Here is a 61,000-nt window from a genome sequence, read left to right as displayed (position 1 = left end):
TGCTGCAGCCTCCTGAGAAGGAATAAACTGGTAAAGACAGAGTCTGGTAAAGAACGGGCAAAGAGTTATGTGATACTTTATTGATCATAAATCCTTTGTTTTCTCTGTTTTGTTCTGTTTTTCAGGGTCAAAGCAGCAGCCTGTGAGACCATAACAAAAGAGGTTTGACAGTTTTCTGATCTGACATATGGTTAAAGTTTTGTTAAAGCTGCACCAATAAATATTTTAGTTAGTAAGTGGAGGATAAAAACAGCTAAAAGGAGAGTAAATATTGGACTCCACCAGGTGGCCAGAAACAGGACTCCAAATTAAGCTAATGATGTGTCTCTGTGTCTGCTTTGCCCCCCAGTGGCCAAAAAAATCAGGTAATGCTACTCAAACCATAGACTGTATACAAGAAGTGGACGTAGTCACAATGACATCACCCATTGGTTTGTGGACTGCCGTTTTGAAGCCTTGAGCTCGCGAGCCTTGAGATGGACGTTGCCATCTTGTTTTTTTGCAACCAGAAGTGACAAGAGAGGGCGGAGCTAAGCACAACTGAATAAGAAAATTTTTGGCGACCAAAATGTTACAATTAACTTTGATGAACTGAAAACACACTGTGGAAGGGTTGAAGTTCTAAGATGAAAACACGGACAACTCCCCGACCGGACAACACCGTGGTAGCGACCTGTCAATCACAAGGCAGCCACGCCCTAAAGCATACCCTGCTTTATCACGGACGCTGCTGCTAGAGTCCTCACTAAGACCAAGAAAGTGGATCATATCAGTCCAGTTCTGAGGTCTCTACACTGGCTCCCTGTCTCTCAGAGAATTGATTTCAAAATACTGCTGCTGGTTTACAAAGCACTAAATGGTTTAGGGCCAAAATGTATTTCTGACCTTCTGCTGTGTTATGAACCATCCAGACCTCTCAGGTCATCTGGATCAGGTCTGCTTAGTGTCCCCAGAGTCAGAACTAAAAATGCAGAAGCAGCGTTCAGTTTCTATGCACCAAATATCTGGAACAAGCTCCCAGAAAACTGCAGTACCGCTACAACTCTGAGTTCTTTTAAAACAAAGCTTAAAACGTTCCTGTTTGCTGCTGCCTTTAATTAAACCAGATAATGATCTGATACTGCACTAGAGCTTTTACTCTTTTGTGTTTTATTCTATTTTAACTTCAATCCTAGCTTTTATTTTTAGCTTGTTTTTATTTTCTAATCTTTAATGTTTTTATGTTTTTATAACTGTTTTAATTATGTCTTAATGTTCTTTTGCACTTTGTCGCAATGTTCTTGAATGTTTATGTAAAGCACTTTGAATTGCCCTGTTGTTGAAATGTGCTATACAAATAAAGTTGCCTTGCCTTGCCTTACATTGCCTTGCCTTGCATTGCCTTGCCTTGCCTTTATGGTCTAATTGACTCTAAATGGGACCATAATTTACTAAATGAACATCATGCTGTATTGAAGAAGATTTGAAACTAGTGATTGAGACCATAAACTCATGTTTACAATGTTTACTGAGGTAATAAATCAAGTGAGAAGTAGGCTCATTTTCTCATAGACTTCTATACGATCAGACTTATTTTTGCAACCAGAGGAGTCGCCCCCTGCTGGTTATTAGAAAGAATACAAATTTAAAATACCTTTGCATTGGCTTCACTTTTCAGACACAGAGGCTGCCCAAAGTAGCCTACTCAACTAAACTGCAACGTTAAAGGAACAGTTTGACATTTGTAAAATATGCTTATTTGCTTTCTTAGTTGGATACAGTAAGAAGATCAATACCACTCTCATATCCGTACGGTAAATATAAAGCTACAGCCAGCAGCCAGTTAGTTTAGCTCAGCATAAAGACTGGAAACAGGGGGAAACAGCTAACCTGGCTCAGTCCAAAGGGAACAGAATCTGCCTACCAAGCACCTCGGAACGTTCACTAATTAACAAGTGCACAAGTGACACTCATCCTTTTTCATTTACTTTTTCATATATTTAGTTAGTATTTAACAGATCATACTTAAAAATCCTCCATACAAGGTCTCTTTTGCTACTTTAACAGGCTTACAGGAGGTGTCACTAACACCTCCTGGGACAGGATAAATTAATAGAACTTTGGCCGGAGATCGTGAGCTAACTTCCTGAACAGATATGAAGAGGTTAGAGAAGCATATTGATATTCATCACTGTCCTTCCATTTACTGCTGCTCTGAAATGAAGGAGAACTATGTGAGTGTGAACCACTCACAATGAAAGCTCTGTTGTACAAGACACGTCAGGACAAGATATTCAGCAAAAGAGAATGGGTTATAAAGACAGATGTTATGGATACTTTGTGCAATCATATGTAATTTCTACTATAGCTTACTGGCATCACTGCAGTGTTTGATTGTGACACATTAAGAGGGTTACAGATGTTTTAAAAACACACCCTCACATTATCTAATTTACAATGCAGGTGTCAAATGTGATAATTCACATTATCAGATTTACACATCATTACATTACCAGCAGGCAGCAGGTGCAAACACATCCCTAATCATCCACTGGGATGTGAAATGATGTTAATTTGGGAATCTGAAAGACTTTTATTTACACGTAACAGTCACAGCTGCGAATGGGCCCGAACTGAAGTGTCTCCAGTGTGAGACAAGTGGATCAATGTGTCAAGTAGTAGTATTTGTAGCAATATAAATACAAGAAGGACGAACTGTGATTGTCTGTGTGGAGGCTGTGAGACACACGTCAGAAGTTACAGTAGAAATGCACAGCTATAATAGGGGAGACCGGGGAGCGTTTTACCACTGCTCAAGGCTGGCCCACACTAAAAGATTTTTCTAATCTTAAAATATGTTGAAAATGTGAGAGACCCCACACATAACAACATGTTATGTTAAATTCAACAGTTTTGTTCCTGTTGTGTGTGGGGAGCAACATAGCGGATGATTGGCAGGAAGAATTATGCTGTTAGTTTTTGCACTACTTTGTACTGAAAATTCACAATTAAAATAAGAAAAGAGTATGGATGAAGTCATAGAGACATGTTAAATAAACACCTGTGTTGTTGCCACAAATCAACAAGTTGATCCTCCATTTCTGAGGTCCATCTTAATACTACTTTATGCTTCGCGTTTTGCATTAGCCGCAGGCATTACGGGGCGTTATAACAGCGGTTGTTGTCCTTCTCTCTTCAGTCAGCTTGGTTACCAATTGGCTATCGTTCTTTCCCACGTGACTGCGTCATCGGCTGTCCTCGGGGTTCCCCACACAACAGGATATCCGATCGTGAATATTGAACATGTTTAATGTTTGCGATTTGAAATTGGTGTGGCCAGGATGGACTTCCGAGCAGATCGGGGGATGTAAAAAACGCTTTTAACGGGGCTTTACTGGCTATCGTCGGGACGGAGGGAATCAGGCCAAAAATCGACTTGATTCTCGTGTAGTGTGTGCCAAGCATCAGTTACAATTCCTCTAATCGTAAGCAATCTTGAGTGATCAGAGATGTCGATGCAGAGGTTGCATGGGGTGGGCCATCTTGAGAGACCCTCAGCCAGGGCTTTTTTCCAAAGCTGCAAGTGGGCACAGGCCGTCAAAGTGCCAGCTGGTTGGCATACTGTTTGTGCCAAATTGCTGTTTGGCAACAGTTGGTGATGTCTTTATCGAACTAAAACAGCACCTATGAGACACAAACCCAGGCCCAGCCCCTGAATGGGTGGAAAGATGATCTAACAACAGAGGAACATTTACCTGGGGCTCTTGCTGACCACGCACCTCTGCCTAAGAGCAAAAAGGCCACAGGGGGGAGGGTTGTCAAACCAATAGAAAAACCTATTAAATCCGGACATGTCACTCCTAGCAAGGCTAAATGTCTCTGCTTGCTGCATTTCTCTGCATCAGTGACAGCTAAAATTTCTTTAACTGCTAAAATTAGTCTCCATTCTACTTCATGACTTTACACAATGAGAAGATCATTTCCTGGTTGTCATGACATCCGTGTCAATCATCTCCTCTCCTCGTATGAAGAGAGAAATGTGGATTTTTCTGTTCAAGCTAAGACAGCTTTGCCAGAAATAACACGCTGATACAGATAATGGTGTCGGTGTGTGTGTGTGTATGTGTGTGTTCAGATTTCTTTTAATAGAAATCAAATTAAAGACAGAGCGAGCGTGACAAATCTGATTCAACATGCATGTTTTGAAAAAGAATGTATTACACTTTTATCAGGAAAATAATATCCATCTTTATCATCTTAAAAAAAGCATTCATTAAAAAAAAGGCACCGCAAATAAAAAGTTTATGCACAATTTTTTAAAAATTCACTATTTAACAGAAACATACAAATTTCTTTTCATCCTACAAATAAATTTATTATCAAAATAAAATGTATAGTTAGTGCTAATCATAGACTGTATATAAAGAAGTGGACATAGTCACCATATCGTCCCCCCCATTGGTTTGTGGACTAACATTTTGAAGCCTTGAGTTTGGCATTTTGGCCGTCGCAATCTTGTTTTTTTTCCAACCAGAAGTGACAAAAGAGGGTGGAGCCAAGTACAACCGAACGCTGAATAAGTCATTTTTAGGCACCCAAAATGTTACAATTAACCTTCATGAACTGAAAACACATTGTGAAAGGGTTAAAGTTCTAAGACGAAAACAGGGACAACTCCCAGACTGGACAACACGTGGTAGCGACCTGTCAATCACAAGGTAGCCACGCCCTAAAGCATACCCTGCTTTATGGTCTATTTGACTCTAAATGGGACCATAATTTACTAAATGAACATCATGCTGTATTGAAGAAGACTTGAAACTAGTGACTGAGACCATAAACTCATGTTTACAATGTTTACTGAAATAATAAATCAAGTGATAAGTAGGGTCATTTTCTCATAGACTTCTATACAACCAGACTTCTTTTTGCAACAAGAGAAGTCGTTCCCTGCTGGCTGTTAGAAAGAATGCAAGTCTAAGGCACTTTTACATTGGCTTCACTTTACAGACACAGAGCCTGACTGTATTGTGCTATTGTAATTAGTTTGTTGGTTCATTAGCTAATAGCTGATAGAAAACAGAAAGTTAAAGCAGCAGTAGGTAGAATTAGAGCAAAATTTGTATATAACGGTCACTATATCTAGTGGTAAACTGAAAAAAATCATGTGCCTCTGTGTCCTCCGGTGCTCCTAATGGCATCTGCAAAATTTCACAGACCGGAGGAAAACAACCAATCAGAGCCGAGCTGGAGCCTGCCGTCTCTGAGCAGCTGTCAATAACTCGCAAACTCCGATCAAACGGTCAAACTAGGCAGTGCTGATCAAATATGAATCAATCTTCTGTTACTGTAATGTGTATTTCTCGCCTCAAATGTTTTCAGAAACATCTTGTAGTGTACTGTTTAGCTGTACGATGAGAAAGTTTGTGACCCGGCTGCCATGTTGAGATCAGATGAAGAAATACCAAGCAGCGCCCACCAACCGGAGCACATTTTTCTCATTTTACAGCTAAACATTTTAAGGTGAGAAATAGGCATTACAGTAACAGAATATTGATTCATATTTGATCAGCGCTCCTTTGACCGTTTGATCGGAGTTTGCGAGTGATTGACAGCTGCCTCCATTGAATGAACAGCCAATAGGAACGCTCGCTCTCTCTCTGAAATGACCTGTGATTGGCCAGTCAGAACACTTCAATTATAATATGCTGAAAGGTTATTATGGAATTTGTTTGCCCAATGATGCCAAAAACCTTGTGCCTAATGCAGGTTTAATGTGCTAATTTTGGTAATGGATTTATTTATTTTTTATTTTGTGGATCAGACCAATTAAGAAAGCTTATTGGCTAATAATATAATATACAATAATACAGCTGTTAAAGGGGCCACTCTGCTGCAAAAGTAGGCCTATAGGCTACTTTTCTTTAGGGAAGGGTTTGCAGGTTGTCAGTTCAACATCACCTCCCTCCTCCTCTTCCTCATCCTCCTCTTCCTCCAGCACGTGCTGCGTGCTCGCCCCCCTGAGCCCTCCATCTCGTGTGTTTCGCCATTGGTCTGGGATGATGTCATCCACAGTGGAGACAATAGAGCCCACCTCCCCCGTCACAGTGTCTCCTCACACACACACGCACAGCGGCTCAGAGTGACACACGCTCAGACGTGACGCTCAGCTGAGTTAGCCAAAGCACTGACATGTATTTATTCATCTGCTTCTCTTAAAAACCCGGAGCTGTGCATCTTCTATTCAAGCCAGCTTTTTTTTTTTATTATCTTTTTTTATTTATTTATTTTTTTAAAATACATGAACAAAACGAGTCAGGCAGGGTAAGGAAGGTGTTACACATCTGGATCATACCAACGCAGCGGGTCGTGCTACTACAGACATGAGGATCTCTCATTCCGCTGCGCACAAATGATGGAAACACTACGGGAAGGACTGCCACGCTTGATGTAAGTGATGTTTCTTTTTGGTACCGTTACTAGCGATCGGCCTGCAGCCTGTGAGACCCCCATCATCATCATCATCAGCAGCAGCAGCAGGCTGTCACAGCACTACATGTTGGTCAGGTTTTAGCTCATAGCACCGAAAAAAGCGCGTCTCCTCAATGTCTTTCACAGTCAAACTGATGCCACATGTTAAAAACATGTATCAGCATCCACCGCTGCTCGAAGAGGAGGTCAGCAGTTCGGATTGTTTGCCATAATAAGCGTGTATTATGTATTATTATTTATGGGATAAATAACTGCAAAGAGCCAAGTATGGAAGAAGAAATAATTCTACACATCCACACTTGATGAGAGTGAGTGAAGGTATAAAGGCCTGCTGGCCACACATCAGCTTTATTTGTCATTAAAGGTTCAAAGAATGTGCAAAAAAAATACAGGGGAATTAGGCAGTGCGCCATCTAGCGACTGTATTTACACAGGAACTGATAGATTTTCCATTACTGGCCCTGCAGAACAGCCTTGTGAACAACAATGCAGATGAAGAATGTAAATATTAATAGCTGCTTTTATTTGCGGTGCTGATGCTGCTGCTGCTGCTGCTGATGATGATGAGATGCTGCAAAGAGCTGATGAGAGAGATGTGAGCACATTATTTTAAACAAGCATCAGGAAGTGATTTATTGACATGCATGTTAAAGTGAAGCCTGTATTGTCTCTGTCAACATTGTCAGTTATGCACAAGCAGAACTAAAAAGGTGGTGTAAGGAAAATGATGTGATGAAGGAGGGAAGACACACAACTGACCGATGAGAGTGATTTTTGGAAGGCTCCATTTGGATATGGTGTATTTATGGTTGAAGCTTACAAACATTAATAAGACCATGGTTAGTGTGAGGTAGGCAGCTTGTTCACGTACAGTATAGAGGCACTAACTTCACAAGCAAGACACATACACAGAAGAACCACTGCAGTGCATTTGCAGGAAGACCAAGCAGTGGAGGGACACACAAACCAGTTTAAAAGCTTAAACCTGCATTAAGTAATATTTTATGATTTTAATATGGCTCAGTAACGTGACAGGGTCACTTGTAGTGTAGTTTAGACTAATCACACAACCCTGCAGCTCACAGCTTGAAGCTGCTTTTAGTTCAGATTTTGGTTTTCTGGCCTGAACTATATAGAGACAGTAGCATTGATTCAATGCTTTCTCCCATATAAAACCATAGGCAGCCATTTCCGGTGACGGTGTAATGTTTCAATGGAACAATAATTTAATTGACTTTGAACCTCTCAGGAAAGACGCAGTGTATAATCAGATCTTGCAGTCTACATGATTGGTGAAAATGTAGAAAAAGAACTACACAGATTTACTCAGTTCAATGAGTCTATCAGTCTATTGACAATGAAACAAAGGGATTGCTCAGGGAGATGAAATGATTAACTCTGAAAGATATTTATGAAATACTGTATATTCATGAAATATACAGCTATTACTATCAAGAGAGGTCAAGATCAAACACAGAGCCAAAGATTTCACTAAAATGATTTTGTGGAGTGACACCATGGCGGCTCAATGAATAGCATTTCCTCCTAACAATAACAAGGTCGAAGCCCTGGTCTTCTCTGTGAGGAGTTTACAATAGGGCTCCAATTAAAGCTTATTTTCTTGATTAATTAGAACTTTAGAAAATAGTGAAAAATGTCCATCATAATACCCCGAGGTCACATTTGCAAAGCCGAGACGACATCTTCAAATGGCTTATTTTGTCCAACCAAAAAGTCCAAACCCAAAGACTTCAGCCGGTTAGACAGTTATCAGGTCATTAAATGGGCGTTATCAGTGGTTGTAAGCCTCATAGATGTGGGTCAGAAGGGGCCAGCTACACCCACGAGTTGGCTTTATCATCGATTCACATGGGCGATGACCGAAAGAAGGAATAAAAGACGACAACAGCGATTGTAGTAATTATGACAGGAGCAAAAGCGGGAGTCAGGGACGGTAGTGTAGACTATGTGAAACTCTTTATGGGGTGGGGGCACAGGACTTTCACCCAGGAGACTGGGGTTCACATCCCGTGTGAAACCAACAATGTGTAGTTGTCTTTGTGTTCACAAGCATTAAGTTTCACTTTTCAAATGTAGTTATATTAAGCCAAAACACAACGTTTTTCCCTAAACTTAACTAAATGGTTTTGTTGCCTAAACATAAAGTTGTTATGTTTGTGTTCAAAACGTAACCTTTCACTCAGTTTTACGTGTTGGAATTAGGTGTAGTAGGCACCTAATGACCCACATCTATGGTTTTAGTTTACCATGGTGCAAGACACTGAAAGGCGGCTTCACTTATCAATATAGTTGACAGTTAATTTTCTGTCAATCAACTAATTGTTTCAGCTCTAGTTTGCATATTCTAACATTTTCTCTACAGACAGGTCAGGTAGACTAGAAACTCTAAACTGCTTACAGATGTGACTGTGTTTGTTTATGTGGTAGCCCATGGACTGGTGGCCTATCCTGTTTCCCTGCTCCAGTGCATGCTGGCATGGCCTCTGATCGACTCTGAATAGGAGCGAGCAGGTAGAAAGTGGATGAATTATTTGTGGACCGCCCAAGAGAAGTTAAATTATGCGGTGCTTAGAAGCTGAAATTTAAATTAGTCATTTAGCATTTAACCCTAGAATCACTCCCACCATTAATAACGATAATTACATTAAGCGCCCCTTCTTCTAAATGATGATGCTGCAGGCCGACTGTGACAGCCTCAGGGTGTCCTGTGTTGTTGTTGTTTTCATGCACACTCATACTTTCTTGAAGGTTTTCTTCGAGGATATGAATATGGTCTTGCATAATTTTCCAGAGGGGGAATAGAAACAGACTGCAAACTGCAAGCTAACAGATGTTGCTGTTGATTTTTTTTGTTGTTGTTGTTCACGTTGAGCAAGCTTCTGTCCAATAGAATAGCGTCAGATTGTTTTTGGTGTTATTTTTCGGAGGGGAAAGGCCTGCAGGGGACCATATGTTTTGGGGACTCGCTGCTGGACCTGTGCTTGGTCGATCCAACATGTTCCTGGATTCTTACAAAGCAGTAGCTCCTTCCCTGGTTCAGATCAAAATACACTCTGAAACAAACATCGATCAAATGCAGAGCGCACAGTGGCTTTCAGTGTGTAATATTAGACCACGTTTGTTCAGCTGTTGTCTCGTCCAATTAATATGAATATGTTTTTTCTGTCTTTTTGACTGTTTGTTTGCAAGATCCAGCTTGTCAGAAAATTACCGTTTGGGAGGACATTTGGTTGACAGAAACGCCTTGGCACAAGCAGCAGACTACATTCTGGCGGTGTTCAGATCTGGGATTTCCAATGTCGGCTGATTACATAGCAATCACTAACAACGACAGTGTGCTTTTTAAAATTCTTCAATGATTTTTTAAATATATTCAAAGTGTATGCTTATCTTTATGTGACAGAGAGCTCAAATCCCAACCAACCACAAAACCTTTCTCCAAGCTGCTTTTGTCACTTTCTATTCTTGGAATTCTATTTTAGGATTTAGTCATTTTTTGGATTTCTTATTAAAACTGAGCAGAGGTCTTATTTTTTAACATCACAATGTGCCATTGACATCGTTTTTTTGAAAACCATTGTGCTGTTAGAGGTGCTGTGTGTAACTGATTTGCATTGGTTTGCTCTTTGAGTCAAAAATTTGATTTCGTCTAAATTGGGGCATATGCAGGAAATCTGGGCCACCCTGAAAAAAATATCGCTCTGCAGCCAAAGTACCACCGATCCCATTTTATCTCCTATAAAATAACGTAATAAAAATGTTGCTTAGCCTTGGATGTGTGGGGATTATGATACTGAATGTGCTAAAAGTCAAGTGTCAGTCTCAGTGTAAAATCAGTTTGACTGAATAGTGAAGAGAAAGGCGAGATAACTCACGCTGCCCTCCGATTGGTCAGTTTGCGCAGTTGCTCCCATCACTTTGTGTCCGCTGACTGTGGAGATTAGGTGATGTAATTGTTCTGACTTCCCCTCAGTAGCCTGTAGTGGTGTGAGTTCTGATGAGACAGTGAAACAAAGCAGATTACAATGTGAAAAAAAACATTTTGCAATGCGCTAACACAGATTAGCAGTAAAGATGTATTTGTCTTTTCAAGTCATTTGGGATTAATGCAGTATTGTGAAGATGTTGATGATGATTAGAGCCAATGAAAGAATAGGAGCAGCATTTTAGACAAGAAGCAAAGTCAATTTGAAGAATGCTTACTAATCAACTCCCTGTGTGTCATTATTGTGCCATTATCATGGCATTGTTGACAAAACACTTTCATTTGGGCTTCTGAGTCACAACCAAGTCATCACCAGGAAGTTGCGAGTCATTTAAGTAAATCTTACATCATTAGATGTGTGACTTAAGCCTGCGTAGAGTGTGAGTCATAATGACTTACTGTAAGTCCACATTCTCTGTTACAACCCAGATGTATCCTTTTGTTCTTTAACTCCACTTGGTCGGACAATTTAACATTAATTTTACTGTGTTTCTACCTGACACTATCTTCAAATCATTTCAGATTTGTTTTGAGATGTTCCTGCTTCAGATCTTAAAGCAGCAGTAGGCAGAATATTTTTAGCATCATTGGGCAAAAATTCCACAATAACCTTTCAGCATATTGTAATTCAAGTGTTCTAAGAGAAAACTAGAATTCTGCACCTCCTCATGGCTTTGTTGTCAGGCTTTAAAAAATCTAGCCCGTGTCGGGAGACTTTGGCTAATCACAGGTCATTTCAGAGAGAGAGCGTTCCTATTGGCTGTTCATTCAATGGAGGCAGCTGTCAATCACTCGCTAACTCTGATCAAACGGTCAAACTAGGCAGCGCTGATCAATCATGAATCAATATTACTGTAATGCCTATTTCTCGCCTCAAATGTTTTCAGAAACATCTTGTAGTGTGCTGTTTAGCTGTAATATGAGAGAGTTTGCTCCGGCTGGTGGGCGGTGCTTGGTATTTCCTTAACTGATCTCAAAATGGCGGCCAGGTCACAAACTTTCTGATTTTATAGCTAAACAGTACACTGCAAGATGTTTCTGAAACATTTGAGGCAAGAAATAGGCATTACAGTAACAGAATATTGTATCAAATTTGATCAGCGCTGCCTAGTTTGACCATTTGATCAGAGTTCGCGAGTGATTGACAGCTGCTCAGAGACGGCAAGGCTCCAGCTCGGCTCTGATTAGTTGTTTTCCTCCGGTCTGTGAAATCTTGCAGATCCCATTAAGGGCACTGGAAGACACAGAGGCACATGATGTTTTTCAGATTATCTGTCTCATGCACTACTGTCAGGATAGTGACAGTTTTATAAAAATAACTTTTTTTTTAATCATATTTGCTCCAATCTGCCTACTCCAGCTTTCATAATAGAGCATCATTTGTACTATTTTTAAGTACTTGAGAGTTGAAATGGTCGCCGAAAGCTTTGTGAGCACATTCATTAGAGAGCTGCAGTGTGAATATAACTGATTCATTTGTATATAGATAAAGTTGATCATACTTGACACTGTCAGAAACACTTGGCATTCACACAATGAAACACATTAACATGCTTATTACATTCTTGCTGTCGGTAAGTAAATGGCTCAAGTTATGGAGGTTTGGGGTGGAATATCTCATTCAAATGTGATTTGGCAAGCAGACGTCTGTACACGATGCTTTAGTAGTCATTATCATTCATATCATATTTGTGATGGGCACGAGGCGCTTCACTCTCTGCCACCTTTACCCATGTACAACCCAGTCTGCCGCAGTTACAATTAACATTTCCACCCTGGCGGATGTTAAACGGGAGACTCGACACGCTGCTGTAACATCAGTGTCAATGCACACTGCAGGGTATTTGTATTTCTTAGAAGTAGACTTTAACCTCATTTGTGAATTTGGTACTAATTTGAATGCTACCCACAAAGCTTTGGTGGTCAGGCAAATGGATTTAGCAATACATCAGAGAGTCTGTTTTTTTCTGATGTTTGGCTTGTTACATTTTCATGCCAAATCAGGCTCGAGTGTTTAAATCCCGATAAGCTTGATCATTTTCTGCTTCTCTGCTGATTTGTAAATTAGCTTTTTATCTGATATCAACATCCGTGCAGGCCAAGGAAAGTATTTCTCTTCATTTGTGAGACCAACATTCGCTTTTATTCCCATCATAACATGTGCAGTGATTTGTCTAATTCTGCTTTATGTCTCAGCATTACATCTGTAAGTCTGATGGTGCATATTCCTGAAGATTACAAAAACTACCACCGTATGAAAACAAAAAGGGAACAACTTCCATTTATTTTTCAATTTAGTTCCTCATCAATCAAGTGGTCAGGTTAAATTATTCAGTAGAAAACAGACCCGAGCACTCACACAGGTTATTTTCAATCAGCAGGTGGAAACAGCAGCCAGCCTGGCTCTGTCCAAGGTTAAAAAAACATCTGCCTACCAGCACCTCTAAAGCTCATTAATTAACCTGTTTACCTTGTTTTTTTAATCCATACAAAAGCTGAAGTATCAAAACGGCAAGTTGCGGTTTTAACTGCATTGTTCTGACAACGTGTAATTGCGTTATTTAGCCCATCTAGTTATGTAATAATCAACATAATTTAGTAATTTTGTTATTAATTTACCAATTTGGCATACATTTGAAGTGTTACTGGTTTTATTGCGATTCCACAACTGTTTTTGCTGCTTAAAGAGGACCAATTATGCTTTTTTGCCTTTCCTTTAGTGTGTTATATAGTTTATTGTGCATGTAAAAAGGCTGCAAAGTTACAAAACCCAAAGTCCACGCCAAAGGGAGTTACTCTCCCCCACAGAAACACTGCTCCTGAACTGCCTAAAACACCTTGCTTGAAGTCCCGCCTTTTCTTCTGTAACATGGTGATGTCACCAAGTAACACATTTATATAATACCTGCCTAGCAGCTAGTTTGACACGTCCTAAAACAAAGCTCGTTAGAGTCCCAAGAGTTTTGTTCAATTGAGCAAGCACAACAGACTGGGGCAGCTGACCAATCAGAGAAGACTGGGCTTTTCGGAGGTGGGAAGGGCGGGGCAGCAGCTCAAACAGAGCGTTTCAGACAGAGGGTGAAAAGAGGTGCTGCAACACAGCCGATATAAGAAAAATAACAAGTTTTTTTTAACATTAAAACATGTTAACATGTTCTAATAGAAACCCCATATTAAAAAATATATATATGCACCTGAAAATAAGCCTAATAGTTCCTCTTTAATATATCAATTTGGCATACATTTGAAGTGTTATTGGTTTTATTACGATTCCACAACTGTAGGTGTTGCTGCTTAAGGAAGACAAGGTTACAGTAGAGGCCAGAGACACCTGAGACACACATAACGCCGTCCAGCGCCGTTGCATTCCTACGTTGGCTTAGCTCTGCGACAGAGCAGGTCAGTAACCCTTGTCAGCCTGCTGACAGCACAAATCCATCAACAGTCGTTTTTTACACATTACATGTTGACACGGCGGTCTTCTGCGCAGGAACCCGTTCATTGATTGAACCTTTTCATTGATTTTCAGTCTCATCAGCAGCTCCACAGCAGCTGAGTCTGTGTGTGGGTGTAGAATCTCCTGTAGGGTCTGTGACACCAACTGTTTGACCCGCACTGCTGTTACAGGTATATTATTGTGAACATCCTAATGCCTTTCTCCTTCGTGCCCAGTGTCCATCTGTCAGTTAGGTTATGTGATGACTGGATAACCATATATATAGAGAGAGGTGGACCGCCTCCTGTCATTTTGTGCTAAACACAAGCAGATGCAGATTGTCCTCTGACAGAAACGGCCTGCTCATCAGCCTCTGGAAACAAGTAACTCTGATGACTAATTTTCCTGCCATCCACTATCTCGAGATGCCTTTTTTTTTCACTGTGATGAAAAGAAATCTTGTTCATGCAGCAGAGGAAGAGATTCTCTAACTCAAGCATTTTTACCATCCAGTAATTGAGCTGCACATCTTCACATTACTGCCTTTTGGTTTTTGCTCCGGTGCGGTCCACTCTGCTGCCTGCGTGGGTGTTTGGCAGTCAGGTGCCTTTTGATGAAGGAGCCGCATAAAGCCGGGGCGGGGAGAGGGAACGGTAAGATCGCCATCAATCTTGCACAGCCAGACAACCATCTGTTCCCTAAAAACATCAGCCCCCTCAACAGCTTGTCCCCAAAAACACTCGCTGCACCGCCTCTGCAGCTGAAGATGCACTGTGTGTGCATCAATAAATCTACACTGTACCTGATTACTGTAGTGCACAGTGAGATTCTTTACAATAAGTCATGTACTGTCCTGTCTTGTATGTGACGCCCCATCACTTCATCAGTACACACTGTGTTCTGTTCCTGTCCTCCTTTCAAGACAAAATTAATGACTTCTCAACACGTAAAATGACTCCAACTCTGATGGAATTTTGTTTTATGAAACATTACACAGTTCAGATGCGCTACGCAAGCAAATTAGAACAATTTATTATATAGCAGGTTTTGCTCAGGTGTTTGGGAAAGAGTTAAATCATCTGGAAAAAACATTAGCATGTGTACCGGCGCTCTCCTCTCTCTGGCTTATGCCTGTGACTGTAAAGCTGTTATCTGTATTCTGCTGGTGGGGTAGCAGCGAGCCGAGGGAGGGCGTCATGATCTCCCCCGTAGGCTCATGCAGTTCTCGCTAACAGGAACTGAGTGGCACTCTTCTTCTTTTTTAAAAAAATATTTTCTTTTTATCAGTGGGAGTTTGCGTTTACACTTTCATGTGCTCGAATTCTGAAGCAGCTAACGTGATTGAAAAGCTTAGCATGCGTTAGCCTTTCCCTTAAATATTAATACACACGTAATCATGCGCATACATTTGCATTTGCCTCTCCGCTCCTTGATCCACCCTGCAACATATGTTCTTTCAGCCTAATGTAAGTAGCTAACTCTGTCTAAACTTTCACATCCTCAGCGGCTGTTATGCCTCAGTTCTTTTGAAAGGAGCTCATAACTTATTCACTTAACTGTAAACTTCTGAAGTCATATATGCCTAGCAAATATATTATACAATGTCACATACGGATATGAGTCGTCTGGTGTATAATATTGTTCAAAGGAATGAGTTATGTCTTAAAGAGGACCTATTATGCTTATTTTCAGGTGCATACTTGTATGTTGGGTTTCTACTAAAAAATGTTTTCATGCTTTAATGTTCAAAAAATGCGTTTTTTTTCTCTTACCAGCTGTGCCGCAATACTACTTTTCACCTGTCTGAAACGAAAACGCTCTGTTTGAGCTCCTGACCCCGCCTCCCTAATAGCCAAGTCTGCTCTGATTGGTCAGCTGGACCACCGTTGTGATTGGTCAACTGAAAACAAACTTGTCGGACTCTGCTCCAGGTCCGCTCTAACTAGCTTTGTTTGAGGGCGTTCTAAACTAGCCGCTAGGCAGGTATTATGTAAATGTGTTACTTGGTGACATCACCATGTAATGGAAGAAAAGGCAGGACTTTAAGCAAGGAGTTTCAAGCAGTTCAGGAGAAGTGTTTCTATGGGGGGAGAGAAACTCCCTTTGGCGTGGACATTGGTGCAGACTTTTACAACTGTAAACACGCTAAAGGAAAGGGAAAAAGCTCAAAAGCACAATATGTCCTCTTTAAGTATGAACACACATAGGTTTAGGAGTTTATTATTGTGCTGGGTTGTAGCCTGGCTGTTGTCAACAATATTACAGTTATACATCACAGATTGTCTGACGGCCCCGGACTCAATTTTGGCCATCAAACTGACCAGAGTTCCCTTTTCTCTCTGTTGTGTGTTAGATTGGCTGCCACCTCAGTTCTGGGATCTTGTAACTGAAGCTATTAACAAGGGGGGCAATAATGAAAACGATGCAGTGTACACACTTTGTACACTTTGTTCTGTTTGGCTGCAACTGTAAAGTGAAGCAGATTGAGGCGGCTCATTTTTGAAAGACAATCACTGCAAACACACGTAACAGCCCTCAGCATGTGCTGTATGTTGGCAGAAGCTTACAGCCTTTTATCAGATTCCATTAATGCGTTAGAGAGACCAACCAACTGGAGGGATTTCACATGAACACAGTTAATTAAACACGATTTTAATTAACCTCTAATCAAAAAGACACACATTTTATAGGTGGATCCTGTCACTAGCTGCCCTCAGGCCCAGATAACAAATGCACAGAGATGACAGGATATTTGAATTCACAACAGTACTTGTCTTGCTCTGTCAAACCTTTAATTGTCTTAAACCAAAAGTCCTGCAAAACCAGATCAACTGACAAGACCAGATGAAGTACTCAAATACTTTACTTAAAGGGGAACTACACCACCCAAATTAAGAATTCCAGTATGATATTTCCACGGCCTAGTAAAGTTCAATCAATATTTGTGAACATGAGCTACTCTCTCTCAAAGCCAGAAACCAGAGAAGGAAGTTTCAAACTTGTGATGTCATAGGGTATAAAGTGTGGCGCTGCTCCATAGACAATGAATTGGAGACTGATTTTATGGACCCACAGAATGTTTTTATACCCATGTATGAGCTTTATTCTATTGTTGTGATCTCAGTTGTGAAACAGAAAATGTTCCCATATACTCAGAACATTCCCCTGGGTGCTCTCAGTTTCATCTATAACATCTCTCCCAATTCATTGTCTATGGAGCAGCTCCAGACTTTATACCCTATGACGTCACAAATTTGAGTTATAGCAGCCTAGTTTTGGGATCTGGGAGAGAGTTGTTCATGTTTATATTTTTGGACTGTCTTAGACCATAGGAATAACATGTATGAATCTTGAAAATGGGCGTTTTTGCCCTTTAAGTAAAAGTACTAATACAACAATGTAAAACTCCTTAATTCAAAATCCTACTTAAGTAAAGGTACAACAGTATTAAGTGCAAGTGTACTTAAAGTGCTAAATGCGAGATTGGTATCATTTCTATTGCCTCTGCACGATTGTCAACATGGTGACGGTTGAGCCGGTGGCTTGCAGCAAACGGCACTAACGGCGCTAACGGTGAAAACAACAGCAAGTCTGCTGAGAGAGCAAATAGTGTTAACCTGAGGGGGAACAGGAGGGTGGGTGCTACGCTTCCACAATGGCGACGTCGGTAGGGACGACGTTATCAGTTGTAACAGTGGGGTGGGCTCACATGCACTAACATGCAGTAAAAGCACACACAGAGCACAGAGAATCTCGGATTATAACACACACAGAGGGAGAGTGACTTCTCTCTCTGCTCAGGTAGACATTACTCCACTATAACTTTACATAACAAATAGTTGTTTGGTGCTATATTAATGCTCTGGATATATAGAGTATTAAAAGTAAATTACTCATTCTACAGAAAACTGTCCCCTGTGACTGATATTTTATTATAAATTATATTAGATTGTTAGATAGTTAATACCAATGCACCCATGTGTACTAGAAAGAGCATTTAGCTAGTCAATAGTCGGGTCCCCTATAAAGGGTCATAAAACAAACTGTGACAATTAGTGAGACAAGAAAGAGGGGAGAAAAAAGTTGTATACACAATATATTTTAATGTTTTGGACTTTTCTCTAATTGCTTTTTGTGAAATACTGGATAATTTGAATGGAGAAGATTAGAAGGGAAATATCTCTTTGGTGGCACTTCTAACAACTCACACATACATCTGAAATGAGACAAAGTACCCCAACCAGACAGACTGTTTTTTGTGTTTCATTAATATTTTCTCAGTAAAATCTTAATCTGAAAAGTAACTCATAACTCTGGCTGTCATATAAATGTAGCGGGGTAAAAAGCACAGATGAGCAGACACGACACAGGCACCAGACTATTTCTGTCTTTAACAATGAAGCATATGAACATGAAAAAATATGCAAATAAAAAAACACTTTTCTTTTTTTTTTTTTTACAATTTCTTAGATTTAACTGAAACGTCAATGTCAACGGTTCCAGATGACAAAGTAGATAGTTGTAATCCTTGTCTTCCCATTTAAATCCTGTTGCAAATTGACTGTAGTAATGCTGCCAACACCGAAACTTTTATTGTCACAGTAATTAGCCCATCAGATGGTGTGGTGTTTCTAGAGTAATGCTTCACTATAGTCTGTATTGCATTATATTTCATTCTTGCTGTGAAGTGTCAACATATGGCAGTGAAATTTCAAGAGGCATCACTTTGTTTTAGTATTTTACATCTCTCTCTCTCTGTGTCTGCTGAAGCTGTGACTATGAGTGAGTGAAAAGGCCACTGGCCAGCCTGCAGTTTACAGTGTGTGAGAGAAAAGTGATCAGAGTGATAGTGACTTCCACCATGATAAAACTGGGTCAATGTAACCCCCACCCCCTCCACCACAGGCAAGGCTGAAAAATGGGAAAAAAGATGAGGATACCATCACCAGACTCTGTGCGTGGATATAAGCATGGGGACACTGGAGCGTGGTTTGCTTTCTCCATGGGTCGGTATCAGTGTTGTGTTGGGACTGAAGGCATCCCCAGATTATTTTGACGTGTTCCTGCCTCCCCTGTAGTCCTGTGGTTTTACAGTGTCACGTTATAATCTGTCCCCCTGTATTTTCTCTCTACCCGCTTTGTTCCTGTCAGCCAGTGTTGTCCTCAGTATCTGTTCCTCAGTCCCCCTTTTCACATTTTGGTCTTCCACTGCCTGAGAGATTCTCGATAAATATGGCTTGAAGGGATAACGGTTAAAATGAAAATCCACCTTAGAGAACACTGTTTTAAATGTATGTTGCATTACAGGCTAGTTGGTTGTTTGGTGGCCAATCTGAACAATATTATGTGAGGTTGGTAAGTCTCCACTTCATCTATTGTGGAGTTAAAAGGGTGGCTTTATCTAAATGACAAAAAAAAAAAAGATTTTCCCACTTACCCTAGTGGTATTTAGCCATGCACATGGATTCTGTTTTACTTGACCAGGTTTTGAGATATTTATCTCTGAAACGTCTGCCTCCATCCCAATGCTAGACATCACTAGGAGTGCATAACAAAATATGTGTTGTAACGTGAATAAAGGTAAATAAAATTTTAGAGCAATTGGTAGCCATTCTAGTGGCTCTATACGGCTGTATTTAGGCACAGCTGTGCTTTGAGCTGAATGTCAAAGTCAGCATATAGCGTGCTCACAATGACAGTGTTCATGTTAAGCTGGTATATGTTTACCATGTTCACCATCTAAGTTTTGCATGTTAGCGTGCTAACATTTACACTAAATACAGAGTACAACTGAGGCTGATGGGAATGTCAGTTTTGCAAGTATAACGACAAAGCTGCTATTGAGCTGAAGATGACGCTAAATGAAAAGTTAAAGGATCATCAAAATATTACATTTCATCCCAGGGGGACATCAATCCAATAGTTTTCAAGATGTTTAACATAAAAAAAAAAAAATGTCAACCTCATGATGGCGCTAGAGGAAAAGTCAGGGAATCACCAAGTCATTAGGATTCATCCTCTGGGGACCAAATTGTCATGGCAACCCATGGATTAGTTATTGGGGTACTTCCGTCATAACCAAAGTGGTGGACTGACAGACAGACAACTTTCCTTTCTCTAGAGCCGTGCCACTAGCATGGCTAAAATATGCCCTTTTTGTAATGTGACCTGACACTTGAATTTTAAATTTAGTACAATTTTCAGTGATCTAAAACATCAAAGGTAAGCCTCAAGTTTTTGGTGTCAGCCCATTGCGATCAAAGAGCAGGTGCTTCTTTCTAGACTCATCAGTCTACAGCAACGTCTTACAATCACACGGGGAGAAATCCATCGAACACGAGGCAGAGATACAAATAGCCTCGACAGACTAGAAGGCCAAACAAACTGCACACTTGTCATGTCTGCAGTAAAATGCATCACTTTTCTTTTCAACCGGGAAATCTCACGCTATCCTTCAAACAGAACTCTGTACTTTGTCAGCCTCAGCTGTGCTTCGAACTCAATGCAAACATATCAATGCTAACATCCTCTCAACAAACAAGTATTACCACCCCTACAGCCACTGTGGCAAAAACTAAATTAAAGTACTTCATCAACCAAGCAACTCCTGGGTGCACTGATTGATTGTATTTAACAGTTTGTGTGTATCAGAGGGTGGATTTTTACTTTTAACGACAATAATTTTTCATCTTAACGTTGAGAGCAGCCTTATAATGAATGTACCGAATTAATATAAAAATGTAAAGGCTAAAGTCCTGTAGTAACTGTACCAACCTGTTATTAATAACATTAATCATAAGGGCGATTTAAGGATACAAAGAAAAAACTTCCATAGCCTACAAAGGGCATATTTATAAGCTACATTCAGTTAATCTCTTTTTGCTGTGTCATGGTGAGAAAGCTTTCTCTCCAGCTAAGTCGTATTGTTGTGTGCGTGGTGACCTTCTGTTTATACCATGGCCTGGACAAATGCTCATTTCTAATTGGCCCAAAGGATTCAGCTAATTTAGTTTATCCAGAGGCAGGATGAACAGGCCAGATGGCTGGGAGCAGGAATTGTTTCATTTCAGGTAATCGTATGGTTCTCAAGCATAAAACAGTCTTTAAAGTGAAGATTCCCACTGAGCCATTAGCTATTTTTGAGAGTCGACATGTTGTTTTTCACTGCAAAGACAGCAGTGCAAGACAATCTTTGTCAATTTTAAGTAGTGCATCAACATAAACTGAACACTTCACAGAAGCATTCACATACTTGTAGTTTTAAAACCTCTACATTGAGAGCAGTGAACACGTATAGTGCAGCTGTGTTTTACGGCATATTCAGCTATTTTTACCATCAGCCTTGGCTTATTATTTCATGTGACTGAATGTGTCTTGTCAAGAATGAGGACTCATCAGAGGGATGAAGGTTGTTGCGGCTCATTTGATGCAGCTTTTGTGACTGAGCTTTTAAGAAGCCTCACCGCCATCAGGATTAGCTAGGATTATTTGCTGCTAACAGCAAACAGGTACACACTCTTGCACCTTTGGATTTGGGATTTTATGCCCTAATGGTAATGATATTGGTGGGAAAAAGTTGAATGTCAAAGTCCTACAAATATAGATGAGCATTAAATGTCTGGCAGGTGGCGATGGTATAAGCAGGTAACAGAGTGTGATGTGCATGTTGAAATGGATTTGGTAAACGCAATCACTGCAGTGTTATCCATTCAAATCAAACATGCACCTCGGTGGGTTTTCTTTTTATACAAGTTCTCCTTTCATTTGCAGCAAATGTGAAAGGAAATATGTTTGACATGTTTATGGTGAAAACTGAGATTGTTGGTTGTTGGTTTTGTATTTGTTCTTGGTGTGTTTTGCAAAAGACACCTTAGAGATGGCTTACAAAAATATGCAAAACAAAAGAAAATCTATTCTTGATGTCAACATGTTCTGCTGTGGATTTGGGGTTTTACTTTACATTTCACAAATAATTTACCTTTATTCTTTTTAAATTTAATTACACAGTATTGTAACATACTATATATCAAAATTATGAATTGTATCATAAATATTTCATAGCGATATTCATCATTTTGCATCAGCATGTGCTGTTTTGTGTCTGAACAGATGGAATGTAAAGTGCGCCCCAACATTTCCAGTGTTTGAGAAATTACAATAATTTCCTGACTTGTCTCTTTCTGTCTCTCTCTCCATCTTCACTGGACAGCTTTGCATAAACCCAGATGCCTCCCCTCCCTCTTGATGAGCGCATAGTGGTCATTCAGCGCCCTAAACACATAGCCCTGTGTGAGGCTTCCCCGCAAACCATCCCGCAACACTCCTCTCAAATATCAGCCACTTCCAATGGACACCCTCCTCATCTCCATCCTTCGCAGTGCCATTTCTATCCACCCGTCTGTAAATCTCTGACTCTGGAATGCAAGCGCAGACCCTCTCGTGTGCAGAAATTCAAGAGCGACCAACCTGTCATCCCAGCAGCAGGTGTCCGACACATCCCTAGCCACTGCCACAGCAATGGCACAGTAACCCTCGGCCCACGGCTGCCCTCCCACACACATACTATCGATATCCGGGTGACGGTGGACAAAGGAGGTCGGGGAGGAGGAATCAGCAACTCGTTGGGGCGCAGCGGAACTTTAAAAGGTGGCAGAGGGAAATGTGTGGCTTCACAGTTGGATCAAGGACAATGTGAGAAGAGAACTGGAACTGCAGGGAGGCCAGGTGGTGCCGAACACAAGTCACAGCGAAGTCGCCATAGTCAGCTGTCATCTTCCCCCGGAGGCATCCTACAATTCGTCCCAGCTCAGGCGCAACAGCAGAGGTTCAGGAGTGAAAAGGAAAACACTAGTATTCTTAACAGAAGCAACCAGGAATTTCCCTCTCTAGGTCCCAAGAAGAATTCCAAACTGGGAACTGTCCATCAAAGCCATAACAGTCACAGTCTGCCCTACCACCAAAACTCCGTCCCTGTACCCCATGCCGCCATCCTAAACTCCAACTATCCGTCACCCCCTCCCTCCCAACCCACCCATGTCCCAGTCCCATTTCAGCAACTCAGCCAGCCTCACCCGTCCCGCACCAGGGATCTCCGCCCTCACATCCTTCATGGTCTTTCCCTCTCCCCCTGCTCCTCCCACGCCGGAGCGTTCCCCAGCCCTGACCATACCTGCACCATTGACTGCACCCACCCGTTCAGTTGTGGCTGCTGGAGGTTGGTAAGATGCAGAGGGTGTAAGGGGCACACTGCCAGCTGCCAAAGAGGTGGAGGAAGCTCTTCTACCTCGTTCTCCTGTGTTCATAATGTCGGAACAGTGAAGAGAGGAGGCAAAGAAATGGGCCTGAGAAATCTGGGTGGGTGTCTCTCCACCGCCTCCACCTCCAACACCTCCTCTTCTAACAGCACTGTGTCTGACTGCCGAGCAAGCTTGTTCAAACCTCTCCGCTGTGCCTCCTGCTCCGGCGAGGCCGGAAACTTCGAGAGTCCTGCTATCCTTCGTAAAAGACTGGTAGGGGGATGCCTGCCCTGTACCCCGCTGTCCTCCTCGGCCCCTCTCCGGGCGATACAGAGCTGCGTCACAGGCTGCAACCCAAAAGCCTCTCAGACGGGCAGCTCCACCTGCAGTTACTGCAGCAGCGACCCCATAGTGGTGACATTTAACCCCCGCAGAGGCAAACCGCCAGGAAGAGGCGTTGGAGGAGCTCATCCGATGGGTATGTTCCAAGCTGATGATGATGACTACAGTGTGCGTACTATCTGGCCTGAAGAACTAGCCAAGAAGATGACCCACTCTAAAGCCCAAAAGAATCACTGTGCTGGGATGGGAGTAGGAGTCGGGAAGACCTGTGCAACCCAGGCCCAAAATGGCAGTAATGGAACAGGCCTTCTCCTGGACTGTCAAAACCTCCAGGAGTACGCACAGTCTCAGCATACAGACCGTGCTGGCCGACGGCGGCTTCAGCAGGGGAAAATGGCTGCCCTTGATTTTATGGGTCGTAGGTCAGGATCTGGGTACGACGAAGGCCGGAACTCGCTGAAGAGGCTCTTGAATAAAGGCGAAGACGGTACTGAGCAAGACGGAGATGCACCATATCCACGTTCCCCTTCTCCCCGCTCTGCCTCTCCACCGTCACCTGTGTCCTTCTCGCCTCCACCGTCCGCCCCTACCACACTCATCAAACCCAAACCCTGGCAGAGAGAACGGGAGGGAGGACATTCCCTGCCAACGGCTCAGTCACTTCACCTGGCCCTCAACTCCCTGAACAGAGAGCAAGACGAGGAGAACAACAGAAGTAAGAATATCTTACAATACACCTTAAGTGCAAGTGGTAAATGTTACATAATATCTATGAAGTAACTCAATTTCCACTGCAATCACTGACATAAAGCTGGGTCGTATTGGGCCATTTAGCAGTATTTTTCCATTATATACCGCAGATGTTCATCAAGAAATCCCTGTTGGTTAGTTTTTAGTTAGAGATGTGCAACCTGTCAGTGTTTGGCATATGCTGTCATGATTCTGAGCCCGTTTCCCTTGACGTGTTAAATAATTTGCTGTGTTGTTAACAGATGCAAGCACATTTGGGAACATCTTTGGATCTCAGCAAGTTGTTCCATTTAAGTTTTAAAATAATGAAAGTGACAAACCGGGCCTCTTTTATAGCCAATACATACGGCTAATTAGCGTTCAGACTAATATGTCCCACTTTTAAATCAATGATTTCATTGGTTTTGTTTGTCAGTTTGTCACCCTGTACATGTTTTGAAGTATTATTCTGGTCATTTCTTGCTCTCTGGCAGCACAGACTGCAGACAATGTCGCTACACTGTTTCTCTCTGTCTCGTCTTCCTCCAGTGCACCTTTCTCTGCCGCTCTCGTCTTCTTTGCCGGCTTCTCTGTCCGATGAGACCGCGATGACTCCCGATGCGGAGAACGCCGTGGTCAGTCCCATCCTGCCCTTCCTGTTTCTGGGGAACGAGAGAGACGCCCAGGACCTGGACCTGCTGCTGCGCCTCAACATCGGCTACGTGGTCAACGTGACCACACACCTGCCCCTCTACCACGTCAACTCTGGACTGCGCTACAAAAGGCTGCCAGCCACCGATAACAGCAAGCAAAACCTTCGACAATACTTTGAGGAGGTTTTTGAGTTCATTGGTGAGAGATATATGGTTGTATTTTTGAGTTTTTTTGACAAATTCTACTAAAAAAAAGAGAAAGAATGCTTTGATCTGCAATCTGATCAACTTTTATACAAATATCAAATATCAACAGTTAGTTTATTTCCTTTCAAAGCTGTGGCACTGACTATTGTGTTACTGTCCCCGAAGTGAATTCCTGACCCAACTCATGCCACCCACACTGTGGTAGAAGAGATTCACCTTCAGACAAGTTTCTTTAGTAACTTGTTGTGTTTGTCAAAAAAGGTGGTATTTGGAATGAAATGTTGAGGACTATTGGTGAATGCCAGTTCAAAAGACAGTCAGGGATGTTTTACAAATAGGAACATGTTGCCATCCTACATTTTGGTTGTAAACTGGCTATTTAGGATGTAATGATACCTGTCGTAGGGCTTGCAAGATGTATGTTTCTTGAAAGGGGAAATGGAAAGGGATAATTTGCCACCTTTTATGTGGATGTCCAATCAGTGCTGATGGTAAATGTAGTCCACTGAAGAAGTAGATTCCCCAGTGCGTGCCATATTTATTTTTAGAAAGCTGATTTCTCAACCCCATCTTGGTTAGTTGCTCCACAGTTCCGACAATCAGCAACTCTGGTTTGGTCGAAATAAATCCTTAATTCACAGAGTAAGATGTGAAAATATGCCGGCTCTAACCGCTGTTTTCCCCCCGCTGTATCTCTGTGCCATACGGCGGCCCGCTGGGCAGCTGCCCCATTGCAAGTTGTTGGCGGCTCTCACTCCTTCGCAGGCAGTGCATTAAATTAGCAAAATACAATGAAACAAATCCCCAAATCACCCTGCTGGTCAGTTGTTTTCGGGATCCTGAAGAAGGTCTCCAGCACACCTCTGACCCAGTGAGGAGGAAAACTTGAATACATAGTAACGCACACCCGGCTCGGTCTCAGGGGTGTGGTCGGCGACAGCATCCAACAAAAACTGCCCACGCTGACATTCATTACAGCAGAATGATTCTGTTTCTGTTGGCATCGGTTTGAGCAAAGTCTCCATCAGTCGGTGTTAGCTTTCGGCAGCTCGGGTTCTGGAGGGTCCCTGCTGGCCATATCCTCTCCGCTGCAGCCTCAAGCGGCCTCTCTCTAGCTGAATACGGCTATATCAAAGTCTGTAAAATGTACACTGTAAAGAAGTCCTCGTCCATAACATCCTCTGCACTCATATTTTGGGATGACATTTATGCTGTAGAGCAAGCACTTTTTTGAGAGGCATTGCGCGAAAGATGAAGTAGCACTCTTCCTTGCCTCCAACGACGTCACTGTCACAATTTTGCAGCTGCGCCCCAGAGACACGGAGAACATTGCTAAGAACTGAAGGCGTTTTTCACACTATACATCCCTAACTCAAATAGATAGAGTTAAGGTTGAAAATCTGCGAATTTTCCCTTTTAATGACAGTAATGATACTTTCTTTATTCACAGATACTCACAGCTGGTCAGCATGCAATGTTAAGCCAGTTTTTGCTTCTTTTATACAGAAAATTGAGCTCATCTGTTTTGTTGTTCTCATCCACAGAGGAGGCATATCAGAGTGGACAGGGAGTGTTGGTACACTGCCAGGCAGGCGTGTCCCGTTCTGCGACCATCGTCATCGCCTACCTTATGAAGCACACCCTCATGACAATGACAGACGCCTACAAATACGTGCGGAGCCGTCGTCCAGTGGTGTCCCCGAATCTAAACTTCATGGGCCAGCTTTTGGAGTTCGAGAGGGACCTCAACTCCGGGGTGACTCCTCGTATCCTGATGCCTAAACTTAACGGCGTGGAGACGCAGGTGTGAGGAAGGTCAGGAGCGTGTAGAGGTTACTGCAGGTAACGAAGAGATTAAAGCGGCACTGATACGCGTCAAAGAAAGAGTGCAGCACATTTTGGAACAGAGACACGATGAGAAATATTACAATTGGAAAACGGTGGTGTGTTTGGCAGTTAGTGCACTTTTAATACTGTGAAACATGAGACAAAAGACTGGATGCTTCATTTGTTTAAGTAGTAACTCTTAGACAACATGATCATCGTCCAGTATACTGTTTATAAGATAATGTGCCAATATTTTGTATAGACCTAACATCGCTCTCAGATATCCCATTTCTTTTTTTTCTGATGCCTCTTCCTTTTTGTTCCCTTCGTTTACAATCACAACCACACACGGAAATACAATGACTTTGTGGCCATTAATCATAAATGCATGCAGAACGGGTACGCAAACATGGAAAAAGGTTCACTGATGATGTCCTACTTCATCTACAAAACCCCTCTGATGTTTCCACCACATGTAGCAACACACAGGTTATTACAAACGCACTTTACTTCCCATGCATTTGCTTCATTATCATCAACTGAATTGTCACAAAGACGAGAAGAATTCATCACACAGACCTCAGTCACTGTATTTGGTTAATATTATCATGTATATGGGTTTTTGTTCCTATTTGGAAACTGTGCAATAGAGCGGCACGGGCCGAGTAGGGACGTGAGTAGCATTAACCTGGGAAACTTTTCGCAAAAGGGACAAACAGCTCATGGAAATGTGTAAGAATGGTTTTATTTCAGTGAAGCGGCCTGTATATTAGCAAAGAAAAAGCATTGCAAGACGGACATAATGCTGTGCACTCACAGGGCTGGAGTGACAATACAGCACTGTGTTAATGTGTGGGAATAAAAACTACATTTTAATATGCAGGTTATTCCACTGAAATAAGCTCATTATACACACATTTACTGCCGAGCTGAAACCACAACTCGGAGATATCTTTATGCACATTATGATTTACAGTAAATCCGACCGGATGTGTGGGTTGGCGGTTTTTGTCTTGCGGTAATAATGTGCTTTAAAACAACAGACCTTCTCCAACTGTGCAGTATTTCATTCGTAGTTAATTCATAAAAGAGATGCATTATTTTAATTAATTTCTTATGACGTAAAAAACGTTCTTGTTTGGTGTTTAGCATGAAACAGCTCTGTCATGGTGCACGGACAGATACCTCTATAAATATAAAAAGCACATGGTAGTTTGATTTAAAGGAGACAGTAACAGTAAAGACGCAACATTTAACATCCTGCTTAACCTGTCTATTCGGGAACATGGAGCCAAACTACTTATTATGTGTTATGGTGAAAAAAAACTTTTATTTTGTAACTCTTGATTTCAGATTTTTGATTTGTTTTAACATCCTGCGGCAGATTATAAGCATTATTTCCCACAGTAGCAGAAAGGGACTGACAACCAAGAACCACTTTGAAATATGTATAGTTTCATGGCGTACACTACCTTACCTAAGTCATGAAAACTCTTAAAGCCAAACCTACTTTACATTTAGTTATTTTAATACTTTTGTGAAAGAGTAAAAAAAGAAAAACATCACTGTTTTTTTAGATATGTGAAGTCTGATAGCTGATTAGTTGATGTCTGATACTCCCTAATTGTTCTTTTGCCTTATTGTCCCTACTGAACTTCTTAACTGTGTCCCTCGTGACTATGCATTGCTTTTATTATGAAGGCTTTGGTTACTCTTCCGCAGTATTGTTAAGGTCGAGGCCTGAGTCCTATTCAATACACGCACAGCCAATCTGCACAGTCAATCTTCTGGTTTAAGGTTAAAGCAAAACATTACTAGCCATAGGAGGATATGAAAAAAGAGATTTTTTAAAGAGGACCTATTATGCTTTTGGACATTTTTTCCTTTCCTTTAGTGTGTTATATAGTTTTTTGTGCATGCAAAAGGTCTGCCAAGTTACAAAGGGAGTTACCGCCTTCTCTTCCGTAACGTGGTGATGTCACCAAGTAACACATTTGCAAAATACCTGCTTAGTGGCAAGTTTGGCACGCCCTCAACAAACAAAGCTAATAAGAGCGGAGCTTGAGCGGAGTCCGAAGAGTTGGGTTCGGTTGACCAATCACTACCGAGTGGGCCAGCTGACCAATCAGAGCAGACTGGGCTTTTTTGGGGGGGGGCGGAGCTCAAACAGAGCGTTTCAGACAGAGGGTGAAAAGCCAGTTTGAGAAAAATAAAGCGTTTTTGTAGAAACCCTTAAAAGTAAAGTATGCACCTGAAAATGAGCATAATAGGTCCTCTTTAAAATCTTCTTATTATAAAACAGTTCAAAACTTTGGCTCATAAATCAACTATAATGTATGAAGTCAGTGCAGATTGACACTTCAATTTGGGGCTGTAAACGGCGTGGAACAATGTGACACAAACTGCAGTTTATCCAGCTTTTCAAAACGTCATAGCTTCCTGTTAAAACTCCATATTACATCAGTTCATTCACTCTATGGGAAGAATCTGTGATTAATGGAGAACTGGTGTTTTCTAATCTGGTAGCTAAGGATCAGAATTATTTTGCACATTTTTTTAAACTGATGCCATACTGAATTTTTTGATACCATGCTGTTAATATATACAGTAATTTATGACTTAAGCATTTGCAAAAGAAATACTTGTAAAGAAAGATTGAGGTGTGGGAAGAGGGGAGACTTGTGTTCCTTATTATTTAATTTATTAGTGTTCTCTTCTCTTAGATAGAGGCAATAAATAGTTGTGCAGTCTGACAAAGACGCACTCTGATAGTCCAGGGATTCGGCACACATAAATTATTGATTAAAGCTGACTTGAAAACACATTGGATTTAAGAGGGAAGGTTCACCTTGTGTGTCCATAAAAACCCAAACAAATCGAAATCCGAGTGACTGAATATAAACTTTTACACCTAAGTTAAGAGTTCACAAGCTTTGTTAGTGTTTTTGTAGTATTTAAAAAGATATTCCAGTTGCCCCTTTTCCAGATTTCAACTAAACGCCCTGTCCCTAGTTTCTACAACCAAAATGCCTTCAGCTTAGCCTTGTGTAATCTGGTCCTCCCTTGTTGTCATTATATGAATTTGTAAAATTATCCTGAATTTTGCTCGTTGGATTTATTTTCTGTCGAAGTGACTTTGATATAGGCTATATATTTTTCTACAGTCAAACTTCTTCATCGTGTTAGGACATTTACTGCAACTGTGTATCTACAGTTTTTTTTTACATGAATCTTTGTTTTGTATGAAAGCCTGTTAGGACAGAACGCCATCTTCCAACTCTGCCGTGACAATGAGGATCTTGAGGCGTGCTGTGCGTTGCAGTATTACGGTTTCACTGTTATCAGACCTCAGTAAACGTGGGTCAACATACCGCATTCCTGTTTTTACCTCTCGCCTTTATTTCAGCTGGAGAGACTTCAACCAAACAAGCTGTTCACTCCTCCGGTCTCTCCGGCTTAGCTCGCAGTAGGTGTAGCGTTAACCTTTGAAGAGGGCCTGTTGCTATCTCCTCCTTGATTTTTTTATACGGACTTTATATGCAAAATGGCTGTCGAAGCAATTTCTTTAATTCCAGGCTGTATGGACTTGCTGAGCAGTTGAGTCAGTGCTGACCTCAGACGTTTGTACTCGAGAGACACATCGAAGGAAACATTTTCTCTTTAATTCATATAAACCGAAGGGCCAGTGTCTCTGTGAGTGTCAGTGTGTGTAAAAAAAAAAAAAAATCTTCCATTTGTGTTTTGCACTTGAAAAGAGGAAAGTTGTTACAGTGTGTATGATAAGGTTTTGAGAACATTGTATATCCGTGCATTGCTTATTTGTGGGGACTTAATTATTCCTGTTTGTACTTTATTGCTCATTTTTAAACATTGTGTTATTTCCTGTACCAAATATTGAATTCAAGGATTCATTGGACTGATGATGATGATGAAGAAAAAAAAGCAGATCACCTCCTTCCTTCCTAACGGGGGTAAGAACTCTTCAGGTATGACTCTCATAGTAACGCTGTGCTGTTTCACCCCCCGCCGCCCTGCCTCCCTCCAGAGACCCAAAAACTCATGTAATCTAACCTGTGATGCTCTTCCTTTTCATGATGGATTGTTTCTCTTAAGCAAAATGTAATATTTTCATATTGTAGTAACTGGTCCTTGTATTTAGACAATGTTTTTACCTTCATGTACCGACTATACTCTTCATAATTCTTTGAGGTGCACTGTGACTAATACAATGCTGCTATATCACAAAAAGACTTGTATTTTGTACGTCACGTTTTAGCCGATGCAAAGCGGTGAATATCGCTAAAAGGTGACCGCTACAAAGTGGGCCTCGGATACGGAGGCCCTGCTTACATCGTTCCAATTCAATCCAGGCTTTATTATTGTGCTGCCTCGGTGCAGTGTGTTAACCTCAGAGCGGCTGTGTGCACAGCAGAAGGATCTGTAGCTGTTCCCGTTGGTCTTCCTTTACACGCATGATAGAAAGAAAAGAGAGAGTCAAATGTAGCAGTAAAGCATTTTTTTAAAAGCCCATCTCATCGCTCACTGTGGTCAATAAAACTGTGATGTTGCTTTTTCTGCAACTGTGTTAATTTTGTGAGAAATGTTGCAAAGGTTCGGTCATGGTTTTATGATTGACTTCAGTTACAGTATACGAGGAAATGTCCATATATAGGAATATTTGACACGAATCTAGACTGTCCTCTATCAGCACTTATCAGAAAAAAATACGAGGATCAAACGACTTGAGTTAAAACATTATTCCTGTAACTGAAATTTTGCAAAGATGCATATTTGTATCACATGTTGTTATGTATAATACGGTGTTGACTCAGCCTGTGTATTGGCAAGAATCTGGCGATACGATACGTATCATGATACAGGGGATACAATTTAATATATTGTGATACTGTAAGCAAGATATATTGCGATATGTCAGTAAAAAGAAGCTTTACTTTTTTTAGTCAATCAGAACAGTGGGATCTGCATTTGCATTTAGCACAGTCCCTGTAACATTCAACATCAAAACAACAAAAAATGCCATATTTTTTTGCATATAAACTATTAGTTAAAAATCAATACAGTGGTTTTAAGAATCGATTCAGTATCACAAAACATAAACTCAAGTCTATCAATATTTTCTTACACCTCTAGTGTTGACAAGTGCAGCATATTAAGATTGTTTTAAATTTTAATTCACAATTTTAATTCACAGGATTAAACACAAATTTAAATAATAATTCAAATTTTTTTTTAGCCATGTTAGCAACATGGCTAAAAAAGGGATGGAAATGTTGGTCGGTAGGTCGGTCCACCACTTCAGTCCTGAATGAAATATCTCAACAACTATTGGATGGACTTAAATTTGGTACAGACGTTCATGGTCCCCAGAGGATTATTTGTTACAAATATTACTCCCCTGACCTTTTATATAGTGCCATCTGCAGGTCAAGATGTCTGTTGCTGATATAAGCATTTAGCTCAAAGCAACGCTGTGCTTGAGACCACTAGCATGGCTGTACACACTTTTTCTTGTTTTTAGACATACACACACATCCCCAAAAAAGTGATATGTATCTGTCAAGTGAATTTTACCGTGCATATTAACAATATTGTGATACAAATCTGAACATTTTAACATGCATTCACAACCTGAATGTGTTTCAGTCGCAAGATTTCAGTTGATTTTAGCTCAATATGATAAAACTGCTTGTCATGATTGTTTTGTTTTTGACAGCAATTCTTTGGTGTGAATGGCAAAATTCGGTTTAAATTAGGGCTGCACGATTTTGAAAAAAAATATCTAATTGCAATTATGTTGACTGATGTTACAACTGCGATATGTTTTGAGGGAATGATCATTTTTATTTATTTAAACATATTAAAATGATTATGATGATGCGATTTTTGCAGGGATCTCTATCAAACAAAGATGTTTGATATGATGTGTAGGTCAGGACATCTCTGCAGCACGACAATATTTAATTTGAAATGGTATTTTGCCAAATATATTGACTTTGCAGTTGGCTTTATTGCGATTTTGATACAATTTCAATTAATTGTGCAGCCCTAGTTTAAATTCAGTAGCATATATATAAAGTATATGTATTTAATCTGTTGATCTCATGTTATGATGTGATGTCAAGTACAAGACAAATGAATACTGAACAACAATAATGCCTATTACAATGTCAGTAATACAGACAACAAAGTTATAAACCCACATTCATAGAGAAAGATGAATTAGGGGTCTTTTTTATCAAATATGTATGGACCTAGTTTAATTGGCCTCCTTATATAACAAAATGTATTCTTAGCGTACATGGGCTTTGGGCCGTATAAACTATGAGAGTCGATCTCAGAAATAAAAGCTTGAAAAAAGCATCTCTAAATCATCTTGTAGCACAAAATAATATGCAAAACGTCAAGTGGAGTTATACTGAAATACGCTTCAGAGAATCCGTAGCAAGTCAGCCAGTGTCAAGATTATCATTTCAAATATACACAGGCCTTCCATGCCTCCATGATGGCTCCCCAGAGAAGAATGAAGTTTAGATGCTCGAGGTTTAGACAGCGGCAGCATCTTTCCCCCGTGGAGTTACAGTACAAGGATGTAGATGACAAGAAAAGTGATGTGTGTGGAAATTGATCATCAGAGTAGATCACGTGACTATACTTTGTTGGCATGATGACGTCAAACTCCCAGCCAGGCAGAACAGATGTGCAATACATAGTCACACTAGCTGCATAAAGAGGTTTGAGGAGGTGCTCTCTGGACAAACACATGTACTTCTTCCTCTTCCAATTTCTTACATGTTTGATTAGCAGCAGCTCTGATTCATCTGGTTCCTGTGTTGGTGACATGACTGATGCTTTCCCATCATGTGACTTAATTGCTGTCTTGTCTTCTCTTCTGTTGGTTATAGCTAAATATGATAAACTGTTACCATAATAGCATCCTAAAGTGTGCAGTACAAAACCTGATGGCTGGATTGTGAAGTTGTTCTCCATGTTAATTTCTAGTAAACACACTGGAACTGGCTCTTTTCATTAAAAAAAAAGAAGAAAATAATCATTCTTGGGAGTGTGTTTTAATTTTGTTATGATTTTTTTTTTTCTGCGAGTGCGCTAAAAGCTTTTAGTGAACTCAAACATCCAAAAAAAAGCATGCGCTGTGATAGGCTGAAGCTCGCTCTGCCCACAGATCACCAGCGCTCTCTGAATGAAGTCGGGAGTGTCTATTTGGAAAGTATTGAGCAGTTGCATTACCGTCAATACAGACGGCCAGTTGCAATTGATGATTCAGACGATCACCCCACCCAGTTCTGCTTTGCCCATCATGACATAAGAGCTGGTTTGTGATTCACAGCTGTGTGATTGAACACCCGGGGCGGATCGATCAGTGAGAGAGGTTAAAGCAAACTCACTGCCTGGCAATAACTACTGCAAATAAAACGCATGAGCAGCGTGGGGCAGTACTGTATTTAACTGTGAGGACCAGGCTTGTGATTCATAATGACTCCTCAATCTCTAGTGCCGGTGGTAATTTCAACTTTTCCTGTTTAAACGTTATTTTAATTTTTAGCCATCCACCACTTTGGCCCAGACTGAAATATCTCAACAAATATTGGATGGATTGCCATGGAATTTTGTACAGACATTCGTGGTCCTCAGATGATGAACCATACATACTTTTTGTGATACCCTTGACTTTACCTCTACACTGTAGCGCAGCCATGAGGTTGACATTTGTGGTTTTGAGTGTCTCAACAACCATTGGATGGATTGCCATTACATTTTGGTACAGATATTTCATGTCCCCCTCAGGATGAACTATAATAACTTTGGCAACCCCTTCAGTTTTCATCTAGCGCCATCATCAGGTCAACATTTTAATTTGCTCCTACAATCATACCAATATTGGTTAAAGACCGAATACTTGCTAAACTAATGACATTCCCATCAGCCTCGGCTGTACATCACACTGGTGCCATCTTTTTTTTGTCAGATATGCTATGTTAGCCTAGAAAACAGCATAGGTATATCTTATTTGCAACAGTGAGTCAGGTGAGACTTGTGCTGTGATGACATTTCCTCCAGAACATATTGGACAAAACCCTTTAGCAGTAGGAAACAGGTTTGCACGAAAAATCTATCTAATTAATCTAATTTAAAAAACAATCTAATTATGAAACAAATTATATTTTTGCCAGTGCATGCATGCACCAAGGCTTAACATATAATAACCTTTTATCTACCTAATTAAATGTACAATTTCTGATATATTACTAAGTGGAGATCATCCTGAATGTTTCCATAGTAATTTTTTGTTGGCACCATAGACTGTATATAAAAAGTGGACGTAGTCACCGTGACGTCACCCATTGGTTTGTGGACTGCAGTTTTGAAGCCTCAAATTCAGCACTTCGGCCATCGCCATCTTGTTTTTTTGCAACCAGAAGTAATACGAGAGGGTGGAGCTAAGTATAACCGAACGCAGAATAAGACATTTTTAGGCGACCAAAAAGGTTATAATTAACTTCATGAGCTGAAAACATGCTGTGAAAGGGTTAAAGTTGTAAGACAAAAACACGGACAACTCCCAGACCGGACAATACCGCTGTAGCAACCTGTCAATCACAAGGTAGCCACGCCCTAAAGAATACCCTGCTTTATGGTCTATCTGACTCTAAATGGGACCAGAATTTACTAAATGAACATCATGCTGTATTAAAACAAGCGATGGAGACCATAAACTCATGTTTACAATGTTTACTGAGGTAATAAATCAAGTGAGAAGTAGCATCATTTTCTTTTAGACCTTTATACAATTAGACAACCAGCCAGATTTAAGGGACTTCCACATTGGCTTCAAATTTCAGACCCGGAGGTTTCGAGCTGTTTGGCAAACACCTGCATCCCAATTGCTAGCAAATCTGTTGTCACCTCCAATACAGTATATGGAGTAGATTATTTCTTCACTACATTGCATTTATAGAGAGAAAGAAAGAAAGAAAGAGAAATACGTCTGTAATCATCCATCCACTGGACAATCAAAGTGCAGGAATTGTACACAATGGCTCATCAGCCACTGCCGCATGATTGGTTGTTATCGTGGGCGTTTTACTGTGGGTCGATTCTGGAGAATACTGAGATGCAGCAGCTGTTAAAAGCCTGACATTACCGCTCAGAGTCACACAGATAACGCATCGAGCATTCTGTTCTTTAATATCAACACCACAGTTACCGCTGAGCTTGAAACACATCCAGCATTTCAGTGTCCGTTAACTATCGGGGTCCAATCATGGAATCAATGGCCCAAATGGGTTGAAATGAAAATCAACATTGTTTCAATTATTTATTGACATCAACCTCGAGGCAGAGAGCTGCTCTATCTGCTGCATGGATTCAAATCAAAATGTCAACAAAGGACTGACTGGGTCACACGAGTTTTACGTGAAAGAGCAGTTTGTCTGAGAGGGGGGATGATAATCTGACGGCGTTACATGCGGGGATAACAGCAGAGCTCATTTTGACTTCCGTTTATTTTATGAGACAAATCAAACTTCACTAAAATCTGTCAAATTTCCTGAACTGCATGAATGTGTATTTGTGTTGCAGACTAAAGCTTGTTTTCTTTAATCAAGTGAGTGAGAAATGAAGTGTGAAAACTCAGGCTGTTTCTCAGCTCTGAGGTCTCCAGACTTGAAAGCTCCAGTGTGCCACAACAGTAATTAAGTTCAACTTAATTAAGGGACATTAATTAAGTGAAAAAGGAAGTGTATAAAGAGTTAATTAACTGTAACATTTATAGCATAATAGATAATTAAACATAAAAGTGAGTTAATAATTGAAATTCAAACTATGTTTTTTTGCTCAAAACATTGCTGGGTTTATATATTAAGCATTTTGCACTCTTATTTTGGAAAGACATTTACTTGTACCTACTTGATTTACCATTTAAACTTTTAACTGGGACATTATTGTCATTATGACAGCATATTATTAAATGACTTATTTGCTGGCTGGCGCGCACCCACACTAATTACACCAGAGCACAACCTGCAGAGATGAAACAGGAAGTCTCGTGGACCATCTGGGGAGCGTTTTAGACACGGCCCTTGCAGCCATGTACTGATTTGTACCTGCTGTCACTGTTTTTCAGAGTTTGTGCCAGGACTAGAAAAAAATGTTTCACAAGGATTAAAGCTGGTCCTCAAATTAAAAGCAACGTTGCCAAGTCCCTGCTGAATTAAAATGTGGGTTTTAAACTGTATATGTGTTGCCTGAAACCAACCTGCTCAGCAGACAATACATGAAAAACAAACTGGCTTTAAAACAAACCTAAAAACCAGGGACCATAGATGCTATTCAAACAGCAGCCACAGGAGAGATCATTATTATTCTATGTGCTCTCATTTAATTCAGAAACTGAGATACAGGGGTATATATTGTATATGATATAGTATATTATATACTATTTATATAGTATATAAACCATTGCAACATGGTTTATAACACAGTATAAAATAGTTGTATGCAGAAGATATTTTTACTTGGTTATTAATGTATTTGTGAACAACACAATAACACCTTCTATGAAGCATCCACAACTGATGTATTAACAGGAAATCTGTCCTTAATAAAACATATTCATAACCATCTGTAATGACGTGTCTGAAGTAGTTTAATTAATGTATCAATAACCCATTTTAAGAGCACCAGAAAACGCTACTATAAGTGGACCTTGAGTTTAGATTTCCTTTCTGTCAAACTGTTTATATGCGTTTACACTTACTGGCATTATATATGATTACAGATACGTTGTATTGTGTTATTAAGCATTCGTTAAATATTTTTACACACTGTTTTTTTACATCAGAGGAGTTATAGTTGTTGAGAAATACATTCATAAACACTTCAAATAGAATACTTTATATCTGCTTAGCTACATTATAGTGTATTAAAAGCATTTAGTAACTGTTTATATACTGACTATAAATGAAGTGTAACCTGATAAATTGATAATTTTTGACTATGTTATTGACTATGTTACTGAATCAAAAATATGGGATTTGCTCATTTTAACAATACAGTCTTAGTCTACTGCTTTGTTGTACCGAGTGCACACATGTTAAAGCCAAGACTGCTCCATGTGAAAAAGCTGTGTCAAACCCAGGGTACTTCGAGCCACGGTATTTCTGTTTCCTGTGTTCGTTCCGTCGTTCTGCCTCCTGTTCACATGTTTTATCAGCAGACATTTGACATATCATAACAGGAAAAAAACAGGTGTAATTAATAACATTATTATTGGCTGCACAACTGAATGGAACACAGCCATTAATAATGTTATTAATTACAGCAGTGCAGTTTCAGGCCTTGGTTTTGTGTATGCTTACTTACTGGGACACATTTAGGACACAACAGAGCCATCTTTTATGTTATTACTTACACTGCTGTGTTTCCTCCTATGACAAGAAAATAATTGTGTGAAAAAGACCTAATGATGTAGGACACCTTCTACAGTTTACGTTACAGATATTATAAACAGGATTTATATATTTTTTGAGTATGTTTTAAGTACAATTTGAAATTAATGTCATTTCTGTTTAACTAACGTGGGATGTCAATATATATTACTATAGAAGTAAATCTCTTACAGCTGGAGATACATTTTGAGCTCTTTGGTTATGAACACATGGTTCATAACTAAAAGAGCTCAAAAAATGTTGTATGTGCAACTTACAGTCGTTGGAACTTGATTTGAAATCCATGATTTTCTGCCTCAACATCAACCTGCAACTGTTTTGTAAAAGGTCACTTTTTCAAAGCATCCCTTTTTGCGACCTGGTAATCGGTTGATCTGGTCAAAACACCAAGACATAGTCATTAAGATAAAAGCTGCCAAACTTCATTTGGCACTTTGTTGCAGCTTGTTTACTGACACACTGACATTTCACCATTATTAAAATGAATTACACATTTTATCTCTGAAAATTAATTGAGATTTCCTCCAGAAAGGTGAGTTGAGGTTCACTTGATTCATGTAAGTTTTATACTTGATTACCTTCCTAAAACTTTCTGTCATTTATTAGTCTACTGTCTGTTTTATTATAATTTGGACACTCACCTTTAAAGAAGCTGGGGGTTCACATATCTCCTGGCTGGTTCATCCATCAGCAGACTTGTTGTCACTGTGGTCTTCGCAGATCAGTGATGCAGTCAAACCTGCCAGCATCATCCAGCAGATGGAGTCCTTAAACTGCAGCCGCAGTTTATAAATCCAAATATACTGCTGCTCACTCTGCCATCATGAAGTTCCTCTGCAGTCCCTGGAAGGGTAATCAAGATTCAAATCAGTCACTTCAACACAATAAAAAAGCAAAATGTTGAAATCAAACAAAGAGTATGGACACAGTGTGTGTGTGTGTGTGTGTGTGTGTGTGTGTGTGTGTGTGTGTGTGTGTGCGTGTGTGCGTGCGTGTGTGTGTGTGCGTGTGTGTGTGTGTGTGTGTGTGTGTGTGTGTGTGTGTGTGTGTGTGCAGCTCTTTGCTCTCTGATGTTTTGCACCATGCTGGAAAATCATCACCATCTTACATTGTCATGCATTCATAACAATTTCATTTCCACTCCCAACATGCACAAATAAATTAGTTTTTTATGTTTTAGTGAAATTCACAGGATCAAACTTTAAAAAGCAATTACTGGATAGTAGGCTACTAATAAGATAACGATAATACAATAATACTTTATTGTCAGACAGGTCTGAAATTTGTTTTTGCATCACAGCAGCTCCATTTGCAACATCACAAAAAGGACAAAGACAAGAAACAAGGATACATACATTTAAACATTACAATCACAGAAGAAGATATTCCTGGCCCTTCAACGTAAATTTGATCTGGGATTAGGCTCCATATTTAGTTTTAGGATTAACTGGTGTACAAAAGAGTTCTTCAGTCTAACCTTATTAAATCGTGGAACCCTGTATCTCCGATTTGATGGTAACAATTCATATTCACTGTTCAAAACATGGTTGGGGTCAGAGACGATGGTGTTAGCCAGCCTTAATATGTTATTATGATAGGCTGATTCATAGAATTTCACAAGGGGTTGACCTACAATCTTTGAGCAGATTTTCATTTGGTGGAGCAGTTTTGACTTTAAAGTAGTGGACAAACTCTTGTACCATGTAGTATAACAATACTGTATAACACACTCATAATAACAGAAGTAAAAAACAAAAGAAGAATTTGTAAGAACTGATAGGCCTAAACTATGTTGAGATCAACTATATCCAGCTAAAAAAGAGAAATGAAAAGAAAGAATGAAAGAAAGAAAGAAAGAATAATAAAAGGACTAGTCCTTTTATTATTCTTTCTTTCAAATGTAAACTAGATATAGCTATATCTAGTTTACATTTGTTTACCAAACACCTCGTCATGATTTTATTAAACTATTCTTGTTATTCGACTACAAAATGTTAAATTTCCCAAAAATAAAAAAGAAATGTTGCTTATAGTGTGTCAAATGTTCTCAATAACCACACAAAAAGCCACAACTGTACAAAGTGGTATTTGCGACGGCAAGTAGGAAGGACAAATAACCAAGAACGCGAAACTGCCTCCTCGCTACCAGAGATAATACAACGACAAGAGAGGTCACCGCCGAAAAAGACAAGCGGGGTGACATAACCGTATCGCCATTAAGGCCGAGGAAACACTAGCCTAGCAAAGATGGCGTCGGGCAGTTATCGAGAGCAGCCTGTCTGAATCTCCACGATAGAAGATGTATGACGTTTACTGCGATGTAGTTTTTTTGTGCAACATCTTTATTTACACACATACAGAGGATTGTTATTCATTCAAATAGCGTTACGACCTATAAAGAGCTGTTGTGTTGCGTCGTGCTTAATGAAGCTCTTTCCTCCACAGGGTCTTTGGTCAGAGAGCGTCATAAGAGCTACTGACAAAAATATACATCCTTTTCTTTCAAAGACATTTTCAATTATATCTCTATTATTATAGTATACATCAGACACTCCTGTCATCTGTATCAAATACAACCACATTTTACAGTAAATACCAGCAGAAATTTCTAATTTTTTTTAAAACTGTGATGCAAAACCACTAAACCAGACTGCAGCAGTCCCCATAGCAACAGAGGAGGAGAGGGAGGGCATCACTAAAGGCACTAGACATGTGATGAGTCAGGCCTCTTGAGTTCACATCCCAAGCTGTAGAATATCTTTTAGCACTTAAAACCCCAAAACCACATAGACCATCCTGTTCTCTCACAGAGATTGAAACCTGAGAGATTTCACTTGGCCACAATTTCCTACAGGCACTGATATGGTACAATCCACCCTCATAAGAAAACATTTTACCAGTGGCAACCCCCTCCCTCCGTCTGGCAGCTACCACTCCCATGCAGAGGGGGGGATCCTCTCCATCCACCACAAATCTAGTGCTCATTGTGGCAGAATTTGCAGTGCACTGGACTGTACAGAGCAGGGTAGCATCCAGGCTGTTGTCTGTGAGGGGTGGGGTCCGGCTACACTGATACCACCAAATCTAAGCTTTACAGAGGGTCACAGAAAGGCAGAAAAAAGAGAGAAGAGGGGGGAAGATTGCACCTGAGGAGGACTTTAATACGGGTAAGGAGAAAGGGGGGAGGATGGAGATAGACAATGGAGAAAGGTCCAGAATGGTTCAAATGGATTCGGCTCCTTTTGCTGCTTTGCTTTTTCTCCCCCCTTGTTGACAATCCATCCTGCTTGATTTCTTTTCCATCTGTGACACATTTCTTTCAGTTATATGCATTTTGATTCATCATTTCATAAATGTCTGTAAGGCTGCAGTGCTTATTTCATTCTACATTTGATAGCTCTGTGGTTATTCTTGCTCGTATAGTGGGAGAATCTGTGGGCCATGGTGTATAAATGTGGCCCAGTTTACATGTTTCTTTTGCATTTGATAGAATATACTGTTTTGTTCCCATATAAGACTACATAATGTATCAGCTGTGTCAATTTCATGACACAATGTTGACTGATATTTCATTATTTGACTGGTTTCATGCTTGTTTTGCTGCCAAAATATATAATAAGCAATACATACTATGATTGTTGAGCATAGCTTTTATCATATATGACATAATAGTGCTGCATAATATAGTATTTGTCTTAAAACTATTAGTTCACACATACTGTATATGGTAGTTCAATTGTTCAACCACCTAGAGTCATGTATTGAAAAGCTAACTTTGCAATCAAAGGTGTGTAAATAGGAAATAAATCATAACGTATTGCTACCTATAAACATTATTTATGCATTTTTATTTTAAAGTGAAGAATTGTATTTCTAGGACTTATGAGTCAATCACTTTTGGAGAAGCAGGGTTATATGGAAAATATTTCAATAAATTAAATTAAAAAAATATCCAATTATATTTACAGAATGCATTCTCATCCAATTCAAATCCATAAATGTTGCTGTGTTTGTCGCCAGAATGAAAGTTGACACCCCGGTGAACAGCAGCATGAGCGTCGGCCAAGCCAGGAAGTTGGTGGAGCAACTGAAGATAGAAGCTAGTTTCTGCAGGATAAAGGTAAGACAAGCTGGACGCCTCAAATTCAGACAGGATTCGTAACAGTGTAATGTGCTAAAACTCATGATACAAAGGGGGAAATAGAAGCAATTGATGAGTATAAACAATACAGTGGATTAATAAATAACTTGAGTTTCTGAAAAGCTAAAAAAAAAGTCCAGATAATATACTGCCCAACACTGTTATCTTATGTGTTCTTATGTTGCAGTAAGTCAAGTTTATGTCTACACAAATCATAAGTTATAATAATACTACCATGATTAATAGTGCTGCATAAACTACACCTGCCCTCAGATTTTAAAAAAAGTTTGATTTTGCTCTTCTGTACACATAAAGCCTCACATCAAAGTTGAAAGGACAGCACTGAAGAGTTTTGACATCCACATTGGTTTGCAGTTTGGTTAAATCACCGGTGACCCTCTCAAATGCACTTTGAGTCGATGCTTTCCATTCGGAGAGTTTCCAAATGGTATTGGCTTCAGTCGTGCTCCTAATGGCATCGAAAAACACCTTGTAGAGGCACCTTGCAGTGTAGAAATGAAGTAGGGGACAAACTTTACACTAATAATGTCGTGTTTTAGAGACCGTTGTCAGCTGCTGTCACCTCTGGCAGAGTATAACTTTATGGCGAGATTGGGCTGAGGGAAAAAGACAGGAGAAAAAGTTTGAACCAGCAGTGTTCAGAACGATGAAGTTTCTTTTTGCAGTGAGGTAGAGGTGCGTCCCTCCATTTACTCCAAGAGTTTGCAAGAACCAATACATTATAGCAATCTAATGTGAACCTGTAAATCATATTAGATAGAAATCCATAAAGCAAAATAGGAGGTATTCACACATTTCTATTTTCAAAAACTTTAAAAAATGTTAAGAAAACACAAATATTTATGTCCTGATTCCCATGCTTTACACTCAGACTCTACTGTTATTGATTCTGTATTATTTCATAGTCTATTTGTGTGCCCATGCTCTATTACTCCTGTGTTCACCGCTGTACTGTGATACCTTTTGTAACTGCATCCTGTTAGTATTATTTATAGTAGCATACACATTTGCATTTTCTGTGTCCAGACACATTCAAATTTCTTGGTAGAGAAACATTTGATACAATTCAATTTAGGTTTTGACTCATGTGTATCGTTGAGTCTTCATTCGCCAAATTTGAGCCATGTCGCTGAAAGACTAAAATGTAACCAAAGTAAAATGAAAGTATATGAAATATTGTTACGACTACACACTTTATACAATGACAACGATGGACTACGGCTGCATGATTTTGACAAAATATCTAATTGCAATTATTTTGACTGATATTGCAATTGCGATATGATTTGCGATATTTGAGGGTATGATCATTTTTTACATAATTATTCTCATTTTCATTGAAAAACATTAAAATGATTATGGTGTGATTTTTGCAGGGATCTGTACCTAACAAAAGATGTACAATGCACAATATTTTTGACACACATTTCACCTTTAACACATATTGCAATTTCCTCCTCATCCTGCGATTTGAAAATTGCTGTAGGCTATATCGCGATTTCAATAAAATTTCAATTAATTGTGCAGCTCTAGCATGGACCCGAGACAGAAACAACAGCAGGGAAATATATATATATTCTGAAGTTTCAAATGAAAACCGTGAGATTATACCCATCATTACTAGAGCTGCTAGACAATACACAAATGATCTTCATGAGGGTCATACAGACAGACATATTTATAAACTGATAAACTGAAGCTAAATCTGCATGACCCTTAGCGTTTACATTCTGCAGTTAAATAAACAGCTTTACCTGCATCCCATCCTACAACGAAAAAGAGGACAAAACAGAAGGACAAAAAAAACATATTGTACATACATACTGTATTAAACCTGCAGTAGGCAGAATATTTTTTGGCATCATTGGGCAAAAATTCCATAATAACCTTTCAGCATATTGTAATTCAAGTGTTCTGAGACAAAACTAGATTTCTGCACCTCCGTTTTCAGGCTTTAAAAAATCTCTTTGACCAATCACAGGTCATTTCAGAGAGTGTTCCTATTGGCTGTTCATTTAACAGAGGCAGGCAATTACTCTCAAACTCAGATCAAACGGTCAAACTAGGCAGCGCTGATCAAATATGAATCAATATTCCGTTACTGTAATGCCTATTTCTCACCTCAAATGTTTAGCTGTAAAATGAGAAAATGTGCTCCGGCTGGTGAGCGGTGCTTGGTATTTCCTCAACTGATGTCAACATGGCAGCCGGGTCACAAACTTTCTCATCGTACAGCTAAACAGTACGCTACAAGATGTTTCTGAAAACATTTGAGGAGAGAAATAGGCATTACAGTAACAGAATATTGATTCATATTTGATCAGCGCTGCCTAGTTTGACCATTTGATCAGAGTTAGCGAGTGATTGACAGCTGCTCAGAGACGGCAAGGCTCCAGCTCGGCTCTGATTGGTTGTTTTCCTCCGGTCTGTGAAATCTTGCAGATGCCATTATAGGAGCACCGGAGGACACAGAGGCACATGATTTTTTTTCGGATTACCTGTCTCATGCACTAATCTAAGGATATAGTGACTGTTTTATAAAAATAACTTATTTTTTTAATCATATTTGCTTCAATTACCCACTGCAGTTTTAACAAAAAATGACAAGACAGCTAAAGAGATTCTACGAAGACAACCAAGATGAGGGTTAACAACATGTAAAAATATCGTAAAAATAGAGAACATTTGTTTCTTCTTAAGTAATTCCAATTCCAAAGAAATTTCAAATAGGTTACTTGCTAATTATCACCTAATTACCATGAAATTCGCGGACCTGTAAAATGAAGTGTTATCTGGCCTCTAAATCCAGAAACGGATAGATACATGAAATCACAGGATGAACTTTGACTTTATTTGTGTAATGAACTAACGATTGAAAACTGTATAATCTGATGTAATCATGTTCATGAGCCTCCCTAAATGTGATTACCCTCGTCTCCAGGTATCAAAGGCAGCCGCCGACCTGATGGCGTACTGCGACGCACACTCCTGCGACGACCCGCTGATCACCCCCGTGCCCACCTCAGAGAACCCGTACAGGGAGAAGAAATTCTTCTGCGCTCTGCTTTGAGGCCAATCAGGGATTGTTGTGATTGACGGTACAACTGTACAGTATGTACATGTATGTACAGTGTGTACATGTACTTCTGATCCGAATAAGACATCAATGTACTATAGTAACCTTGCATAAAAAGCTGCCGATGTACAGTACACAATCAACTACAAAATATCTTGAACTAAATTCAGTCGCAATGTCGAGAGGGGGAGAACAAAAAAATAACAATACCCAAACGTGCAATCAATACAGAGTCATTATGAAAAACAAAACTAAGAAAAGAAATATAAGAAACAGCTTTCATCTGGTTGAAAACACATTTCATGCTCATTTATATTACAGGTAACTGCCAAAAAGGAAACAGCATCAGTGCATCAAGTGTCTTAATAGGCTCCACCAGTCACAGGAACACACTCATATGGATTTAGGGCTGGGCGATAATTTAATATGATCATTTATCATCTTTCAATGCAATTGTATTGTGATGAAATCATATATCAAGATATCGTGATACACAATTATGTCGTCTAAATTGATAATTACGAGCACATACAAACTCAAATTTCTCAGAAAATCGGATGTGAACTATTTTGAGGGCATTTAAAGACTGCGGTTTTGTTTTTACATCACACTTTACATTACATTTCAATGTGATTAACAAATGTGTATATATGGAAATATTTAACCGTTATGTTCATTTTGCACTAAAGATCTTAATCAAATGAGAAAACACTCTGTACTTTTCATTTGTCAAGTACTTAATTCACACAGGAGTATACAAAAATATACTTTAAAGTGTAATTTTAGACTATTTATTTATTGAACTACGAGAAAACATGCTATATCGTGATATAGTTATCGAGATATAAAATTACCTGTATCATGATAAGAAGATTTTTGGCCATATCGCCCAGCCCTATATGGATTCTGCAGCATGACACATTTAACTGGGAGGCTAAATTCCCACATTAAATCTTTGGATTGTGGTGGTGCTACATGTCTCAGATGCTGCTCTGATAGGTCAGTTCTCTCCATAGAAATTATCCGTACATTTGAGATCTGGCATCTGAGAAAAAAGATAAGCCTATGTTAGGTTATTAAGTATGACATTTCCCATATGGTGACTGCTTGTAGATGGAGGTAATAATAACAGCCTTCTTCAGATTAGACATGCTTTACTTGCAGGTAGAGCTCTTCATTCCGTCTCCCATCAACATTTAGATTGTCCTTTTAGTAGAGCTACATGCCATCTATTGTCAATATATTTTGTATTTACTCGTTGACTTTCCTCTGTTTTGGCAGTTACTTGTACTTCCCGAGGACAACAGCTGTTTATGAGTGGAGAGTAATCATTTAGTTTCAAGGTTTTATTAAGACGTTTGCTCATTTCTATACTGTTGCTGTGGTGTGGATGTGGAAGTGTGTGTGTGTGTGTGTTTGCATAGGTGCTACTGTGAAACAATTCTAAGCATCTGATCACTGTCAAATCAAGATTTTATAGTTCAATAGCACATAGACCCAAAAAAAAAACATTCCAGGGGTTATGGACATTTAATATACTATAATCTAAGCCATTAAAGCAAATTATGAGTCTGTCACATGAACAATTTTATATTTCTTTGAGGCAAAAATAATAAATAAATACAGCAGTTATATTGTACTTTTAAAGAAAGGTGTACATTGTCATTTTAACCAATCAGATCTGAGAGGTTCTCCAGAGCAGAGGGGTCCTTTAGCCAAAAACGTCGCTACTCATTCATGTGAATGACTTGAGAATTCCTATTTTAATTAAAGGTGTCACTTTCTCTGTGGTTATTTCTCCATCTACAGTACAGGCAATGTTTTAGTTCTGTTGAATCATATCCACAAACTGCTCCTCCCTCAGACATGGTGCCATCTCATGAGCTTTTGGGAACCCCTGCTCTGGACCATTTAAAAAAAACAAACCAATGTATTTTCAATATCTTGCAAAAACATTTGGAGCTTTGGCGAAAAAGTGTAACCATCAAGTATTGAAATAAAAACCTCCTGTTATCAAAGTTTTCTCTCATTTGTGATTTTATTTGATAAAAATTGAATCTTTTATGAACATGTACATGTGTGTCCAAATGTGATACTTTGCCTTTTTTATTTATATTTTTAATAATAAGGGCAGTATAAAAACCGAAGAGTTTTCACAGTCAAATACAAAACACAATCTGCCAGTGTTTAACAAAAAAGCTGCTACACAACGGTTACATCTCCAAACAGCTGGTGGTGGTGTGTGTGCGTGTGGAAGATTAAGTGACACAGCCTGGACATGCACTACCGCAGGTGTTGTGGATAATGTTTACACTAGCATGCATTAAGGCATTTCATGTTTAGAAACACAGTCAAAGATAATATCAAGCTCAGTTATGAAGGCCTGGCCTACATCAGGCTTGTTGGTGTTACAAAATACATACTACATATACTTCATTAAAAGCCACTGGGAACTGAGACCCAGTGATTTGAGACGAGCGATAGACGGGACAGGTTTTTGCCTCACTCTTGTTGGGGGTTTTGATATGAAAAAAGAGAAATGAGGTCAACTTCTACTGAAGCTTTAAATACATTCTATCATACGAGTACAGCATATCAACTACTTTAGCCTCTTAACTGTTAACGGACAAACAGGTTGTAGATTGATTTACTGTATCATGGTAATTGGTTTTGATTTAAATGGTTGTCATATGACTGTAACAGTGTTTAATCAAAACCGTACATCCTGGTAGCCGTCTAAGCACAACTCCACACAAGTTGCATCAATCTGAATGTGTTATACTTGTTGCAACTCCTTGAACCCCAGCACTTCAGGCAGGTACAAAATGCTTTGTTCACTGCTGACAAACTTAGCAGTATCGCCAAACTTATCTAGTAAATACATACTTGCAGGTTAATTCATTAATGTAAAGGCTGCAGCCCACTCATCAGCAATAGACCGACAAGTTTTTTGACAGTGTTTGAATTTGTTGCATCTTTATTTTTTATAATTTTCAGGTTCAAATGAGCTTTGAGCAGACCAGATGTGGGGGGTCTGGCCATGTTGCCTCTTATTTGCAAGATCAAATGTTAAAAGTATCTATATTAAAACATGTTACTTCTCTGATAAGACCAGTGTCCCTTTAGTTTTGAGGCTTAGTTTTTGTGGGTCACATAAATCAGTCAAAACACGTCAAACAGACATTCCACCTCTTCTAGAAACCCTTTAAAACATTGTTGGTGGACCAACAGTACATGATACTAAACTGATTAAAAAAAAATACAGCTTACATCAACTTTCCAATGGTTTGGAAAAAAACAGGCAAACGGGCCAAGAGTTGAAGGTGAGTACAACTATTAGTCTGGATTGTAGTGAACTGGTAAATCATCACAGAAAGAAAAATGTGTGCTGAACTGAAACACGTTTCAAATTTGTGTGAAGGTAAAGGGTTTAAACACAGAACAAACCAGCCATGTTTGGCTTAAAAATGTAAATTCCCAGTATATGACCAACAATGAAAGAACCACACATTTAAAATTCAACCTTTAACAGAAAGAAACATGCAATATTTCAAAGACCTTGGACAAATTTAATAGTATGAACATGAGCAGACTTTTCCCAAAAAAGGAAACTAGACAGCTTCAGCCTAAGGCGACCTCTATAGACTGCATTATATTTGGGTGTCCTTGTGTCACAGCCCTGCTAATATGCATGCTAGCTCAGTGAAATGACTTAGACCTAAATGGACAGAAATCATCATTATTGTTATTAGTTACACCAGTGCTTTTACTACTACAAGTTAAAATTTCTGCGATAAAAAGGGCTACTGACAGTGAGCAGACGTTACAGGCAGATAGAATTGTCCAATTTTTAAAAGAAAGAGTTGGCGAGTATTAGTCTAGATCTTGACCATGAGGAAGGACATGTGTGAATTCTGTTTTGGGAAGGGGTCAAAGGATTTCAGAAATACACTTTAAAACAGCTTTAAGTATAATTTAAAAGTAAATTGACTTCAATAACCTCATTAGTGTGAAAAGTGTCAGTCCATATATATGGTGCAGCTGCATTGAATCAAGATCACAGAAGAGGTAATGTAATGTTTGGACTTCAGAAGTAGAAAACGACGACCGAATGCTTTATAAGAAGGCATCGCACCATTCTTTAAGGCAGCCGTAGCAGTCACCTTGTTGTTTGACATTTGCCCCGCAAGTGTCCTTCAGCCAGTCCCGGAAGAGCTCCTCGTCCTTCTTCAGCACTAGAAACTGCCCGAGGACGACATACGCCTGCGGAGGGAGAGACGAGCACACAACAGAAAATCGAATCAAGACAGGAAATGTTGAATGATTTACCACATTAATAGCCCTGTTGCCAAGTAGCCAAAGTATATCTTTCCAGTCCTATAGTGATGATTGGATGAATATGTGATTGGTATGTAGTAGCAAAGGGACAGCTTGACACACCTTACAGTACAAAGAGAACAGATCTTAAGCAAGACTTTTCACATACAGAAAAAGTTAACGCCTAAATGATACCCAGACAGATCTGTGGCAGCCTACTGGATAACAGGAAAAAGAATATAACAAAAAATTAGGAGGGCACTTATTTTTACCCCACATTACAGAATTTAGTGCAAGCTTTATCATTTGCTGTGTTAGCTGTAAAATGAAGCCATTTTACTTTACACTAGAACACAATGATGAATAGCCTGTTGACCAAGTTCTACTTGATTTGAACCTGGCGAAGGTGTTAACACAACAGTTGCAGCAATTACCGTATACTGGTTTATACTGCTTTTACACAATGAATTTTACGTCATTTGAAATTTACAACATGACCTGGAAATTGTATGTTACTTTGATAGAGAAGGGCTACTATGGCAGATGGGAAAATAATTACTTTGTTAAGATAATAATCTTCTGTATTCTTCATTTTTATCCATTGTTTTGTTAAATTGATTTCAAGACACAAATGCAAATGAGAATACCACCAAAGTACCCTCAATAGGCAGTTCATTTTAGATGTGTGGTATGTACCAAATAGGTTTACATTGCATAAAAAGGCAAAAAAATCAAATCTCCATTACCTTGTCAAAACCTTTGTCCTCCAGTCTTTTGCCGAGAACCTCTCCGATGCCTGCAAGAGCATTCACGGCCTTCTCGCCCATAGGCTCGGCCACAAAATCTTTATGTTTTTGGGATGTCGACGACATAGCTGCTTTGTAGGCGGTCAAAGATCACCAACAACTGGGCTGTAACACAAAGACAACAATATAAATTGAAATGTATAGAATGTTAAATTCATGCTACAGAGAGAATGCTTCCCCATAACTTATCTAATCATTTTTTTTCCCCGTTCACCATTTTTGTGCATTTTTTTCTGAATGAATGGGGAATTGACTACGGGGTTAAACTTCTGACTCTCTGCTTTCGGTTTAAAGTATTTTCATTGACATTAAATGAACAGTATAGTAATCGTAGTCATTTTGTATGCAGTAACCGCGTTTGATATTTGGTTTAAATAAGTCTACAACCCACAGAATCAGTTGACACTTGATGTCTTCCCCTGTGATTGCTGTTCTGAAGCAAGCTTCACCTTTACCACGGATGTCTTGTGTCACGATAAAACTGGGCAATGACAAAGGGAATATGCTTTAGTTTTTGATGCAATCCCTTCTGGTGTTGTGCTTTTTAGAGACTCAGTATCTGAACTGACTTTACTACCACTGGAACATATTGTTACGACCGGTGGCCGGATCTGTTTCTTCTCTAAAAAGAATAATAACTGTGATATGTGTGCTTTTTTCCCCAAAAAGAAATAGTCTCTGTTCCAAATGCTGTTTCCTCCTGGATTAACCTTACATCAGACCTGGAATGGAAGACAATATGGTGCCTACCTTATAAATATCTGATTTTAAATAAGGTTAAGGAAGTGACTTTTAAAATGATTCATCGCTTTTATCCCTCCCAATATACTGATAAAGAATTTTCCCTCTCCTATGAAAATGTATTGTTTGGCTTATTTTCTTACCCTTCTACCAAAGCAAATATTATTAAATTGATCCTATTACTTGCAAAATCTCATATTCATAAGTCTTAATTTTCAGATCATCAACCATCTTTATTCATCTTTGAAAATGAACTCAAACAATACATGGCTTCAATCTTAAATTCTAAAAATAGAAAGCCTATCAAAACCATAAATATAAGTACCCTGTATAAAATATTTTATGAATTGATTTATGTTTCTGTCAATGCTCTGATCCCGTGGGCATTATCTGTTTTTGTATTTGTTCTGTGTAATGTAATTTCCATTTACTGCAATTTCATCAGTTTCATTTGAAAGTCAAACCCAGTGTGCCAATCACACACAATGAAAACTACATCACTATCCTACTACTTGACTGCACTGAATGCAAATGTTTGCTTAGTATTCAAACAGTCAGACACACCACACTGGATAAACAGGCACGCGTTTACACTCATTGCTAATAGCAACAAATGTATTGTTTGGCTTCTTTTCTTACCCTTTACCAAAGAAAATCAATATTATATTATTAATTTGATCCTATTACTTGCATGCAATGCATTTCTAAGTGGAGGGATGGGGTGTTCAAGTTAAAACATTGTGTCAAGTTTCCGTTTACTTTCATTTGAAAGTGAAACCCAGTGTACCAATCACACACAAGGAAGACTACATTTACTATCCTATTACTTGACTGCACTGAATGTTAATGTTTGACTAGTATTCAAACAGATCCGCGCCTAGACACAGCACACTGGAGAAACAGGCATGCGTTTACATTCATTGATAATAGCAACAATACGGTGCAGGGTACAGGGTCTAGGGTGCAGGGTACAGGGTCTAGGGTGCAGGGTACAGGGTCTAGGGTGCAGGGTACAGGGTCTAGGGTGCAGGATACAGGGTCTAGGGTACAGGATACAGGGTGCAGGGTCTAGGATACAGGGTGCAGGGTCTAGGGTGGAGGTGTACAGGGTCTAGGGTGCGGGGTGCAGGGTACAGGGTACAGGGTACAGGGTACAGGGTACAGGGTACAGGGTACAGGGTACAGAATACAGGGTGCAGGGTACATGGTGCAGGGTCCAGGTACACCCCCAGTGTTGAATTGCGCGCCCAATACATGTCAGTGCTAACAGCTTTAGCATGACGAGCTAACGTCCAACAGATGGAGACCATCGTTTATTCCCTTACAAGTCACCACTGCTTGTTACCAGGGTGTGTTAGCCTTCTTTTAAAACATGACGTGATCCTTAAACTATCCTCGCCGTAGCGTAGTGGCTGAAGCGACAGAGTAGTAGCTTAGCAACGCTAGCTCACAATTTAGGCGCCTTCAAAGTTGCTTCAACAGTAGCCTCAGATAATTACTCTTAACTTCACTGCGCTACTGTTTTTGTTTGCGGCATATTTTAGTTAATGAGAGCCACTCTGTATTATGTCTGAGTGTTATTAACTTACCTTGTATTGTCCTGTCCTGGCTGATGTTAGCGTGGTTCGCTGGAGAGCTGTAGAGCAGTGTGTGCTTTCTGTTTCTGTCAGCCACCGGCGACCACAATGCAATGCGCCCGCTTCTTGCGTCCTTACGTCACGGGGTGATGTGCTCGTTGGTTTTGTCGCCCTAATTGTTGACTTACAGGATAAACAGACCAGCCCCTTTACCTTTGAGCAGTCATTTGCACCAACTTCTCAACAAGCCAGCAACTTCTGATTTCTTATGATCAGCCAAGTAGACTACCATATCATGAATGTTCAATATCCATATCTGGTATCATGACATACCCCAATTTTGCATAAATGTGTGAAACTTAAAGGTCCATATTATGCTCATTTTCAGGTTCCTACTTATATTTTGTGTTTCTACTAGAACATGTTTACATGCTTTAATGTTCAAAAAAAACTTTATTCGCCTCATACTGTCAGCCTGAATATGCCTGTATTTACCGCCTGTCTTAAACGCTCCGTTTTAGCACATTTTGACGGAATTGCAACAGAATTGCGTTGCTAGGCAACAGCTTGGGTCCATGTGTATTTCCTGTCAGCTGATGACATTCACATACACTGCAACCAGGAATAAACTGGGACACATTTAGAATGTTTATGTTTAAAATTGTATCAAGGGTCTAAATATTGTACATTTGTGACATCACAAATGGGCAGAAATCCTGACAGCTTGTTTCAAATGCAGAGTTTCTGAATACGGGCTGTGTGTATTTCCCTGTGGATTGAGTGTTTTGATACTAACACAGTATTTATATTGGACTTAAGCCTGCTTTATAATAAAAAAAACATGAAAATCGCACTTTTTTATAATATGGGACCTTTAACACTTCTTTGGGGCATACTCTTAATATAGGCTACCTTTCCTAGCCACAGATCTATTAAGTATACTGTACATGTAAACTCAGTGACATCCAGATAAATACAATAGTATAAATTCTGTTTAAAAACACAACAAAAATAATGTCAAAGATTGGTTCATTTGCTTCTTAAGTTAAATACTGCGAATTTGCAAACGAGTCAACATGCATTTCAGTGTATGTGGTGTCAAACCTCAAAAGCCTTTATGTGGTGACAGTGATACATAAGTTTATATCAATAATTACAGCAATGTGCTTCGATCAATCTGATTCTACATGGGTGTGTAGGGTGGATTAAACTCATATTAAACTCATATAACAAATATTGTTCATATAGTATGTTCATACAATGTGGTTATCTGCCCCATGTCACTCAAAATTCAGATGGCCACATTATGACACTGGGCATTTTGTCCTCTTAAGATATGGTAAATGGACTTGGACTTATATAGCGCTTTTCTAGTCTTCCTACCACTCAAAGCGCTTTACACTACATGTCAGCATTCACCCATTCACACACTGATGACAGAGGCTGCTAAGGTGCCAACTTTGCCCATCAGGATCTAATCTAAATACTCATTCACTCATTCACACACCGATGGCTATGCCTTCGGGAGCAATTTGGGGTTAAGTGTCTTGCTCAAGGACACATCGACATGTGACCTGGAGCAGCCGGGGATCGAACCACCGCCCTTCCGATTGGTGGACAACCTGCTCTACCCCCTGAGCCACAGCCATTCCTTTATTAGTCCCACAGTAGGGAAATTTGCATCATTCATCATAAGATCACAGCTGTTGGACATTTTATTAACACACACTAAATAACTTGCACTATGAGTAATACAGGAAAACGATGATTATTGCTTTCAGGGTGAATTTTATTTACTAACAAGTATCAGTATACAGAGGATTATGTTAGTTCCTTTGGATTGCCGGTCATGTCAAAGTTGTGCGCATTATTTACGTTTAAGCTCGGTTTTCGACATGTGACTTTTGCATCCGTCTTTGGGAAAAGGAGGAAGGTTGAACAGGGTGCTACTGGGCTTTGTTCGTGCAGCTTTTATAGTAACTCAGTGTTTGCAGTTGGGTTTAATATGCTCTAAATAAGCCTACAGCTCAGACAGAACATTGGAAGCCAGGCTGCAGGTCAGCCCAGTGCCGTCCGGCTCCACATTGATCTTCTTCACAACTCCATCTTCCACCAACATAGCATATCTGAAACACAGGATGAAGCACACACTGATTTATAGCTATGGACTTCAAATGTACCAGTAAATGCCAGACAATGACTATGATGCAACTACTTTAAAAAATGATTGAATAAAAGATGGTTTATTTTATGGGTGTTAGTCTAGAAATACTGTTATAATGCACCTTGAAGAGAGTCCAATGGCAGAGGTTCAAAAACTCTCACATGCTTACATGTGTGTCTGCCTCTTAAAATCAATAAAAAAACCAACAAGAGCTTCCATGTCTGCAGCTGTATTCAAAATCACTCATTCACTCATCCCTATATAAACAGACATTCAATAGTTAACTCGATAGTAAGCAGTATTTTGAGATTTATGAAGCATGCTTAGGAATAACTGCAATTTTTTGCATCTATTAAATGCAACGTATTGCATAGTGGTATTGTTAGCAAAAACTAGTGTACATACCATGAACATTACTTTGTTTGTTCCATTTCGGAAATTTTTGAGGGGCCCTACATTTCCAAATTCAGACTCTCAAATAAATGGTGGATAGTTAATAGAGTGGTGCAGGGATGGTGTATTTTTGTAGGCTAACCAGGAAGTTAGCATCGCCCTGGTTCCCTCTGCAAAAAGCCAATGGGATTTTTTCCATTGGGTTTTGGATTATTGCATAAAATAAACTCTGTAGCAACAAACGTTTATGATACTTGCACGTTTTGTTCAGCAAGATAATCTCCACAAATGAACACCACTCTTATGATTTTCGAAGTGTGAATGCAGTCGGCAGAAGTAAAAAGCTAACGTTAGGCTATAAACGAACTACACCACGATTGCATGAGCATGAGTATACACAACAAGGCTGTAAAGGCGGACGAGTCGACGTGATGACGTTTCGTAGTCTCGTTCAGCCACTTGTTAGCAACCGCCTTTTTTAAGACACATAAAAGGCTTCAAAATTCACGAGTGGGATATTTATTGACCTTATTTTATATCGTAGAACAAAACATTAAAATCTCTTCAGCTTGTGTTAGCCACAGACCTTATTTAAGGCATCTAACTGAAAACCCATTAAAAAAACAAAAAACATTGACTCTAATCGATTACAATTCTTTTTTAAAAAAGCGATCAATCTGTTATTGTAAAACTGAAACAGGCAAAAGGATCATTACCTCTTGGATCGCTTGTTCCCGAGTGCCTGCACAATCCCATCACTGTCAAGTAGCAGGTCGACTGCCTAAGAGGCAGCAAGAAAAAGACAGATGATGAGTACACACACAGTCACATTAAATAGAACTGAAATCTACCAGACATTTAGTTTTACCTTTGTAAAAGCTCCAGTAGCATCCGCCAGCATTCGAATCTGCAGGAGAAAGTAGCAGTAAGCTCAGCATCCTTATCAAAATGTATAATAAATGATATCTGCTGTGTCATTAACCTCTCTATTCTTAACCAAGGCCACTAAGTACAGTACATTAAGTAAACTGACTTTACAAAACACAAGGAGAATGTCAGTGAGTTTACAGTACATTAAGAGTGTGACAGCTCATCATGCATCATCTACTGTAAGCATCTTATTCTCAGAGGGACCAAAAGGTTGTGTGCAGTTAGTTCGGATTTCTGAAACGCCTCCATCGTGCACCATAATAATGTTGAGCAGATTGCTGGGGTTGCCTACTGGTGCAGGCTGTCAAAGAAATTGCTCATCGCACATAAATTATCGTCCATACCTTGCCATCTGTTCCGTGCTCCTTTCCCCAGGCAGCCATCACAAATGCGTCATTGACAGCAATGCAAGCGACCTCCTGCACACCTTTGCTCTTCAAATCCGCAGCCTGCTCCACAAAACCTGGGAGGTGAGTCTGAAAGCAACAAGATATTTATACAGCGTCAGCTGATGCACTGATGATCGTGAACAAGACACAGCAAAAACAAGAGATTGAAAGTGTGGATTCAACCTTGGAACAACCAGGGGTAAAAGCTCCAGGTACAGCGAAGAGGACTCCCTTCTTCCCCTTGAAGAGCTGGTCCATGGACACCTTATTTCCTGGCTCCCCCTCCTGGACTTCCACTGCAGGGAGACGTTCACCAACCTGTTGGGGATTGAGGAGACAATTATACAAGAAAGTAGACCCACATTCTCAGATTACGATTGCGAATGATACCAATATTAGAAAAAATATGCACAAAACATATATGAAAAGATATATACATTTAAAATATATGAATTATAAGATAAACTTTTATTCCTACAGAGGTTATTAAAATAAACCAGTCTCCAATTAGACTACTCAGTAATGCTTAAATTAGAACCTGGTGGTTTAGCACAATGGTTCCCTACCTACGTATTTTTCCCTACTTGTATCTAAGAAAAGCTGAACACCCCCCCATATTTTCTGACATCATCACCTTAAAAAACAAAGTCCTCTCCAATTTGAGTGATTCAGTGTATTATATGAGTTAGTTATTTTTTAACAAGTCAACCTTCTTTAATGAATATAACCCATCAGTGCGTGTCTCTCTTTGTGTGCGTCAAGCGGGAAAGCAAACAGTGAAAATATTGTTGTTGTTTTTGAAAGACTAAACGCCAACAAATATGGTGAAGCATTTATGTCGTTAGATAAAAAAACATGTTGTGAATTTTTGAAATGATTACATCTATCTTTTTTTTTCAATAAATTTTGACTTTTGGACTTTACAACGCTCTGGAGTTATTGGAAATGTTTGGATCACACCAGTTAGAAACAATCCGATGCAGACACCACTAGAATCTAATTCTACAAATAGTATAATACTAATAATATTAGTGTAGCCTGATCTTTTTTCTGCATTTGAGCAGAAATACCAGGTTTAAACAGAATATGGTCTATACTAAGTAGAAAAAAAATCTTTTAAAATTGTTTTTCAAACACACTTTTGTATGAATTATCCAATAAGATGATGATTTTCTGATCTGAACAGAATAGAACTTTGAATTGTAATAGGCGCACACTTGCACGGTGGCCCCTGGAGGGAGACAAATCACCACATACAGATGCATGTGTTCTGTTAAAATGGCCGAATGCCTTACCTAAATTTAATACTAATATTGACGGACTAATACGCAACACTTTATCACACTGAGAGCCCTTTTCAATAAGCTCTCATAAATATACATTACACTTTAACATTGCCCTGGAAGATATTTAAATAAAACTAATACACATTTGTGCAATATTTGCAGCTGTGTAGTTCAGGCACGCTCAGACAACCTAGCTTTAAATGTACTTGTAACTTGGAGAATAAGTACATGCCAATATATACATTTACTGACGCTTTATTAAACAAAGAAACTAAGACAGAACAACGTAAATTTAATGTTATAACTACACAGGTCTTTAAAAAGTAACGTTATCAGTTTCTGAGTCGGTAACTTTGTGTATAAAAAGGCATAATGTGGAGCAGCCACATGACAGCTGTTAATCATTGACAGTTTGCATTATGCTACGTTCAAATCACCAACAGGTGCTCGGAAACGGCAGGTAACGTTCTGAGGAGATTGTAACAATGTAAAAAACATACAAGCACATTGCATTAGCTAATGACTGTCATGGCGACGGGGTTTCAGAGCACAGTGAGCTACAAAGATGAAGGCGACGCATGTAGTGGTGTAGTTTAGTGAATTCTCAGTGAAATAAAACCCTTACTCCTTTCCATCAGCCATATGGAGCACACACAGCTACCGTTAGCTAGATGAATGCATGCGAGTCTCACCTTAATCGGCATGTTGACAACGGGAGAAGTGTGCAGCAGTCTTACTCGCTGGATGACACGGGTGCTTTTGATGACAGAGCTAGTGATAGACAGCATTATGGCTCGCTATAGCACGGATGTCCTGCGGCAGGTCTGCAGGTTGTGGTGTCCCGTGCTGAGTGTCTGCTCTCAAACACACCTCAAGCTGTCCCTCTAAACTTATCTTCCCCACAGTCACTAGTGCTTTACGTTGAGTTTGGCTGCTGGGACTTAACCTAGCTTCCAGATCTGGGCCTGCTAAATCTTTATTTAGTGCGCCATCTGCTAGAAAGAAGCTAAATGTCTGATGTAATATTTCTTAGACTGGTACATGTGCAGAGGTGGAAGAAGTCCTCAGATACTTTACAAAAGTAAAAGAAATACCACAGTCTAAAAATACTCATGTATATATACATACAACATGAAAATCTCACTTTTTTTTATAATATGGGACCTTTAAGCAACATTTTGAATTAAAAATGTTGCTTAAAGGTCCCATATTATAAAAAAAAGTGAGATTTTCATGTTTCTTTATTATAAAGCAGGCTTAAGTCCTATATAAATACTGTGAAAGTATCGAAACACTCAATCCACAGGGAAATACACAGCCCATATTCAGAAACTCTGCATTTGAAACAAGCTGTCAGGATTTCTGCCCATTCGTGATGTCACGAATATACAATATTTAGACCCTTGACACAAATTTTTAACATAAACATTCTAAATGTGTCCCAGTTTATTCCTGTTTGCAGTGTGTGTGAATGTCATCAGCTGACAGGAAGTACACATGGACCCAAGCTGTTGCCTAGCAACGTAATTCTGTTGCAATTCCGTCAAAATGCGCTAAAACGTAGCGTTTCAGACGGAGAGTAAATACAGGCATATTCAGGCTGACAGTACGAGGAAAATAAAGGGTTTTTTGAACATTACAGCATGTAAACATGTTCTAGTAGAAACACAAAATACAAGTATGAACCTGAAAATGTGCATAATATGGGACCTTTAAGTAAAATTGTATAAGTATTATCAGTAAAATGTACTTCAAAGTGTCAAAAGTAAAAGTACTCATTATGCAGAATGGCTCGATTCAGTGTTATATTATGATAGAATATTATATTATTCTGTTTTATCATTAACACACAGAACATTTTAATATTGTTGTTATTGTGGAGCCAATTGTAGATACCTTTTTATACTAAGTAGATGAGCATAGATCATATCATATAGTCCTATCATGTGTTTTTTAATGTAAAAAGTAACTAATTGTCAAATAAATGTGGTGGAGTAAAAACAATATTTTTATTTTACAATATTTCCTTCTTAATTGTAGTGGAGTAGAAATATAAGGTAACATAAAAATGCATGTCAAAATTGTACTTAAAGGTACAGTGCGTAGGATTTGGTGGCATCTAGTGGTGTGGTTGCAGATTGCAACCGAGTACCCCTCTGCTCACCTCCTTTTCAAGACTGCGGTTGACGTGAGCCGCCGACTCTGAAACCGTGGTAACGCTGTTTGCCTCGCGCAGAGGTCATCCTTACCATTATAACTCAACTACTGGCTGGCGGTACCAGCTTTGCACTCTGCATCTCACGTTACTGTAGTTTCACAAGCGTGTCGGAGAACTTGGCCTTGTTCGTGGCCTTCAGGTAACTTTAAAAATGTGAAAGGCTCTCTCTAGAGTCAGTGTTTGTTTTGACCGTTCTGGGCTACTGTAGTAACATGGCGGACTTCGTGAAGAAGACCCGCTCCCTATGTAGATATGAAGGGCTCATTCTAAGCTAATGAAAACATAACGATTCTTAGTTTCAGGTGATTATACACTAATGAAAAGAAATTAATACTATATTCCATTTCTGCTAATAGATGCCCCAAAATGTTACACACTGTTCCTTTAAATATGAAGCAAGGGAAATTACATTGAAGTGGTGGCAATGTGATGAAAAATACTATCACAATATTAATGATTGTAAAATTGGTCAAAATTGCAAACCCTTGTTGGCAAATTCTGAGCCTGTAATACTTTAGCTCATGCAGACTCTTTGGCAACCCTACACA

At 39.6% G+C, this 61,000-nt stretch overlaps 4 protein-coding genes and 1 long non-coding RNA gene across 5 annotated transcripts; 3 read left to right on the top strand and 2 right to left on the bottom strand.

Moving 5' to 3' along the window:
- Positions 1–6,003: 6,003 nt before the first annotated feature.
- On the top strand, positions 6,004–29,066 carry si:dkey-175m17.7. The gene is made up of 4 exons (XM_037749594.1): positions 6,004–6,429; positions 22,123–24,206; positions 24,770–25,072; positions 26,625–29,066. Exons 2-4 carry the CDS (start codon positions 22,139–22,141, stop codon positions 26,888–26,890), a joined length of 2,637 nt encoding a protein of 878 aa, XP_037605522.1. The 5' UTR covers positions 6,004–6,429; positions 22,123–22,138; the 3' UTR covers positions 26,891–29,066.
- A 12,305-nt stretch (positions 29,067–41,371) lies between these two features.
- On the top strand, positions 41,372–47,208 carry gng3 (guanine nucleotide binding protein (G protein), gamma 3). The gene is made up of 3 exons (XM_037748482.1): positions 41,372–41,560; positions 42,414–42,513; positions 45,497–47,208. Exons 2-3 carry the CDS (start codon positions 42,415–42,417, stop codon positions 45,623–45,625), a joined length of 228 nt encoding a protein of 75 aa, XP_037604410.1. The 5' UTR covers positions 41,372–41,560; position 42,414; the 3' UTR covers positions 45,626–47,208.
- Positions 47,209–47,646: 438 nt separating this feature from the next.
- banf1 (BAF nuclear assembly factor 1) lies at positions 47,647–53,231 on the bottom strand. Its single transcript, XM_037748481.1, has 3 exons — positions 53,085–53,231; positions 50,695–50,859; positions 47,647–49,894 (listed from the first exon to the last, which is right to left on the bottom strand). The coding sequence occupies exons 2-3, from the start codon at positions 50,818–50,820 to the stop codon at positions 49,748–49,750; spliced, it is 273 nt and encodes a 90-aa protein (XP_037604409.1). The 5' UTR covers positions 50,821–50,859; positions 53,085–53,231; the 3' UTR covers positions 47,647–49,747.
- Positions 53,232–54,067: 836 nt separating this feature from the next.
- Positions 54,068–55,167, top strand: LOC119476180. Its single transcript, XR_005203965.1, has 2 exons — positions 54,068–54,411; positions 54,718–55,167. It is a non-coding gene; the product is annotated as an uncharacterized LOC119476180 (long non-coding RNA).
- Positions 54,844–59,170, bottom strand: prdx5 (peroxiredoxin 5). The gene is made up of 6 exons (XM_037749413.1): positions 58,927–59,170; positions 57,132–57,266; positions 56,904–57,035; positions 56,498–56,536; positions 56,346–56,410; positions 54,844–55,198 (listed from the first exon to the last, which is right to left on the bottom strand). The coding sequence occupies exons 1-6, from the start codon at positions 59,020–59,022 to the stop codon at positions 55,093–55,095; spliced, it is 573 nt and encodes a 190-aa protein (XP_037605341.1). The 5' UTR covers positions 59,023–59,170; the 3' UTR covers positions 54,844–55,092.
- Positions 59,171–61,000: the final 1,830 nt, after the last annotated feature.

Source organism: Sebastes umbrosus, chromosome 17, assembly GCF_015220745.1.
Source record: "Sebastes umbrosus isolate fSebUmb1 chromosome 17, fSebUmb1.pri, whole genome shotgun sequence".
Classification (NCBI taxonomy): Eukaryota; Metazoa; Chordata; class Actinopteri; order Perciformes; family Sebastidae; genus Sebastes; species Sebastes umbrosus.
Note: the sequence above shows the minus strand (reverse complement) of the source record. Positions and strands in the feature narration are given on the sequence as shown.

Bases quoted from the DNA above. Each gene is read 5' to 3' on its own strand.
- prdx5 (XM_037749413.1), bottom strand. From the start codon at position 59,022: ATGCTGTCTATCACTAGCTCTGTCATCAAAAGCACCCGTGTCATCCAG. The intron at 57,036-57,131 runs GTTGAATCCACA...TGTTGCTTTCAG, and splicing joins TTACCCCTGGTTGTTCCAAG to ACTCACCTCCCAGGTTTTGT. The intron at 56,411-56,497 runs GTAAAACTAAAT...GCTGCCTCTTAG, and splicing joins CTACTGGAGCTTTTACAAAG to GCAGTCGACCTGCTACTTGA.
- si:dkey-175m17.7 (XM_037749594.1), top strand. From the start codon at position 22,139: ATGCCTCCCCTCCCTCTTGATGAGCGCATAGTGGTCATTCAGCGCCCT. The intron at 24,207-24,769 runs GTAAGAATATCT...GTCTTCCTCCAG, and splicing joins AGACGAGGAGAACAACAGAA to TGCACCTTTCTCTGCCGCTC. The intron at 25,073-26,624 runs GTGAGAGATATA...TCTCATCCACAG, and splicing joins GGAGGTTTTTGAGTTCATTG to AGGAGGCATATCAGAGTGGA.
- gng3 (XM_037748482.1), top strand. From the start codon at position 42,415: ATGAAAGTTGACACCCCGGTGAACAGCAGCATGAGCGTCGGCCAAGCC. The intron at 42,514-45,496 runs GTAAGACAAGCT...CCTCGTCTCCAG, and splicing joins CTAGTTTCTGCAGGATAAAG to GTATCAAAGGCAGCCGCCGA.
- banf1 (XM_037748481.1), bottom strand. From the start codon at position 50,820: ATGTCGTCGACATCCCAAAAACATAAAGATTTTGTGGCCGAGCCTATG. The intron at 49,895-50,694 runs GTAATGGAGATT...CTCCCTCCGCAG, and splicing joins AGGACAAAGGTTTTGACAAG to GCGTATGTCGTCCTCGGGCA.